At 44.7% G+C, this 71,146-nt stretch overlaps 2 protein-coding genes across 3 annotated transcripts; one reads left to right on the top strand and one right to left on the bottom strand.

The window, feature by feature from the left end:
* Positions 1–3,884: 3,884 nt before the first annotated feature.
* On the top strand, positions 3,885–23,040 carry RSPH9 (radial spoke head component 9). 2 transcript variants are annotated; one of them, XM_064445953.1, is made up of 6 exons: positions 3,885–4,263; positions 4,510–4,672; positions 5,242–5,371; positions 5,926–6,072; positions 16,862–16,919; positions 22,790–22,865. In XM_064445953.1, exons 1-5 carry the CDS (start codon positions 4,034–4,036, stop codon positions 16,915–16,917), a joined length of 726 nt encoding a protein of 241 aa, XP_064302023.1. In that variant the 5' UTR covers positions 3,885–4,033; the 3' UTR covers positions 16,918–16,919; positions 22,790–22,865. The 2 variants fall into 2 exon arrangements, with proteins under 2 accessions (XP_064302023.1, XP_064302022.1); XM_064445952.1 differs by lacking the exon at positions 16,862–16,919 and having other exon boundaries at positions 3,889–4,263; positions 22,790–23,040.
* A 1,247-nt stretch (positions 23,041–24,287) lies between these two features.
* On the bottom strand, positions 24,288–46,440 carry MRPS18A (mitochondrial ribosomal protein S18A). Its single transcript, XM_064445954.1, has 6 exons — positions 46,284–46,440; positions 46,104–46,135; positions 42,523–42,627; positions 35,393–35,516; positions 34,502–34,568; positions 24,288–25,036 (listed from the first exon to the last, which is right to left on the bottom strand). Exons 1-6 carry the CDS (start codon positions 46,381–46,383, stop codon positions 24,892–24,894), a joined length of 573 nt encoding a protein of 190 aa, XP_064302024.1. The 5' UTR covers positions 46,384–46,440; the 3' UTR covers positions 24,288–24,891.
* Positions 46,441–71,146: the final 24,706 nt, after the last annotated feature.

Raw genomic sequence — 71,146 nt, forward strand, 5'->3', positions numbered from 1 at the left:
CCGCCCCACCCCCGATCCACTTCCTCACTTCTGCTCTTGTCTCTCAGGCAGCAGGCCAGAAACACTCATTCCATTGTCAGCTTTCCACATGCTTTTCTCACACACCACCCAGGTCTTTGTTGCCCCTGTGCTTAATGGTTAGAAAGGTTCTGCCTGGAGCTACCTGCAAGCTGCAGACTTGTTGGCCTTTTCACTTTTCTTCCAAGGAAAAGTTGATTAAATGTTGTTACACCAAGACTGTGCTTACTGATGGCTGGTGATTCATTCCTCTCTGGGATATGTAGTCTTGGTCGTGGCGCTGAAAAGCCTCAGTCAGGCAGATCCCTGATACTATAAGACATGCTCTTCCACCATTTCACTGCAGCAACTGCAGCTTGTAGAGACGAGACGACTGTCAGTCCTAAAAATTGAACTTGTAAAGACCAGGTATCATTGTCAGCAAGCTGCTTCCAGGCAATCACCAAAACAATTCAGCAATCTTACATGCAGTGCCTGTCCTTGCTTAGGATGTCTGAAACCCCCCTCTATTAGTTATTTGTGAATATATTAACTCCTAGTGCCAAGACACTAGGATGATGGGCACTCTGAAATGTGGATAGTACTTATACCAATGCATTAAATCCTCCTGAAGCCTAACCACAGTCAGGACTATGCTTAGATAGCAGTTTCTCATTGTGGTATTTTTCCTTTCCTAGGGTTCCCCAACAGTATCCTCCCACTCAGGCTGTTGGAAGTTGGACTGGCAGCATGGTGGATGCAAGGACAGAGGGTTGCATCTTACCCATCTGGGTACCTGAAAAACACAAAGACGTGTGTGTTCAGTTGCCAGCTGGAAAAATCACAGCTGCTCATGTGATGCCCAGGAAATATTATATAATCAGCACATTGGTATTTCTTACCCCAGTAAACTCTTTACATGTCCCCTGTGTCAAGAGCAGTCAGGAAGATAGATGCTGTATGGGGAGCGATGAAAAGAATGAAATGAACCTTAAAGACACAGAAACCTTCACATCACAAGAATCACAAAGCTCTTTGGCTCTCACGCCTGTCCTTTCCTGAGTAGGGCAGGATAACCACTTCTTTGGGCATAATGCCTGCCTGGGATTATGCCAAAGAGAATCTCTGGGGAAGGCTTGTCACAGTCATCCTGCAGATTTCCTCTTTATCTCATTGCAGCTGTTCCCATCCTGACCTACTAACCTGATTTCTTGCTGTCTTGTTACTGAGAATGCTACTGCAGGTATTCCAGATGTGGAGGAGGCCAGCACAGGCACACATTGCACCTTTACCCCTTCCTCTCTGAGTCTTTCAGTGACTCTGCAGAGCTAGCTCAAGTCTCACTTATGGAGAAAATGGCATTGGTCCCGGACAAGCCAAGAGACCCACATCCTTTTTCTTTGAACAGTTTGCTGTCAAAGTATTCCCAGAGTTTTGCCATATTTAGTACAATCTCTAAGAGAAAGGTAAGTGCCTGTATTATACCAGGTAAGGACATCTCACGTCCCTTCTGTGTTAAACTGTTACTTGGCTCCAGTTCCTTACTTTATGCTCATCCACAATCTCCTCCCCTTCTCTCAAGGAGCCACCTATCATGCCTTCCTTATTGAGAAAACCCCTCTACTTTCCTTTCTTTCATACTTTTACTGTCCTATTTGCCTTATACAGTAATGATTTACATGCAGGAAAATGATTCAAAGCCACAATATTTCTGCAACCAGATACAGTCTGTCCTTTTGACATAACTGGGAGGAAAATCAGACTTTATATTCAACACACCTTGGAGGAATAACCCCTATCTATTTCTTGCTGCATCAGAACCAACTTCAGACTGTCCCCATCACGTGAAGAAGTGACCTGGATGATGGATAGCTGTACAACTTGCAAGCAGTGTCAGCCTAACGGATGCTAAGGACAGTGCTACAGTTGTCCTGCAAGAATATTTTGAAGGCAGCCTTCTTAATCTGTACCAGCAGAAATGGTGACATGGATTAATAACTATTTTTCTTTCTCTTCAGATGAGGTATACTAAAGAATATGAAGGAAGCTGAGCTCACTTCCTACTACATCACTAAAAGTATTTTCAAATGTTTTATAAAGTTGTGCAAGCATACAGGAGCCCCTGTGGACTCAGCAATAACTTACATTTATTTCAAGATGCTTAACTCTGATGCTGCGAATAGTTCTGTGAGCTTCAGTACCTTGCCTAAGACGAACGGAAGGGAACCTGAGTTTGATTTCTCTCCCAAAAGGATGCCAGCTCTCACAGGGTGGAGCTGAGAGGAGCTGAAGCTGTTTGGCACACAGGTATGTGCGTGTTATGGGCAAAGGCAGAAGAGCTCGGTGCCCCGATGGGAGTTGCTGAGCACTGCTGGAGCAGGGCACCTTCTCTCTCTGAAGCAGGGCTCAGAGAAAAGCCGCCTAGCCAGCAGCCAGCTGAATGATGCCTGGTGCCTCTCTTCCCCGCTGGCTGCCCCACGGCTGAGCAGCTCCTTGTTTGAGCCTGGGATGGCAATGGATGGGAGAAACCACTTTCAAACTGTTTAATAACAGTGATGGTAACCTTTAACCTTACTGAATAGCAGCTCTTTTGACCTTTCATTTGTTAAATAATACAACCACTTACTTCCCGATCCTTATCAGTGTTTAGTAATTGGGGTCAAGACAAAGCAAGGAAGAGTACAGTTACCCACCAGACTTTACTGAACCAGGAAGAATTTCCTTAAGCTATAGATTTCCTTTTTGATAATCTTAGGTCAAGACAGGCAAAGACTGGAGACTGAGTGGCTTAGGAGATCCATAACAGGCTAAAGAGCCTCTCAGCTGTTAGCATCTGGTTTGAATCCAGCTGTGGCTGACAGTGGCAGAAATTCATTATGGTCTCAGGTTGCCTCTCTGACTCATATGAAACGAGTTTGGCTTGCAGTTCAACTGCTTACTGGCCAGATAATAGCCGCAACATAAAATATTAACACATGGTTCTAGAGACATTGGTGATTAAGTGAACTTACAAAGCCTGAAAATTCCTGTTCCCAAAGAGAAAATCAGACTATGGCACAGTGGTAGGCGACAGCGTGGACAAAAAGTTTGTGGTCACTCCTGTGTGCTTGGCACGATGCACATCAAAGAGAGGCGGTTAACCTTCAGGAACCTGAGTTGCTTTTTGTATGGTGTAAGTAAAACTAATGGGTCATCTTGTGTGCTGTGCAGCTTGTTAAACATCTCACTTGACAGACAAGCAGACGGCTATTACAGGCAGTGGTCCCAGAATCAGTGTTTTCCTTAGAAGTGAACAGGAAATGGATGAAAAAGAAGTCCAAGAATTTATGACATGACAATGCATTTAAATATAAGTGCACACGCATATATCTATGTATATAATGCACACATATAGAAGCTTAAACTTCCTGAAGACGTCAAACAGAAACTCCATTTGTCTAAGCAGCTGCACAAGCTCATTACTTATTTATTGCATTTTGTATTAAGCCAGACTGCAAGACTTTCAGGGCAGGAGCTGTTTCATGGATGTCTGTCTGTGATTCAGCAAAATGAGGCCCTAAAGAGTGATCCAAATGCTGTCATTTATAAATAACCCATGTATTTATAGATGTACGTGAGCTGATAAGACCAGTGAAAACGTCACTGTAACTAGTGAGATTCAGAGGTGGGTTTTTTTTTCCCTCTGCTGTTCACGTAAGAAGTGAGGAAAATGGAGCCTTTTGTGGTATCCCAGCTACGATGCAATACAATTGTACGTCCTCTGGACTTATCCTTAGATCTAGGCCTCTTGAAATTGAGGAACTCCTAGGCAGGACGGCCACCCCTAACTGCATTCTTCATACATTGCTGCGTGTCAGCGCCTCTGGGTCTCGGGACAGGGCTCGCTTTACGCAGGACCGGCCCAGCCAGACCCGCCTGCGCAGGCAGCGGCCTGCAGGCTCTCCCGGGCCTCGCTTGCTCCTCCCGTGCTCCGGAGGAGGCCCGGGGTTGACCTACAGGCGTTGCCGGGCAACGGCAACGGCGACGCGGAGCCGCCATGGAGGCGGCGTCCCTTCCCGCCGCGCTGGAGCTGGCGGCCGGCGGCGGCGGCGCATGGCTGAGCCCGGAGAAGCTGGCGGTGCTGGGGGCCTCGCTGCTGCTCCTCCGGCGCGACTACCGCTTCGAGCGGGTCTGGTTCTGGGGCTGCGTCCAGGGCGTGCGCGGCGCCTACTACATCGCCGAGGGACTGGGGGCTGACCGCGCCGCGCCCCGCAGCCGCCTCTACAGGTGCGGAGGCCGGCCCTCACCGCCGCTCCGGGCCGGGGACGGGCACCTCCTCTAGGGAGGCCTCAACGGCCTCGGGGAGCCGGTTTGGGGGACGGGGGTAGGAGGGAGGGAGTGGGGGGTCGGGAGGGGCTGCCCAGCTCTCCTGGGGGGAGCCTCGCAGTGCCCCTCAGGGGCGATCCTGGCAAGGCCGCATCGAGCCCTGTGCTTGAGCAGGCCCGGGCCTGTGTCATGCTTGTCGCTTGGCAGCTTGAATTGCGTGGAGTGGAGCCTCCTGCCACCAGCGACCGAGGAGATGGTTGCTCGGGCTGAGCAGCTGAAGGGCCGTTTCCATGGGGATCCTTCTTTTGAGTACGAATGCACTGAGATAAATGCAGAAGATGCCGAAAGATTGTTTGAAGGTGGTAAGGAGGTAAATACAGCAAAACACTTTTGAACTCTCTTAGCTAGCTGTACCCCTCACACGGGATAGGTGACTCCTCCTCCTTGTTTCTAATAAGCAGCCTGAGCCTGTGCTCAGGCGGAATATATACAATTTCTTCTTTACTGTTGCTGTGTTGCAACGGCCTCTTGACTGAACTCTTACTTCAGTTACTCCTGGAGTTAGACACAGCTCAGAAATATCGTTTCTCCTTTATGTTTTATTATGCACAGTTGGCACAGATCCTTGCTGCAGTGTCTAAAGCTTTACATAGGAACTGCAGGTACCATTCTTTAAAACTGAACAGACGAGTCATTAAAAGCTTAATTGAAAGGGAGGAAAGGATGATGAAGGGAGGGACAGTTAATTCTTTGGTGAATCTAGACTGTCTGCTCCTGCTTCTCTTCTTATGAGAAGGCTGTCCTATTTGTGGTCCTCCTGTCAGTGCCATGGGGCTCTAAGGTGATGAGTCTATTGTGGTTTCTATTGTCACCTCGAGTTTATTTTCAGAAATGACAAGGAAAGCCCCACCATTAAAATTTGCCTATTTTTCTTTAAAGCTCATGATCAAGGAGGAGTCCCGCCTTGTAGCTACGATAGAGCAGATAGACAGAGCAGTTGGTATCATCCCCCGGGGGGCATTTGTGAAGACTCCTCTTGGGTCTGTGCATGAAAACAGAAACTTTGAAGGTAAATTCTCATTGTCTTTATCAGGAGCAACTGTACTTTGATCATAAAGGCTGTAAATTAAGATCTAGCTGGTGTTTTGATTTCAGGTTTATTTTTATCTTGGGTAAGATGAATAGGGAGGAGAGAATCCAATGCCACTAATGTTCAGGTGCATGATTCAACTCTGGAAGGTGGGAGGAAAGTCAGTTGTGGCTCTGAGTCATTGAACCTCTAGTTTCATTTGTCTGTGTATAGTTTATGTTAGTGTTATTACAGCTGCAGTGAATTCTCCATCTAGAGATAGGATGGAACCAACTGGGCACAGAGAGTTGATCTCAACTCATGGCCATTGCTTATCTGGGACTGCAGTCGGCATGGTCTGTAATGCACAGCAGCAGAGAGTACTGCCACCCATTTCTGACAAGTCTTTAGTCTTCTGTAGAGTCCATTGGAGAAAGATTGTGATTCTGTCCTATGCTGTGGGCATTAGAGAAACACTATGACCTTTGATGGTATAATGTATGTTAGCCCGTTATTAATGGGCTGTATTAATGGTCACCAATGGCTCTTTGCAGGTCTTTCTCTGACGGAGGCAAAAAAGTTAAGTTCCTATTTCCATTTTACTGAGCCTGTTAACCTGAAGGATAAAACCCTGCTGGAAAAGGCTGACCTGGACCCATCCACTGACTTTCTAGACTCTCTGGAGCACGATATCCCACCAGGTAATGGTAGCAGAATCAAGAGATGTAATGAAAGGGAAAGCAGTCCAAAGAGCCTGGGAAATGCTAAGGTGACAAGGCGTGGGTTTTTGTGGAGTTGGTATGCTTGGGAGAAGCTCCTGCAAATCTGTAAAGGAACTGTATTCTTTAGTGTTGTGTTGTACTTCATTCCCTTTTGAAGCAATTATAAATGCTTACAGTGGTAAGATGTAAGCGTACCAGGGCTGTCACATCCTCACAACAGGTCTGACCACATCAGCAGTTACCCCCTCTGCCTGAGTGCCATGTTCCCTCCTGACTTCTGTAAACCATGTGACAGCTGGTGTCCCTACCAGGAGAGATAACACCACCAGTGATAGAAGGAATTTATGTGGTTTGAAGTATTTCACACCTCTTGCCCTACCCAGTATTGCTCTTTTTTATCTAAATGGGCTCTCATTAACACTAAGGTGATATCTGTGAGAAGCTGAATTCAAACTTTCCTTTGATAAACTGTCTTAGAAATGCTGTAGTGTGGAATAATCTGTACTCTGCTGGGATTTTACACACTGTGGAAGGAGAAAGGAAGATGTGCATACTGAAATGTATCTTCAGTTCATATCTCTATGGTTCTGCTGGACAACTGTTAAATATATTTAAAACCTCTACTAGGGATTCCTCTGGCAGGGTATTTCTCTAAAGAGATGGGGATGACTTATTTGTTTCTAACTGCTTTTTGCTGATTTGCTGTATTTTTTTGGATTGGGACAAGTGTTTCCACATCCTGCTGTCTAGAAAGATTCTTAGGACACAATTAGAACTTAGGTTTGCTATTTTATTCCTATCCTAGAGTAGCAGGATAGAATAGTAGACATCCTGTGCCAGATGGAATTGGCTGGAAGGACAGTGAATTGCCAGTGCTGTAAATAGCTTTTCAGATTTTTGTCATATATAAATAAATATATGTCTCCATACCAATCTTTCCTTTGGCAAAAAAAAAAAAAAGAACAGAGAATGAACCTAGTGAGCTCCTGCCTGAATTCTGATCATTTTTGTCTGTTCAGAGCATAAACAGTGCTAAAATCTAAACCATTGTTCAACTTACTGGGAGTGTCCTTGCTGCAGTCATTTTCCAGAGGTGTAATCTGGAGAGACTGCGCATCTTTACATATACTGGCTCGTTGAGTTGGCCCTTTTGACTGCATCACAGAGTTGGTTTTAGCCACCTTCAGCTGTGTTGGAGAATGGTGCCTTTGAAAAAATACAGATATCGTTCTGCAGTTTTTGTATCTAGTTTACGGGACCGGGCAACTGACAGGTTGTGCTGTGTGTTACACATGAAGATGGCAGTTTTGATGAAGTTTTTAAGTAAAATTTGACTTGTAGCTGTATTTTACCCAGTGGCAGATAGGAAGTGGGGCTCAGCCATGCCAATGTCACGTTTGTCTTCCTGTGGCAACCTGAGGTCTGTGTAAGCGTGAACTTTTGCCCCCTTCCTGGGAGATTGTTGGTGTTAGTGCAGATCTCAGTCTCCTCAGAAAAAGTTAGCTCTCAAAGACTACCTGAGCTCAACTGCAGTTGAGTGCTTCTTGATGGAAGAGGAGAAGATTCATCATGGTGCCTGTGCAGTTCTGTCTGGCTGTATTATCCTGCTCTTCTTTGGACTGAACCTGGGGATTGATGGAATGAGCTTGTCAAGCAAAGGAAGTAAGACAGGAACTGGTTATGGGATCAGCAAGACATGTAGCCCCTCTAATTGCACTCTATCACATGCAGATAGGAGCTCTGACATTAAAAAAAGATCAACCTTTTAACAAGCATTCAGGTTGCCTAAAGTACTGGTTGCTTGTGAAAATGCAGGGGAAAAAAAGAACAGAGGGCAGACGCAGGCTTTCTGCTGTTTTTATCAGCATAGCTCGGCCAAGTCACTCGCTCCCGGCTGCAAGGCGCTCAAGCTTTGGTTCTTGTATTACCTTCCTTCAAGTCTGCCAATGCATGTTGGTCCTGACCCAGAGCAGACAGTGCGTTTTCTGTTTTCTGACATGTTGTTCATAGCTCTGGCAAATCCCCTAATTTTGACTTGAAGCTTTTCTTCCCTTTCCTGGCTAGATCTTCTCTTGGACAGTTATTGTCAGAGCAGAAGTAGGAATTCCCAGATCTATTGCATCTGAGAAAAAGAAGGATGCATCTAGAAAAAAAAAAGAAGGAAAAAAGTTGTGACTGAAGCCAGAATTTTCTCTGCCCAAACCAAATACACAAAAATGGACTGAAGGTGAGCAACATCTGAGTGATGCTTCCCTCCCAGCCTGCACTGGCTAGAATTTCCCTAGCATCTTAAAAGACCTAAAGAACAGGACTGAGAGATTAAGGGCTGATTTTAACCTGTCTAAAAGTAACAACTTGGTTGGAATAGTTTTCTTTATTACTTGGAGACTGAGCATCTATGACGGCTGTCAAGGGGGTAACTGTCATAAAATGTATGGTGTGTCATTATAGAAGAGCAGAGGTGTCTTACAGAATGGAAAGTTGGAGGCAGAGAGAACATTTTATATGACAGCTGAGAGGTGGGAAGAAAGGAAGTTAAAACAGGGTTGAATAAAGGAAACAATGGTAAAAGCAGAGAGTTAGTGAAAGATTTGAAAACCTGGAGTTTTGTAACAAAACCGCCTGCCACCCTTATCTTTACCAGTGATATCTGTGGTGATTGCAGGTTCCAGGTTCTGCCTGTGTGTCTATCTAGCAGGTTATCAGTGCACTTTAAGAGTTCAGAATACGTTGCTGTTCCTTCCCTAATCATACTGGGAGTCTGTTTTTTCTTGGCGTCTCAGCTCCCAGAGACAAGTGACTGTGTGACTTAGCTTTTATTAAAAATACATTTTTTAAATGACTGTAGAGAAAAGTGGGAGAATGTGAACCCTGTTTCAAAAGCAAATTCAATTGGTTTATCTCCTGTAAAACCTCCAGCTCTCTGAGCCAAACTCATGAATTTGAGTGGTCTGACTCATGATTTTTGAACATGGAGGTGTTGTGATGCTGATCTTCTGTCACCACAGATTCAGATCATGTCCTGGTTCATTCCAATCCAAATGGCCAGCTGGCTAGAATGTTGCTTGCTGGGATCTGTAGGTTTTGGTAGCCATATACCTGCATTAAAGATAAGCTTGTTTGCTCTAGTCTAAGCAGACGATTTGCTCAACTTTATGCACAATTAGATGTGACCTCTCAGCTGCTGGCAGATTGCCAGCCTGGTCCTTTCTGCTGCATGGAGTTCGGCACCCTGGGTGATAGCATTTCAGGAACAAGAGTTGTGGCAGTTTTACATGTGCTTTTGTAGATAATAGACCGGCAAAGCAAATAGCAATAATTTCTAGCATGCCTGCAGCATTTTCACTTGATGACCCAATGTTGTGTAGATATGAAATAATAGTCACTTTTAAGGCATCGGCGTGATGGGGAAAGTGAAAATGGAAGGGGAAGGATGATTTTACTGTGACTGTGGTATCAGATCAGGCAATGCTACATTCTGCAAGGATAAAGGAAGGGGATGGGAGAAAGCCTAAGGTACTGGTGCAGAATGGAAAACTTGGGAGGAAGTAAAGTAGGGGATGGAGAATTCAGTTCTTTGGCACTTTCAAACTACAGTTCAGAAAAGCAATAACTTGACTCTGAAGGTTTGTTACAGATTACTGACTCAGATCACTTTGATATGGAGATAAGGGACACCAACAGGGCACTATTAAAAACTGATGTAGGAGGGGAGGTATGTCAGAGGCAAAGGGAAAGAAAAATGTAGATAGGAAAATATATGAGTGGAAATAGGATTTTTATGAGAAAAGTTTATTCAGAAGTCATGACTCCCAGTCAAGAAATAGCTGCTTTTGGCTGAAAGCCTACCACAGTTCACTGGTGGAGTAAAAGTAGGAATTAGAATAATTAAAAAAAAAAAGCAATATAAAAGGAAATGCAGAAAGTTGTGAACAATTAATGATTGATGTAAATTGGAGTTGATAATGAGTAGAAAATTAAAAAGGAAGCCAGGATAACCTGGAGTAATCCATGACAACTGTAAGGAGGATTTTTCCAAATATATTGAGAGGAAAAGAATGCATAATAATGGTACTGGAAACTGTCACTAAACGGTGATGGTAAAAAGGCTGATAAGAATGTGGAAGGGCAGATGTGCTCAATTTTTTTTTCTGGTTTGTTTTTGGAAAGAATATGGGCTCACATCAAATGAAGACAATAAAAAACTCTTTCAGACAGTTTTCAGACTATTTGCTAAGGGAGTGTAGAGTTAGGCAAACTTTTCCATTCGTCAAAAAATGAAAATGGCAGACCCAATAAGTTACTCCTGAGATCATTATCTCAGGAGACTTGTGACATACGACGCTAACCTTTTAATAAATCCCAGCATTGCAGAGATATTCCCCTAAACTGATTTTGATTAGTAGTTGTGCTTCAGAAATCACTGAATGGGTGTATGTCTGGAAGGGGTCAGAAGGGGCTTCAGCTGGGACCAGTGCCAGTACTGATGTTCAACTTATTTATAAATGATCTAGAAGTAAAGGATTGGTGGAGAGACAAATAATGACAAGGGCAAGATGGCTACAGAGATCTGGCAGACTCGGTTTATGTAAATAAAGTATGTTTTGATGTAGCTACCTGCAAAATCCCATATCTAAGAGCAGGGACTGGAAGCCAGACTTGTATTCTGGAAGCTGTGGCTCTGAAAGGAAATCCAGGTACAACCCACTGAACATTGGCTCCCAGTTTGATCCTGGGACTTAAAAGGCTAATTTGATCAGTAGATGTATAAACAAGGGCATAGCAAATAGGAACAGGGAGGTGACTTTACTTTTGCACATACTGTTAGTAGAATCAGAAGTGGATTACTGTATATTGCAAAACTGGAGAGTTGCAGAAAACAGCCACAAAATGATTCAGGGGCTGGTGAGAGACATAAACAGTTCAATCTGTTTATCTTATGGAAAAGAACATGAGAATGACTGTATTATGCTGAGTAAATACTCCATGGAGTTTAAGTATTGGGTACTGAAGATCTATTTAGTATAGCAAAGAAAGGTGTAACAGGAGCCAGCAGCTGAAAATTATAGCCAGAAAAACTAAAATGAAAAATTAGGTACAAATCTTAACAGTGAAATGATTACCAGCTATCAAGTGCAATGGATGATTCTGTGTCTCTTGCTAACTTAGCATCATGCTGGATGTCTTCCTGGGAATTGTGTTTTAGCCAAATGCAAATATAAGTTGCTAGCCCCAGACATGAGTGACTGAGTTCAATTTAATGGGCAGTGGTATGTAGGAGTCCAGAACAGGTGATTTCCTGGTATGCCTGGCTATAAACTTGATGACAGCTGTGGAGGTTGATATTTAGCTCAGGCTTGTTCATTGTCAGTAACAATAACACAAAGGTGACAGTGGGTTCCTGAGATGGTCACCGTAAACACAGGACTCGCAGTACAGCTGGCTTTGCTTCCTGAACTATGATGCATGAGGGTTCAAAAGAGGACTGAGGAAATTTCTGACCTACTGCTGTCCATTGCAGAGGGTGAACTGAGGACCCAAGGCCCCTCAGATGTAGTTGCTGACTTGGTAATGCTGGGAGAAATTTTATAGCATCATTCTAAATGGGTATACAGTGGCAGGATGGATCATGGTGAGTCTTGTCCACTTGCTGTTTCAAGATTCAGCTAGAGGAAGGGGAGAAGTGCCTAGGCAGAAGATAATTTCAGCCCCTTTACCATTTTGACTGTGGAGGAGACGACAGTCACTCAGCCGGTACCTCTCTTTCTTCACCCAGATGTGTAGTGGTTTTGGAGAATTTCTTATACAGCATTACAGACAAAAGGATTTATGGCTGTTTCCCTGGCTGAATACTTTGGGCACTAGCCTTTCTGTAAACTTGCTTAACAGTAGCCTGGGTTAGAACACTAAGGTCCTGTCCTCTGAGCTTCATTAGCATGCTCTTTATTGGTTTAGCAAAAGCTGGTGCTTAATGGGCCTTTGAAGATTGAGAGGTTGCATTTCTAAGTGGGAGATACTTTCCTTTGGCCACTCTCAAGGGCCATTTTGGTCGCCCCGTCTTGGCTGCCCCAAAAGCCCAGGTACTGGAAGGAAGAAGGCCAGGAGTCACAAACCTGCTTTATCTCTATGCATTAACACAGCTAATTAACTCTCTTTCGAGTCGTTACCCACCCCGCCCCCCCCAAGGCAGTTAATCCCCTATCAGCCTCCGTCTCCAGCCATTTGAAGAGCCTGTGTCTGCAGAGGTATTTATAACCCACAGCTAGCCAGCAGAGAGCAAATTGGTCCGTTATCAGGGCTCTAAGACAAATGGCTGCTGCCTATCTCCCCAGTGGCCTTGCAAAATCCAGCAAAGTGCTATGCCGTGCTGGCCACCTACTTTCACCGAGCCTCCCTTCTCCACTAACATTTCACAGATGTGACCTGAGCCCTCCCCTTTCATTGCTTAACAATAAGCAGCACCTTCCCAGCTCTGTGAAAACTGAGAGCAAGAGCACTTCTTAGCCTGCCAAGAGCCACATGGGGACAAGGCTTTTCAAGCTATCTCACTGAAATCCAAACGAAAAGACCTGTAATGAATGAGAAGGCAGTGCTTCATGTTAGCAAGGATAAAAAGAGGTGGACAAAATGTAGACCAAAATACCTAGTGTGGCTCCCAGCTGTCCTCGTTTCTGGTTAGAAGAGGGATGATCCTTAGGCTTGGTGAATGTGTGAAGCTGAGCTGCAGTACCCCATGGAGTTACCTGACATCTATGCAAGTGGTTTTGATGAACAAGCTTTATAACACAGTGGTACAGAAGGAGTAAAACAGATTAGTGTGCATCAGAACAGTCACCTTTCAGATGTGGGAATCTAACTGAATAGCTGGCTCAGTGGGTTATTAGTTAAAGCATTGGTACCTGAGTTTCTCTGTTAAAACTGAAGTCAGCCACCCCTAGAAATAATCTAGGATGGCCATGGCTGCTACTTTCCAGCAGGGTGCACTATGGTGCCAGTATTGTCAGTGCTGAGAACAGAAAAGGAAACCACAGAAAAGTAAAATGAGAAAGAAAAGCACCAAGAAGAGCATTGGATTAAGGAGAAGGTAAGGTCTGAGTTCCCAGACTGTGTGTGGTATACTGACCTCCTGAAGTATGGAGAAGAGGCTGTCCCTTCCAAATTTAGGCAATTTCTGGAATGGTCACTGGACTTTTCAATGGCTTTCTTAGCATCCTTAGTGATCACAGGCATGTAATGGACACACACAAATATATAAGCACGTCTCCTACATCCTTCAAAAGCAGAGACACTTCATTTTTGCTAGTGATGTGTGGACTGGGGAGCCTTTATAGGCTGTTAAGGCCAGTCCTGCAGTGACCCAAGATAGTTGCCTGGGAGCAATACAAGATGATGTCCCTCCTACAGCTGGGGAGCTCCCAGCTCAGGAGTTCAAGATCAGACTGGAACCTCTCACGTGGCAGCATAGCAGGAGGACTCTAGAGCCAGCTAGTATTATGGCTTTTGACTGGTTGTCCATGGTCTGCCTTGATTTCTGGAAAAAAGTCTGTTTTCCTTGGGCTTTGTGTCTATGGGTAATAAAGCAGTGCGTTCACTGCTTTTGGGTCCTAGGTCTGTATCACCTCAGGGGTCTTGTTTAGTCAGAGGTCTTGAATGAGTTTATACTGGAGCAGGGCTGCCCATGAACTGAGAGCTGCAGTGGAGTCTTTCGCCCTCCTCACTGCTGCAATGAGAGAATGAGGACAGAAGCAGAGTATTTGTAGCAACTTTCCAGGGATTTTATTTGAAGTTTTTTCCTCCTTAGTAAAAGAAATCACTTCCCATCCTGTCACCATTTCAGCTTCTCGTTGACTGGACATGAAAAGGAGATGAACTTCTTGCTGAACTGATGGGAAATTCTGGTAAAGCCTCTTAGTATCAGAAGTTGTAGTTTTATCACCATATTAGTCAGCCTTGGCCTAACCCTTTCTATAGGGAATGATGAAAAATTACTTGCAGGGGAAAGCCTAGGGCAGTCTGTGTGTCACTGAAGTCAGAACGAGGTCAGCTTTTGCTAGGAGTGATCTCTTTCTGAAGGGGCTCCACATAAAGAGTGGCAGCTCCTGTTTGCGCAGCACTTGGCATTGGTGCCAGCCCTGCACATAGCTTTGCTTTGCTGTTTGCTGCCCCTTTGGCCATAGAACTTTTGCAGGGAGGAAGTCAACGGGCATTGTCTTGTTTTACCGTACACAAATACCGTATGGATTGAAATTCTGCATGCTGAAGGAGTGTGTGGCTGTGTGTAGAGGGAAAAGGACAAGGAACGGTTCATCTATGGGTATATTTGTACAGCAGTTGTGCTGTGCAGAGATAGCTAGGCTATCCCAGGCACTAGAAGATGCTTAGCCATCTTTAGTGTTCAGAATTAGCTTGAATATCAACACAACTGCACTGTTCTGTGTGGACCTCAGTGTGATTTGGGTAATTCACAGGTAATTTGGGCCAGAATTCATATCTAATTTAGTATGTGAAAACATTGATAGTTTATAATCCATGCCATCTGTTCCTTGTCCTAGGCCTTTTTTTTAACTAGTCCTGCTAATTTACTGACGAGGTAAGAAGTACAGCCGTGGACTGACAGGGCTTGTAGCCTTGCCCCTCCTGCAGGAGAGTGAATTGGACATCCTCTAAGCATTCAGTGGGTTTTGAATCCCAGCATCAACTGCTTTGTGTTCTCTCAGAATTCAGAGATCAATGTGAGGTTCTTTGCCCCTAATCCAGCCCCTGTTCATCATTATCACCTCCTCAGAGTGGTCAGTGCTTTGTTATCAGGAGAGGCAAAATCTTACAAGGTGGCCATAATCTCCTCTGAGAGTCAGACAGATATTCTCCTGTGGGTAAGAAAGTGACAGTGACCGAAAGCTCTAGGGGGAAGCAGGCTAGAACAAAGCTGTCCATTGCATCCTTTCATCAAACTGTTAATCTTTCTTTCAAAGACATCACATTTGCTGGGTGACAAAGGCCCCAAAGAAGCTGAATTGAGCCTGAAATCCTGTAGCAAGATTTAGAGGAAGCGTCTTTCATTTGGAGCAGGGAGGAGCAAGAGACGACTCCTTTTTCTTCCTACCAACCAATAGGCTCACAGAAGCCCACGAAGGTGACGGATTAATGCAGGGGCTCCCCAGGTAGATGCTACGTGACTCCTGGCACGCTCCATAAACGTTTCCACAGCGACCAGCTGAACAAGAAATATGGAGTGTGACGGGATCCAGCATAAACCTGTGCTTTGGAAGGAGGGTCTTTTGCCACTCTGAGAGTTTTCTAAATTTACTACAGGCGACTCAAGATACAATGATCTATTATAGTTGTCAGAATCCAAATCGCAGGGATTTTAATCAGTTTTTGCTACTCCTTACAAGTTTTGATTGCATATTGTCTTGCTGTTTCCGCTAGTGCACAGCCCCCTTCCAAATCTTTATTCTGGATGCTTTCTGTGCAAAGTCTGCATCTTTTTCTTAACAACAAAAAAGTAAAAAGGATTCTAGCTCTAGTCTAATTATCAGGTGGATTTAGGACTAAAGGGCAAACTAACTGGGCTTTAAGGGAGGCTGTAATTTGATGCATATTAGTTCTGTGCTAGCTTTTTCAGTCCTTCCCATCCTCTGCCGCTCATTTATGCCTGCGTATTGTCACTTCTTTTGTGTTGGCATTGCTGGCTGTGCAGCCAGATTCCAGCTGGAAAAATAACTTTATTTTTGACTAGACTATTTTTCAGCCATATCGTTTCCCTGACCTGGTTCACTGAGCAGTAAATAAACACTTCTGTGGTCTCTATGATGGAAGCGTGATGAGGGAGGGAATAAGTGTTTGAGGGTAGAGGCTGCTTCAGCTGGATTAAGCAGCACTCTTGTCAGATGTCCAAGTATGGCCTGAATTTCACGCAGTACTTGGAGGCACCTGAATACTGTGCATCTGGGACAACACTGCAATCCCTGAGTCTTCCTTGTCAGCAGGAAACAGGTACTTTGTAAACAGAAGGCCCAGGCCTGTCTTAATCTTTTGTGCTGCAGAGGCGTCCTCAGTGGGAGAGGATAATGGAGAGAAAAAGCCTCTGAAGTAAGATGATTTTACTTTGAGGTTTGGGCATGGTTGTATTTGTGTGTCAAAGATGTGGCAGGCATTAGGACCATGAAAGAGCCACTTGGCAGCATCTGACTGTTTGTAAGCTGTGCTTTCCTGGCTCTGGTGGCTTTTTAAAATACTACTGAACCTGCAACCAGTCTGTTTTTATTTAATTATTATTAAATAGTTATATGGGGAATTGGAAATATTGACAGCAGTGTTAACATATGGGGTGCAGGTGGTGTGTCAAGCAAATGAAAGAGATTTAGTTTGCAGCCAGTAAGTGGCATGAAGGAGTTTGAGCCCTGCATAAGAGTGTTTGGATGTGTCCTTATGGCTGGTAGGCTGTGCATGAAATGTCTGTGTGGCGAAATTTGTTGAAAGTCAGAGCACAGTGACCTTTCCTTGCAGCTGCTCTGCTTTGCAATTTGTCTTTGTTCCTTACAGACAACAAATGAGAAGTAGGAAGCTGTTGTGTCTTCCCAGTGTAGGATTTTCTGTTGGAGAGAAATGAAAGCTAAATCCCAAGGGTGTAGTGTAGCTTTGTCAGAGCTAAGTGCTTGGGGTCACACAGCCAAGCAGTGGCTGCTTTTGCAAAGGGAAATGGTTTTGTTGCCCCTCTCTGGGTGTTAATATTTGTCCAATAACTTGGTACTTCACTCTCACTCAGGACTGACCGCAGCAAGATCTGTTAAAACCTGTTCTTGTGGCAGCATGTTGTGTTAATGGTAAGTGCAACCATGCTGTAGCTGTTTTTCCCTTGAGACATTTCCTCCTTTGAAGAGGAATTGATAATGTCACTTTTATGACCCTCTGTGAGCTTTTGCAACATGGAGCCTCTGTATCAGGCTGTCTAGCTTTTAAAGCTGTTTCCTCTCAAGCTTGCACTGAAACGAGGCATTGCTGAATCACCACCAAAGCAGCAATGTTATGAGAGGTCATATTGAAAGTGGACCAGTTATGGCAGGAAAGTTCTTCTGCAAACAGCCCTCTTAAAAGGCTTTTGTTTAAAAGCTAACATGTCACGCACCCTACTGCCTCTGTGAATTACAAGATTCAGCCTGTAGCTGAGACAGACATGGGGGATGAGACAGGGATTTCTATTGGCGACTAGAAAGGAAGAAGAAGCTGAGAAGGAGGTTGACTTCTGAAATTCAGCCCTGGTGTCCTGGCAGCTGTTGAAGGGCCATAAAACAGGCAGTGGTTTAACACTGGGAGAGCATCAGGATCTTCAAAGCACTTTCTTGTTTGGGAAAGATGTAAGGAACTCCTCAGAATTCCTGCCTGTGTTTGGAGGGGTGGAGGCCGCAGCCTGATCCAAAGAGGGAATAGGAAGCTCCAGATCTTCATCCAGCGGATATTTTTCCCATGCTCTTTCCTCCCACACAGCAGCTCCCTCCCTTCCCTTCTGGAGCAGCAACAGGCAATAGTTCCAGCACAGGCAGTGCTTGGCTTCCTTAGGCTGCAGCTTAAGAATTAACTTTCTGTTTTAAAAAAATGTATTTTGAAGAATGGAAGCCTCACCAGAGGAGTGTTACTGTGAGAAATCTCTAGCGTGAGAGCAGTGACCTCCAGTTCCCTGTACCTCAGCAAACTTTGCGTGATGAGTGAAGTTAATTCTGCTGTCTGATTTAGGGACGATACAGGCTACAGCTCCCATGTAGATGCAAGTTAAAATCAGTATTTAACTGTAGGAAAGCCAGCTTTTACTTGCTGTCTCCTAGTGCTAGTTGTATTCCTTCCAATGCAAATAATAGTAATTTTAATTTTTTTTCCTGATGACTTTTATCTGGGAGTCTTGATGTACCTTACAGACTGATGCTCTGAGCTTCCCAGCCTCCCAGTAAGAGACATGTCTGACACAGGGGCAGTGATGAGCACAGGCTGCCTTGGGATATTCTGAGCTGATGGTAGAAAGGATTTGAACCCAGCATCCTGCTTCTGCATTTTTATAGTAATACAGACCTACACCTACCTATGCAATGATTTGATTCCAAGAATGATTTGTAATAGCATGGAAGTTTAAAAAAACAAACAAACAAAAAAAGAAAGGGATAAAAGCAGCATTTAATTTTCATAATTCTCATCCCTTTTTATATTGTATTATTGCATGCATTTCTAAGGCTTTCTCTTGAAGGAGGAAAGAAGGCATATTCATTTTAAGCTATTATGTCATACCATTCATTAGCTACTGATTAAAGTAATTTTAGAGTGATTTATGACATCGTTATTTCAAACTCCTCCAAGAAAGGTGGGCCTGAAAAAATATCTTGTTGTTTGAAGATTGTGAGATTTGAGCTGCGATGGAAAAGGATACAATTATCTTGGATCTTTCAAGGAGAAGAACTTTCTCCATGTCTTAAGAGTTCAAATATTTAGTTTCTGGACCACTTCCTCAAATGCTGCTAGTGTGGTGAGGTATGAAGAAAAAAAAGAAAGTACTGCGATAATGGGCTCTAATTTCTTCCTTTACAGAAAAGGACCAAAATCAGCAGATAAGTTCCAGAACTTTAACATGATGCCTTCTTCTTAGAAGGCAGACACCAGCATTGTGTATCAAATGCAGTTTCTGAATGGATTTTGTGTGTTGCAAAAGTCCAGTCTGGAAAACTATACTGAATAAATCACCTTTGATAGCTGGGTTAGAAAAACGTCCCCAGTGATCTGGTTATTCAAAGGTGGAAGGTGGTACTGCTGCTGCTCTTTGGCTCTGCAGAATACAGAGCAGCTCTATGACTAATCATCATTCTGGCTGAACACGGGATCTGAGTGAAAATGACATTACAGTTTCAGGCAGTTTCTTGTAATTTTTCCTTTCCTCAACCTATGTTACATCAGTCCAGTTGGGACTGCCCTTAAGTAACCTGCTTGTTTTGTTCAGGTCCTCATTTCACAAGATTTAAGCAGCATCAGCAAAACTTTATTGTCCATGTTTGCACAGAAATAGATGCAGAGTCAAGGAACAGAAAGAGCTGGAAAGTATAACAACTATTCTGCAAAGGTCTCACATTTATGAAATTACAAACTTGAGCCCTTTGAGAGTTTGCAGCTTGGACAGAAGGTAGGGAAATGAAGCAGTCATACATCACAGCCTTCAGAGATCTAGCATAAAAGTGAATGGAACTATCTTGGATTACATCTGTCCATTTCTGCCAGGTGTGAAGGTGCATGGGAAGTCCCTTTGATCAGCAGTTAACTGCCGATCAATACTCTGGAGAGACTGATAAGCCTGTGTGACACTGGGTAAATGTTCTGAGGAGATCATGGATCCATGTACTATATTGCACCAGAGCAAAGATTGGGGATTTAATCAAGTTGAACTTTACCTTCTCTGCAAATTTGTCCAACAAAAAGAAGTCTGAATCCAGATATTGTTGCTGAGAACATTAACACCCCTGTTTTCCCCTCACCTTTCCCACTTGTCACGCTCCGGGCATTTCCTCTGTTCTTTGTAAATAGTTTGGGGCAAAGAGTTCATCTGTGTACATAAACAGGTACACACATATACAAGCTATCACATGTACCCAGGCTGCTGGATGCTTCTGGTATGTTGGGAGGCATTAGCAAACTAGATAATCCCTAAAGGCTTTCACCACCCATCAAGGCAAGGCATAGTCCTATCCTTGACAGACTTGCTTCTCAGAGGACTGGTCCTAAATCAAAGACAACGAGAGTTCCTCATTCCATTATCATTTTGTCAGAGAAAACTCTTCCAAAGGTTTACAGTCCCCCTGCAAACCAATGTGTAAAGCTGCAGCAAGAACCACCAGTATTTGGATGAAGGGCTTGCCAATCGTTTCTGTAAGTTCAAGCTGCAAGAACCCTGCACTGACAGCAAAGTCAGTTCAGCATTCAAACGCAAAATGGAAGAAGTTATTTGTCGCAGTTACATTCAGACCTATTTGCTTGCCACTTGTTCCTCAGCACTGCTATGCATAGTCTAGCTACTGCCTCTAGCAAATGCTGGAAACTAGTAGTTTCAAGAAATTGACAGCTTGTCCCTTGACAGCAGATAGTTGTAGTGCTTCAGTGACTGGATGGATGATCTGCCTTGTAGTGAAGTGTTCTTCATCTGGGTTTCCATGCTATGCAAGTAGTGAAGTTTCTTAAGAACATACAGATTTTGTCAGAGACCCAGTCAGTCAGAATTTGTAATCCCAGTGGCTGAACCATAATATGTGCTTTTACTCCAGGTTACACCAAGACCCAGTCCAGTTTGTGCCCATATGAGCGGCACTGGACAGGCTGCATGGGAGATTGGGGTTGCCTTGTATGTGAAACCATTGCTGGCGAAGATGCTATCTCATGTTTTAACTAGGACTTGAGCAAAGTATGTCACAGTGCAAGGAAGGTGACAAAATGGCACACACCTGTACTGATCCTGCCCTGTATTAAATGGTGCTTTGCTTTACTTTGATTCCAGCTGTTTGTCTTTAGTGGAAACATGGATCTTAGTGAGTCAGAAGTAAGCAGTTCTCCAGTGCACAAATCTTTTGAGTCTTTAAAGACTGTGAATGTCTCCTTTGTACTTCTATCCTGCAGCCAGAGTGCATTTGTCAGAAAGTTCAGTGACTCTCACGGAAGGCAGGGGCTCTTGCTGGTTGTTGAGGGTGACAGCAGTGGAACAGGCTGCCCAGGGAGGTTGTGGAGTCTCCTTCCCTGGAGACATTCAAAACCCACCTGGATGCGTTCCTGTGCCCCCCGCTCTAGGTGTGCCTGCTCAAGCAGGGGGGTTGGACAGATGATCTCCGGAGGTCCTTTCCAAACCCTACCATTCTGTGATTTAGTTCCATGTTTGCACGTAACTGAAGAGGGTATTTTGAAAGGTAACAGATCAAAGATGACACAAGACTTATGTTGAGCATATTGCGGTATAGCAAACCTGTGGAACTTGCAACTGAAGTAGACAGGGGAAACAATGGTGCCCAAGCCACTTTTGAAAAGTACAGAAATACAAAGAGATGGGTAACAAGTGAGCAGCACAACTCACGACACCTGGTTTTATAGGGCTTTGAAATGTGTTGTTCCTTTCTGATTGTGCAGACACCATATATATGTTTCTGCTCAACTTCCCTCCTCTGTCAAGCCCTCAACTACTGTAGTTTGCCATGAACGGCATAAGAGACTACATGTACTGCAAGTGAGCATGCACTGATTGCCCAGATGGCTGCTGCCTCTTGGCTACCAGGCAAGCTGAACAGCCTGTGCTTCCTCCCAGCTGCTGGCAGGCCAAACAAAGAGTGTCAAGAGCTGCAGTGAACCTCTGGGCCACGTCCTGTGGCAACCTGCTGTAGAAACTTGTGGTGTTAAAGCCTGTTGTTGGATGTGACTAAAATTGGCCAAGAGTCAGAAGTTAGTGGGAGAGGGAGGACTGGCAGCTGACAGCAATCACAGCAGCCCTTCCGCAGGCTAACCATGACATGAGTAAGCATGAGTCATAGCATAAATTGATGAGCCTAAAATTATCTACAAGGATGAATACCGTCTAACTGGCCCAACACATTATGGGCTTTCTGCTTACTCTGGAATTGTCGGATTTTGGCTTTGGGTACAGATAGGCTGACCGCTTGACTCTAGGCCAGTAGTAGCCTGACATCTCCAACAGCTGCTTTCGCTTTTAGATGGAGATTCATCAGGAGCCTTCTTCCCTACATTGTAGCCTCTAGGCATTACTGATTTGGTGGTGAAGCTACTATTTTCTTGCCCTGGCAGCTCCTTGCCCTCCGGCATTGAATCCAAGCTGATGCTCCAGCCCCCTCCCCTCCAGCATTGTGCCTAGGATGTTGTATCAGATGCAAAACAAATACTCAGTGGCTCAGAGCTCCTTGCATCCAAGAGAAATTGCATTTTCATACTGGCTCTGAACCTCCTCTGCAGAGCCAAAGCAAAATTAATGCGGAAACTAATCCCTTTGCCCCTACCACGCACATCCTCTTCAATGGTGGAGCCAAGAGAGACTGAAGAGAATTAACGTTTTCTGTAAATTTCTCTGATAGGAAATACCCTGCTTTTCACTTTCTCTTCTTCCTCTTTTCCCAGTTGCTGCATCAGGGAAACCAGTCTTCCCTGGAGCAGTAAAGCGCCTTTTTCCTCTTCCCACTACTCATGGTATGAGCTTTATTTTAAGAAGAAATTTCATACCTATGCAGGATTGCTATAGCTAGTCTTGGCTCTCTGTAGCTATTAGCTAGACCAAGTCAGTGGCAGAGCTTGTTAGAGTAAGTGCTGCCCACTCAGAAGCAGCCAAGAATAGCTGTAGTCTCTAAACAAGTCTGGAGCTCCAAGGGTCCCTTCCTGTGACGCATATGACATTACCATCATAGCCATGAGAATATGCTACTGTGTGAAACTAGACACAAACATGTGGAAATGAGGGCAACCTGTAATGCTGAACTGACAAGAGAGCGTATCAAGGTTTCTGGTCTCCCTCAGTTCCCTCTTTTCAGGTGTCACAAACTCCATTGCAGCCTTGTGCACTGTGAACTGGTCAGGCAGAACCCACCACAGCCCTTCTCCCAGCTTAGGGAGGGACAGCTTACACCAGGAATGCTGCCTCTTTCTCCTTTGCAGTGACTCATTAGCACATGTTCTCGCACAGGCTCCTGGACTGTCCAGCTAGAGAAGGGAGACACTGTGGTGGTGCTGCGGAGCCTGCTGTGGCTGGGACTGACGTTCTACCATGTCCCAATGACCAAACAATATGGCTACGTCTACTTTGGCACTGGTGAGAAGAACTTAGATCTGCCCTTCATGCTGTGACTCTCCTATCTGGGATGAGGACTTGAGAACATTTAGATTTTATACTTACATTTTTGTTTACTGCTTGTTCTAATAAATGTGTGGAACCTCTGCCCTTTGAGCAGGATTCATTTGTGCCAGGAGTCTGGCCCTGATTCTTTCCCTAGGACTTCATTGTGTGCAGTCCTCCCTCAACTCCAGATTGGATTCCCTGTAATGTGTCACTGCAGATCCTTTAAATAGTAACAAATGGTGTTTTCTTCCGTGATGGGTGAAGCCCTAGGTCAGAAACCAAACCTAGGCCATCTGTCAGATTACAAAGACATCATACTTACACAAAAACTAATTTGGAGACAACATGAATGAATGCCTGCTGTCACCCATGAATGACAAGCAAAAATAGAGTTGGAGTCAGAGTAGAAAGTTGTGCATACTCTAAGGGTTCAGTACTAAACCTTGAACTCTAGAAAGGCATATTGAGAGAGTATTTTGTTTTTCAGATGTTTGGTTTCACCAAAATTAGAGGGATCTTTCCAGCTCATGGCACTAAACTGTTGAAAAAAATTAACCGTGGGCATCACCTGGTCTTTTGCAAAATGTGCTAATTCAGGTTCATTTCAAGGCAATGGTTTAATCCAGTGACTCTTCCATTAGTAAAGATCACCAAGCACAGCTGCCTGGGCTAGAAGACATAGTAACTTCTGGATGTAGGAGAAGAAAGAAAAATCTTCCTTTCTGAAGGGCTGTACGTTGCAAAGCTTCATAAAATAGAGATGGTCAGTCAGAGATTTTATCTCTGTATAGTTAATGAAGTCTTGGCTCTGTCTCCTAAAGCAAAAAGATCTTGGCCAGCTCAAGGGGCTGAATGTAGGGCTTCCATTTCACAAAGTAAGGCTAAAAAGAACCATTATAATCTAATTTGATTTCCTGGGTAATACAGGTTTATCCATACCCTTTGTTCCTGTCCATGCTGATAGGTATTAGCAGATGATTCTGATGAAAGCAGTACAAGGTTAAGTGGCACAGTAGTACACAAAAAAACTATGCTGATTTGTAGCCACAGATAAATATCAAAGAAATGGAGTCAAAGCAGTAATGACCCTGATAAATTTAATGAGCTTTTCATACCAGGCCCATAAGTAGTACTCCTCAAGTAGCAGTGGTCAGTAGGTAGAAGGTGCATACGTGTACTGTATGGTGTGGAGAGAAATGGTGCCACCTATTAGTTATAGGACGGAAAATTATGGTATATCAGCCCCAAACTATCCCAGGAAGCAGCCATATCACTAACACGGAATACATTATAGCAAATACATTATGGTAAATTTATTTGCAAAGGGAAAAAACAGGCCAAGTCATCAAGGATGTCAACATTCTGTATTTGCTAGATCCAGGAGTGAAGCACAAACCAGGAATCCTTAAGGCGACATGTAAGTCGCACGCCTGTCTGCCACTGCCACAGGTGTTCTGCTGCAAATTATGCATACTACAGATTATAAAAAAAATTAACCTTAGTAGTCATTAACAATTTTTGTTACTGCCAAGGAAACGCTGTGCTGCACGAGTCTTTTTCTTCCATCAGTATCACAAGTACAAAAGCGCAAATGAGGCAAATCTGAGTTGAAACACACATTAATGGGGAATCACCATTTACTGAAAAAGAAGGAAACATCCTTTTCCAAACCCAGTCATGGACTGTGATGAAACAAAAGCCTTCAGATCCTTTCTGGCTTTGAGGTAAAAGTCTTTGCCCCCTGCTTTCTCCAAATCATTCTCCACATTGAACTTTGCTTTGCTGAATCTTGTGTTCTCCTGGAGGAGCAGATCATAGCTCACTCATTGGAGACAACAGAGTACTAACGACAGTTTTGGAATAAGAAAATTGGCGTTACTGACAAACTTGCAAAAAAGAGCAGAACAGTGGAAAACACCTGTGCTTAGTGACTGTGCCAGTTCTGGCCACTAGTGGTTTAAACAGAGAGGCTTGTGTGTATATTTGACATTATCCTTCAGCAAAGGATGTCCGACTGGCATGGGTATTTTGCACCACTTGGGGCCCCTCCTCCAGATGGGCTTTGCAGATCTGACAGACCAGCGGGTCAGATACCTGTCAAAACAACACAACCGCATTTCAGTTTGAGACTGATCACTGAGAAAGGGTTCCAGCTGACGCAGGACCAGGCACTGTAGTCTTTGCCTCCCCACATGCCTGTTTATTAAAGGAGTAACCGTGAGAGAAGGGACTATTGGAAAGGCATTTATATTTGTTTTGGAACTTCTAAGCTGCTCCTCTGTACTCAGCACAAAACAAATCAGGTGTAGTCTCCAGGCTGCTGGCAAGTTGTCCACCTGTAGCTAAACTGGAGTGCCCAATCCCTTCATTGCAACTAAATCCAAGACTGAATGCATCCAGCCTCTATAGGAGGTGCTATTTCAACAGCTGGCCTCAGTAAGGTAAACTAATTACAAAGGCTGAACTCTGTGAAAAATAAAGCCTCTAAAGAGGGATTTGTTTACTTTCAGAGGATAATCAGTTACTTTTTCTGCATGGGATGGGTTTCTGGCCTAGTCTTGTATTTTCATATGTCCCAATTTGCTTTAGCATTCTCTGTACAATACTACTGCAGCTTGCTGGTGCAGGAAGTCAGAACCTACAATGTACGAGGTACTAGAATGGAATTATCATCACAACCACAAATCTCTGTGAAAAGCAATGTCCAGCAAATATCCTCTGCTTTTGACCATTTGAAGTTTTAGGTTTGGCTTTGCAAACAGGCAGGGGATTTTAGATCTAGAATCAGTTACTGGAAATCTTACGCTGTGGCTGGGTGGCCTGGAGTTTTGTTAGGCTTTAAATCTTTTGCTACCAGTAAAGAGGGGAATAGAGGTCCTTAGAGAAAGAGGAGTCTTTTCAGACAATAAAGATTCAAAGTAAAACCCTAGCATAATCTGCACAAACAGTGCTCCAACAAATTAGAATTTGGAACAGACTGATAAACTTTGTCCAGCGATGTTTGCATGCCTCTGTTGAGCAATCCCATGGTCTTAATGTAACCTCAATCAGTCATCCTCTCCCCAAACAGCTTTGTTACCTTTTATTTGCATATTGCAAATCTGAGATATTAAGAACTTTGGACAGAGACCACGTAATGCATTTGTTTGAAGGCATTTGGCACATTCCTGAGAACTACAAAGAAAGCTTGCTATGCCAGGCAGCTACAGGCTGTATAATATCAGCCCATTTTCCTAGCACTCTTCCTCAGCAATCCCAAAGAACAGACTGAAAAATAAATCGCATTTGCAAGTTCCTGCCTCTGAAATGAAGCCACTTCCAAAATGCTTTGCTTTTTCTTTGAGAAGTTTATGACAGTTAAAACACCTAGAAGCAACAGGAGGATGAATTTCAGAGATGGTGTAGAGCAAGATCCAGCCACTTGTTCTATGCATGCATTAAATTAGTCCCTTTTGACCTTTAATATTATGCTAGTGCATTAGTGGAATCCCTTCCACAACATCAGAACAGGAAGTAGGAAAGACTCTCCTGTCTCTAATTTCACATGCAAAAGGAGATCAGAGAGCCCAAACACAGGTCCCCAGTTTGGAATCTGGCAAAGAACTATGGAAAGGCAGCTCCTTTGGGAGAAATAGAGGTATCTGATGGGCACATGGGGTCAGGTTCTTTTCACATTCCCCTTGCTGCAGGATGAGGTCTATAGCACAAGTTTTGATACTGCTGCACTTGGAGTGGAGGAAAAAATCCCAAATTGTTTTAATGCATCAGTGTGCCAAGTGCAGTTCTGATCATGTGTCCACATGCTTACGGGAAAGTGCTCCCTTGATAATAAATGATTTCACTGGGGGAGAAGTGAATGTGTGAATGTGAGATACACATCAACACTGTGTGCAGGTTTAGAGAGACAGTGGCTTTTTAAGAAATCCCTGTTTCTATGTGGGGGGTGGAAGTGCACACCCCAATTCTGCATAGGAAGGAGGATTTAGTAATGGCCTGATTTTAAAGCTTTTGTTATTTCTCTTTTGAGCAGGTCTAATCCAACCCTCTGGTCCAGGCTTTTGGCTTCCTTTGGGGACTGCAGGCTGCGGCTTTTCATTGTTAGCTGAAACAGACATTTGGATGCTTTCCCTTCCTGGAGCACATTTGCTTTTAGCGCTTTTAATACTTGCTTTGTCCCAAACTCAAACTTGTCCTATTTTGTTTGCTGCCTTTTTTTTTTCCTTTACCTTGATTCAGCAGTGGCAAAAGGCTGATGGCTGAGAGCAGTCAGTCTACAAAGTTCCTTTTCCTCTTTGACTAAGCCCAGTTCCTACTGTTTCACAGACTGACTTTTTTCTTCCTGACAGTAAAAACAACCCACGAAACTCACATATGAGAGCTTCAAAGACCAGCACACAGGACTTTTCTGCAAACTCTGTTGTCCATGTAAGGTAGCATACCCCTTTTTCTAGCCAAGTCACCCAGCTTCCCATTGTATCCAACCACAAGCTTTGTCTTGGGAGTTTTTACAATAACCTACACACACTGGCAGATGGTCTGAATTTTCTCAACCAGCAGAGGGTTGTCAGGACAGAGCCTCCATGTGGATGCCAAGTACAGCTGGTCCAGTCTCCTATCCTGTTATCTCAGCATGCAGAGCTCTCACTCTGGACAAAGGGGGACAGAACTGCCAATCTTGGGGACTGGCAACTCACCTTGGGGCTCTGCATGCCCCTGGAAGTACAGTAGGATCCTGGTCAACAACCAGAATCCCTAGGCTCCAGCTGCACAAATCAGTAGTTTGGATAAAGCATGATGGGAATCCTGGTGGGATTTCCCTGATGGGAAAAGGCAAGATACAGACAGGATGGAAACAACTGTGGTTAGTTACCTGCAGTCATGGCAATAGCCTAAAATCTCCGTGGCATGTGGAAGTCTCTTTCCATGGATTTTACTCAGTGAACAGGAGGGCCCCAAAGCCTTCCCAGTCAGAGGCTGCCACATAACACCTAGAAGCAGGTGCACAGGGCTTCCATGTGCTGGGTACAGGAAACGACCTACCCATGGGGCAACTGCAGTCCTGCACGCAGCCCGAGCAAAGGCCATGTTGGTGCAGTTCAAGGCTGAACTTCTGAACCCTCACTGAACTCTTTCAATCTGGCTTTTGTTTGGATTAAGAGCAGAAGGCAGAGGGCTACAGACTGCAGGAAGCACTCGATCAAAGTGCTGGCAAGGCTGCGTCCTCCCTGCCACATCCCTTCCCATGACATCTCTTGGCTTTGCTCACCTGCAGCCACTCTGGCTCTTTGCTTTTGAATCCACAGGCTATGCACAGCACAGTTTCCATGCAGATGAGAGAAACCACATGCTGCTGGAGTGAAATGCTGATAGCAGTGAAACCAGATTCTGCTCCCAGGGACAAGAGGTGTCCACAGAGCCTGAGAACTTTGTAATTCATGAGGAGTTCATACGGAACCTGCCTCTTTCCTAACACATAGCAACTTCTTCAGTTCAGGTGACAGAGGAGGGACTGACTTGGATATTATCTGTGCCAAGTTCTGTTCTTCCAGTAGGAAGCTGGAAATGTAGTGGCAGCTGAGCACTCATAATCAAGTACTCCATAATCTACAGCACCTGTTGCTGACACAGCCCAGACTCAGGGACTCTGTGACATCCCTTAGTCCTTTTGGAAAAGGAACAAACTTCACAGTGTTGTGCTTTAACCAATATTTTGGACCTGCCAGAAGAAAATGAGTGCTACATTAGGAGAGCACCTAGATGCTGGCCTGAACTCAGTGACTGTTCTGGATAGAGTGTTAGTCCACGCTAGCCATGCGACAACTTCCACGCTGGAAAGAAAACTGCTGAGCTATTCAGGTTTCCATTCCTGAAAGCAAGGATAGAAGTTTGACCTGCAGCTGTACTTGACTGTTTCCCAAATGATTCTGGTGTGTGGTGGCCTGCGCACACATGGATCTGGAATACGAGAACAGTCTGTCACTCTGCACAGTGTTGGTGCAATCCCTGAGAACTTGCTTGGCCTCATGGGCTAGTGAAAATATTTTGTTTCTGTAGCACTTCACTGGAACATGCCAGGCTGGAGCACTAATGGATGCAGAAATAACAGCAGGAAGTTATGAAAAGGAGAATTCAGGCTGAGGATGAAGGAACAATCCTTGGCTGCAAGACAATTTTGCTTGTGGACTCATCCCTTGGAAGCAGCAAAAGCCCCAGACTGGGCCAAACATGAGAAAACAAACCATAGGGAGTAATTCTGCATTGACATGGGGTGAACTTCATTGGTTTTCCATGTCCAAGTTCTGCAGGCAAATGATACAGAAGAGAGGGGAAGATGGTACACTCGAGAGTTTATGGATGATATAAGTACTCCAATGGCTCTATTTCTTCAAAAGCACCCATAGCTAGTAAAGCAGTCAAGTGATAACATCCATGAGCTATCACTGTCATTAAATAAATCAGGCAGAAAGCAAAAAGACAAAGAACTAAAGTCCAAGTCCCTACCCCAACTGCAGGGGGTAGGGGAGAGACCTGTGGAACACTCCCCAGTTGAATACTGATCACAAGGTGTTCTCACACATCTCCCACCACCCAAGGACCACACAACTTGGCTCAAACTGGCATTTCACTTTCATGTTACACCTTTTGCAGTTCCCAATCTCTTCCTCGACGTTAAATTACATCCTGGATGGGTGAGCTCATACTGAGCTAGACAGCTGGATGATCAAGAACAAGGCAGGACCTGCAGGCCACTACTTCCCAAAGCATTCTGCTCTTCCTCTTGCACTCCAGCAGCAGAAACAGGATCAGGAGATGGGGTGGGTTAGAGGGAGGCCAGCTGCTAAGTGACCCAGTGCAAAGCAGGGAAATTCTTACCTCTCTGCAGAGAACTCTGGGGCATGTAGGAGGGAATGTCCAAAGTTCATACAATGGAGACAATAAAACCACTTCAGAAAATAGAGCGGGGATTCTGCTTTTTGGAAAACATCATTGAGTAAGGACCAGAAGAATGCCTTCTGGAAAGGCAGAGCAGGCAGAGGCATTCTGCATAATAAATCCACACTTCACACCACCAGATCAACAGCAGGGCAGCACCCCTGACCTTTTGGCAAACTGTCTTGTTTTACCATAGTTCCATACGGTGGCATGTTAAATCTCAGTCTCAGCTAGGTGATACACCTAGCGCACACCACACACTTTGTATTCAAAGCAGGCTCACTTTAAACAGGGTGACCATGACAATAAGCCAAGATAGCCACAAGTGCAGCCAAGGAAAAGCTGAGGAGCAGCTTTTCTGGTGCTCTCAAAAGTACACATTAACACAGCTCCTCAGCCCTTCTTTATGTACTTCCTTGGCACCTTTGCCCAGGAGCTAGAGCTCCTCCCATGCAGCTGGCCTGTACGTCATCTCAGGGGCCAAGAGCAGAAACAAAGCAGTTTTTCATCAGGCTGGTTTTGTCCCTCTTTCAGCAGCAGATGAAGCTGCTCTCAAAAATACGGACACAAGCCTGGAAGATGCCTGGCCAAAGGGAGCATCAACCAGAACTTTGCAAGACTGGAGAGAAATGAAAGGGATTGCTCATCCAAATGAAGTAATCTGCCAGACTTCTGCCAGGCAGGGGTTGCTGCTCTGAGTCTATAGAACATCCACAGAGCCTACATGCAGGAAGTGAATGCTCAGGTCTATATTATGATAGGGGTACTGGGCTCTGACTCCCACTTTGTTACACTCCCCACAATGAATCTCCTTCAGTCTCAGGTGGTGTGAGTAGAATTAGTCCCTAAATTTATCTTAGGTGTTCATTTTGGTCCTGTCATTCCAGCAGCTGATAGTGTAGTCTAATGTCAAGAACTCTACCATCTGCAAATCATTCTTCAGCTCAATGTAAGATTTTCTGTCCCCAGATGGTAGGAATTCTCATAGAAGTATGTGGGGTAACATCTGGAGTGGACAGTGACTTCTCAGAAGTCCCTCTTAAAAAAGTGAAAGATTTCTCAATTCAGAGTGAAGTGTTAGACAACACACTGCTTACAGGGGGGCAATGAGAGGAATTTCAGGGCAGAAGGGGTGAGCATACAAAAGTACAGATGAGACTGAGAGAAATGCTGTCCCACAGCAGAGCAAATCTTATTGTCATAGCATTGAGACAAACTCAGTACACCTCTATGGTGCTCTGTCTATTCTTTTCATCTTGGACCTTCCTATTTTAGAACAGTGTAGCAGGAACTGTGTCTTCTGTATGCTAATGATTTTTCCATGTGCAATGCAAGCTCCTGATGGCAAGGGTAAGTGCAGATTAGAGAGGGGGAGAGACAGCAGGAACAGAGGACATCTGACTGGGAATGGACTAAGTTCTCAGTATACTGGATACTACTAGCCCACCTGTAAGAACTATCCGTCTCAGTTTGCAGCCCGGACACAAGTTTGTCTCTGTTTCTGTTCGCTGGCTTGTCTCCACGACTACCTTCTTTTGACCAAGGAGGACCAGACTGCTACAGGGCCAAGCAAGTGACGCCTTTCTCACCTTTGCAAGCACCAGTACACAGCAAAGCTGTGCCAGGATCCCTGGTTCCTTCACAGATTAGGTTAAGGGTCCCTCAAGCAGCTGGTGGCAATTCTACAATTGGTGGCAATGCTCCAGCATCTACAACATGGGCCCTTCAGTCTGCTCCTGAAATGTGGCTGGTGAGGGTTATTTTGGAGGGGATGGGGTGCATAACAGCGTATTTCAACACCACACTCAGAGTAGACCCACAGGTGGAGCATGGAAAAAGCCATCACTGCAGGCAGAGCTGGAGAGCACAAGGGCTGCTTAAACCAATGTTAGGGAATGTACATTACCTGTGTTCCTGTCCTGGAAGAGCTTTAATAAGGGGCCCAGGCATATTATGGGACACCTCAGTTTTGCCCATTGGCATTCCCAGGGCTACAGCAGCAGCACAAAAAGGCACTCTTACCTCTCATTTAAGCAGGGAAGTGAAGACAACTAGAGCAGCCAATACTGTGATCTCAAGAAGAGCTGAAGCTCGGAGATTTAGAAAATACCTCACTTAACTGTGCAATGTACTGCCTGCTATGACTGGCTCTCTGTACATCCTGTTTATCCCTTCATGGATAGACACTTAAACACCCAGCAGACACAAACAGTGGAATGACAAGCTAATTTAGGTGCCCTGATATTATACCAGACAGGATTAGAGGATGACCTGGTCACATTCTCGTGGTACTAAACAAGGCCACTTTTTCCACTCAGAAGTCCCAGCCCAGTTCTGCCCCGTCCTCCCCTGCTGGCTGACTTGCATTTCACAGCACCACTGGTTGAATGCTTCCCAAGTTACTTTGGACTTATAGAAAGCTTTAGAAACAAGTACAAAGGCAGAGACAACATAAGCTTGGACACGTCATTTATGTGGGAAACATTTGATAAGAGCTCCAGCTTCATTCCCAAAATAAGTACTGGCTGAATGTCTTCAGCATGTGGGTACCCTTCAGGCTAGAGGAAGGAAGCAATTTATATCTCCTGCCTTATGTGGTGCCAGCTACTGTTTCAGAGAGCAATGTGGGAAGCATAGGTGGGGGTATGCACAGTCAAAACTCTCACAGAACCGCAATGGCCAAGATTTCACAAAGCTCCAACACACAGGGCTTTCCCCTTCCAGCAGGCTGAGAAGACAATCTTGTGAGGGACCAAGGGAGCACTCCCCAAGTACCCCTGCAGTATATCCTGGCTCTGGGATTCACTTATTTAGTTCCAGCCCCACCACCAAAACTTTCAATCTGATTTCTTGATCCCATTGTCTTATCTCCATCCAGACCCCAAAGCCTGCCTATTTCAATGCTGTTCCATCTCCTCAGCAACAGCTCTGCTCTCTTCTTCTAAACTCTGCTTCTACCCTGCTTGCTACATTCCCTTGATGTAAGGAAAAAAAACAAGGGTGGTGTAGGGAGGGACTAACATTGCAATATGGAGAGCTTGGATATTAATCTCCAATTCAAATATCTTAATTTTAGAGGTATAGCATACCTACTTGCATGTAGAACATATCCAGAGGTATCTGGTTTTTGTTCTCACTGAAAGTCTATGAAACAATTTATAAGAGTCGAGGCATTAGATCTGGTGTGATTCCAGCAAGATTCAGGATTTACCATTTCTGTCTCAACCTGCTATGCAGGGTTGCTATGTGAGTGCTAACTAGATAATGTGCTTCACCCCACAGCTGCTAGACACACACAGCTACTGAAGAATCCCAAAGACTTGTAAGACACAGGAAAGAAGTTTTCAGAGTTGAGGTATCTGATGGTTACAAGGCTGCATCAAATGTAGAGTCCTCTAATTTGATCCTCACTGATATCCAGTGTGCAGCCTGCCAGTATCCATGGGACATTTCCAAGAGCTTGCCTCAAATCTCTACTGCAGAGAGCCAGACCTGAAATGCAGGAGTCTCTGGCTACCGCCATCCCTGCAGCCTAAGCTCTCCCAGCAACAGCCCCATGGCCTCTGGTAACCCCACAGCTTGCTAATGCGAGGTTCATAAACTGCTCTGACATCCCCATGGAAACAGAGTGTGAGGTCATAAACAAGGGATTAGCACCTCCCAGTGCCCAGCAGAGCAGGCGGCCGTAGGCTTTCCCTTTGCCCACCAGAGGCCAGGGGCCATTCAGGCTGGGGAGGGGGAAGAGAGCCTGTTGCACAGGAAGGGCAGGTGGAGGGCAAATCGCTGACTGGGGGAAACGGGGATGGCACAGAGGGGAACAAGGCTTGTGATGGGCCCTTGCTGGCTGCTTAGACCCCCCACTTGCTGCTGGGATTCCTGGGCACCCTCCTGCTGTTGAGGGCCAGGCACCGAAAGGCTAAGAGAGAAGGGACTGCTCAGCCTGGAGAAAAGAAGGCTCAGGGAGGTCTTACCAATGTTTACAAATATCTGAAAGGAAGGAGTAAAGAAGCTGGCTCTGTCTTCCTCCCAGTGGTGCTCAGTGACAGGACAAGAGGCAATGGTCACAAATTGAAACACAAGAAATTCTGTCTGAACGTAAGAAAACACTGTCTTACCGTGAGGGTGGTTCTCTGGAACAAGATGGCCAGAGAAACTGTGGAAGGTCCATATTTGGAGATATTCAAAACCTAACTGAACATCGTCCTGGGTAACCTGCTCTAGGTGACTCTGCTTGAGCAGGTCACTTGAACAATATGATCTCCAGAGGGCCCTTCCAACCTCAACTACTCTGTGATGCTGTGACTCCATCTCTGCAGCATCCTCCTGTGACTGAGTGTTAGTTACGAGGAGGCGAGTGCAGCTGAGGAAGGAAGGGCAGACTCTTAACGTGGCAGTTTTAATCCTGTGTGGATAAATGGTTCGAAAGAGATGTAGTTTGTCCTTAAAAGACTGACAAGAGATAATTGTGACAGACCTTCCTTCTCTGAAATGCTATGAGTACTCTTTATGACCTCTGTTGCCTGAGGCAGGTTTTACCCAGTTATGAGGAACCGCTTTTCCTCTTCCAACGTATTACTGGGGAAAAAAAAAAAAAAACAAGACATGTGGAAAGACAAGACTATTCACCTGTTGAGCTTGGGTTTCTTGGGAATATGCCCTTCAGGAAGTGGAGGCCTATGGTTTGGCAACAAACCTGAAACAGAAAAAGAAAGGCATGAGAATATTTTGCAGTGCCTCCTTGCCTCTACAGCTTCCAGAAGTTACGTTACACCTTGTAAGCCAGACAACCCAGATCCCTACACTGGGACAACACAGCAAAAACTCAAGTACAGTAGAAAGGGTATTTTATCTTTAGTCATTGCTGAACCTGCACTTCAGCCGAAGAGAAGCTAGGAGGTTCTGCTGGGTATAGAGAGGAAATACACACCAAAGATACAGCCACTTGGGTTCACTGAAGAGGCTTTAAGGGAGGACATAGGGCACTGATGTCCAATCAGATTCCATCTCTGTGATGAAAAATCTGACTATTAAAATTCTCAGTCCATTTAACCTGGATGCAACTCAGGTACCAGGCATAAAGATCAGCACACTACTCTGACTGTCTCAACCTGTGTCCCACTCCCAGCTTAAAGCAAAAAAGTCTTCACATGCCAGATGGTAGGTAGGTGCATGTTAGTAATGGCGTAGGTCAAGCTTACACTCAATCGAGTGCTTTCAGGAGCTGGTATTTAATCTTTAGTTACTTGAGACTGAGCCACTTCCCAGATCTTTATGCAACAGTAGACTCATCTACAGGAATAAATGTCTGCTGCCAAGGCAGGAGCCAAGACATATAGAAAGCAGTACAAGTAGTCTCTGGTCCATTTATCCTGTCCCAGCACTTGGACCATAATGAGTTTGTTGGGTGACTGGACAATTGACATCTCACTGAGCTATACCAATTAGGTGGGAGACGCCTCTCAAGGGGTTCTATGGGTACCCCACAGTAAGGGGCTGTTTCAGGAGGAGGCTAGGTACCTGCACGGTGAGCCATCTGCACACAGACAGCAATCTTCTTGTGCTCCTCCAAACAGAGGCCTGTGATCCTTCGGGGCAGCATCCCTCCATCAGAACGGATAAACTGACTCAGCAGCAAGACATCCTGAGAGCGAGAGAGGTGCAAAACCATCAATGCTACAGCTACTTTAACTGCAGTGATTCTTAGGTGTTGGGCTGCCCCTCGTGCTGCGTACATAACTCAAAACAAAGCAGAACAAAGCAATGATTCCTTCCTGTGCATTTTGGCTGCTGCCTGACAAGTGGCTTTTTCTTGCTGTCACTCTGCCTGCCAGCTTAGCTCAATAAGGTCACTCAGATGGTCTGAGTCTTCCCCTGACTTCACTAGTGTAAACACATGATGTCAGTTGCAATCTCTGCTACTTCACTGTTGCTTGCTCCAAGATTCTAGCTAAGATAATGTGTCCTAGGTACTCAGGCACAGTTACACAAGACCTACAGATGGATAGTGTTTACACAACTCAAAATGCCATCACAGCTGCTATCCTAAAGGTCACAGATATGTTAGATCACCTCTGGCCCCCTCCTTGTTCCCTCAGTGCAGGATTGTTCTCTGCTATCTACTCCTGAAACTTTTATTCAGTTTCCCATGGTGGAGCTTCCCTCATGTCTCTCTGGAGGGGTGGAGAGCAGGGAAATGGTCCAAGATCTTGCACGAAGAAGCTTTTTGTAAGAAAAGAACATGTGCTGATGAGAACGACCTAATAGGATAAATTGCTGCCTTCAGTCCTTCGACTGTGTCTGTATGAGGTGGGGCTGTTAGAGCCATGCTGGATGGATGGAGCACTCAGAGCACACCGAGGGTTTGTCTGTGATTCAAGAATCATTTAGATTACACTGCTGTTGACCTTTCCAATTAAGAACTCTAGAAGTGTTAAAACACTTTTAATGAAAACAAAATTAAAGGGATCTTTAGGATTAGACAGTATCATAGAGCTGGGATGATAGATTTTTAAACACAGCAGAAAGAGCTGTTGCATGAGTGTCCCATTAACTTTACACAGTACAACAGCCCAGTATTTAGATATGCGCTCTCCATTCGCACACAGCACCATGGCAAATGTATCCCTCAGGCCAATATAGGCAGGTCCTCTTGACATGCTGACATCATCATAAGTTGGCCCAAAGGGCCTCTGGAAACTCTGTGCTTGTTTTTTACCCCCCATCTGTTGATAGACTTGTTACTTGAGTTTACTTCACCACCACTGTTTTGAACATGTTCATAGTTGAGGTAGCCAGACCATGTGGAGGCTGCCTGCAGGCTGGAAGGAACCTGCCAGCAAGCACCCTGACAGAGCGAGAATTCAAACCAGGTATGTCAGCACTTTACAACCCTACCCGTTCTAGGGCAGGAGGCAAGAACAAAGAGTGCTTGTTGCATTTCACATTGTGTGACCCTGACTGACTGTTGTTCAGATTTGCAGACCTGCTCCCATCCCCCTTTCTTTGCTCTTTTACAAAAAGCTCCCTGGAGCATTCCTAGCTTCATTTACTGCCCTTGCAAAAGCAAACAATCACAAGTGGATATAAAATGAATATTCATCTACCACCACTGCACAAGACCAGCTCAGCATTGAAGTGGGCTACTGGAATTCAGTATGGCTTTCTGGTATGACATCATCTGTCAGAATCAGTCATTACAAGCGCTGCAGTCAAAATTTAGAGGTTTTTTGTTTGTTTTGGGTTTTTGTGATTTGTTTTTGTCCTTCCCCCTTCCCACCTTCAATCCCACCCTCACTAATATCATCATGACACACAATTTCCCTCTTCCTTTTCTAGCTTCCTTTCTACCTCCACTTGGCTGCAATAAACGTGTTCAGACTGATTTTCAGATCCAGTTCCTTTGAAAACGCAGCAGGTTAGGCAACTTCTTGCTGATAGAAAATGACTTAACCACCATACAGAGTGGTGATGTATCCAAAGAACAAGAAAAGCACAGCTGAGCAACTAGCAGCAAGCTCCTGAGATGCCCTCTATGATTAAAAAGGAAGCAAAGTGTCCTCAGCCCAGCTAACACATGGCCTTGCCAAAGAGAATAGTAACCAGGGGACCAGTTGGTGCCAGCTGCGTTGGTGGAAACTGGATGGAGGCCAGCCAAGCAGTCCAAGGGCATTGACTTTCGGCCACTCCTGAAATGCACTGGATTGGATTCAGAAAACTAGAGCAAGACTCCATCCCCCTTTTTCCCCTTCTGTAGCCATCCAGTTCTCTGAATCACCAACAGCTCAATTTGCCTTTTAGCACAAGCATATCACTTCCCTAAGCGAAGGGGGGGATGTTCAGCTCCATGTACCCAGAAAGAGAGAAACTTTCTACACTTTTCTGCTACCCTACTGCATTACTCTGTGGGGAAGAGGAAAAAGGGAGCTGTCGGCAAGTTCTATTCCAGTCTTCGCAGCCGTGAAAGCCTAAGTAGGCCACAGGCTCTTCTGAAGGGTGTGTGTGGTCCAAGTGATTTTTCATATTACCACCACACCTCATGGAGTCACAAGCTTGTTATCAAGTGTTTCCATTCAAAGGGGGAGGTGAGAAGCAAAGGGCGATAGTCTTTTTCTCCCTGTGGAAAAAAAAATAATCAGGAAATCCATCCTCTGTTATCATTTCTGACCAACAGCGTCACCAATTGACCAACACCCTTGTGTGGCAGTCATTTCTTAACTGAAATCATCTATGTCCGAGCTGCTGCACCTCCAACTTACACTGTCTGGCTTAAAATGCTGCGCAATCAACAGAAGGTTTGTCCATTTCTGAAGATCCCCACAGCTAACAGGCCAGGTGCCTCTCCCAGAGTATTCGCACAGATGAATCTTACCACAGGGAGAAAGCAGACAGGTACAGCCAACTTTGAGGCAGCTGTGGAGGGAAGCTAACAAGTATGTGAAGCGGTCAAAGAAAAAAAATATGTCTGGCAAGTTCTCATGGTGCCGTCATGTTCCATGAAATTCACATTTTGTGCTAGCGAACAGCCAAGCCTGTAACCACAGATTTGCTTTAATCACTGGACAGCTCCCACAAGGCTGGGCCCAGATTCCCACCCCTGTAATCTGCAGTATTTGATGAAAACAACTTGGATTGAATTAATCTAGGGCTAATAGGCAAAGCTTGCAGTTTGGTTTCCCCTAATTGCTGCCAAAGCAAGATGATATATTTACTGCTTACTCAGACTATGGATGAAATGGATAAGGGGGAAAATGAAAAACAAGTTTAGCCTTCACCTCTAAAAGGGCTGGATAAACTTGCTACACAAAACACTATATACAGCACCTTCTTGTGAATGGTTTGCAACTAAAATCCAGAAGCATCTCTGCTTTTTAATATCTGCAGATATTAAATTGAAAATTTAATCCTGAAAATCAGGATCCTTGACTGGTTACATGCGAGTCATTAAAACCTTCATTTACTGCAAAGAGTTCCATCTGTGTAGCCAAATTACTACTGGGCTGTCTCAGCCAAGTCTGCCAGCCATTATTTTCAGTTATACAAGAGTCTAGTTTTTCCTTTCTCCCTTACTTCTGTGAGCTGTGCACCATTCTCCAGGAACTTTGTAACAGGACTGCATGTTTCAATCTGGTTGCATCCTGGCAGTGACCAAAATAATTTTTTATCTCCAATGCATATGGGAAAAAAAAATATCAGCTGAGATCTGTTTCAATGAACAGACACACACAGACCACAAACTGTGGGAATTTATACCTTAGGCTCTGTTATCCTGAGCCTCGGCAGAGACTAACAACTGAACTGGCAAAGACAACTGCAGCCCTCCACACCACAGCTGAGGCAGGTTGGAATCATGACCTGCTAGTGCTCACAATGCCTGTTCAGTTGATTAATAACTTTGGAGACATTGGTCCCCCAGTCCTCTGACAGCCAAAGTAACTCATTATGCTGCTACTTTACACTGTGCTAGTTGCACATGACAAAAGGGAAGTCCTATGAGGTCATATTACTCAGCTCCCTCAGGGGCTAATGCAACACTTCCCTTTTCATAGTACCTCATTCAGTCTAATTACAAGCATCCCAAGCAAAAAAGCTCACACTTTCCCTTCTGTGCAACTGACTGGTCTCAGTTTATCAATCTCAAAGGAACCACTGTGATCCATCTATTCTGATCTCTTACCAAGCACAGATTATAGGTTATGCTGTATGAACTAGGCTATATCTTTAACAAAAATAGCTGTTGTCAATTTACAGCCTTTTAGGACAATTAACCACCAGTGAGTAAACTGTGCCACTGTTTAATTACTCACAGAGTTAAATGCTTGCGCTTTATTATTTAAGCATGTCAAGATTCTGCTACTTATCACTGCTGCAGCCAAGAAAAATAGCAGAGAATGCTTTTGTGCAGAAAGGGAGACTTTATTCACCTTAACATTTAAGAGCCTGAAAATCCATGACTGGTACAAAGCATTCAAACATATAAGGGACTTACTCAAGCAGAAGAGGTGGTGTACTCCAGAACTGAAATTTCTCCTAGTTCTCATCAGCCCCACAAAGGAATGCTTCTAAATACTGAGGTGAGAACCTTCTATAATTCTGAAATACCAGTTCACACTGCCCTCTTTAGCTTATTGTCCAGGTTCTCTGCTCTACAGCAGGAGTACTGGATATATATATATGCAAGATGGATATGCATTCAAAAGCTACATGACAGTGAGGACTGACATGTTCCTATAGTTTGTCTCTTGGGATGACAATTTCTAAGAACGATCTCAGCAATGATTCTCAAGACTCTGGCTGCAGGATCTCTCCTCACATTTGGTTTGCCCTTGCCTCCATACTGACTAATAGAAATCAGGTTTTAAGAATCAAACTGAAGTGTGAAAGACAACTTGTAATCTTAGCTCACTCTACAAACACACCTAAGACTCATGCTTGACATAGTCTGTTGGGACCAACAGCCTACTTCTAATCCTGGAAGTCAGGCTCCACAGCATCACATTGTCTAAAACTGCTTCTTTGGATCTTGATAGCACTGTTATCTCTACTTGCAACAGAGTCTTCTACCACAGACAACAGCAGAAAGTGAGCCTACATATTAATTTCCAAGATTTAATCCACTCCCATGGCTCGTTTAATCCCTGAGCATCAGTTTATAGTTTCTCTGGAGCTGTTAATGTGTGACTCACAGAATGCTTTCTGCGAATCTGTAGAACTACCCAGTTTAAAAATACTATTGACTCCTTGCATTTAAGAGTCACATAAAGCCATATTAACCTTTAAGAAAGTATTTTCCAGTGTAAGTAATTGGTCTGTTTTGATCACAACACTATTCAGTAACCACAAAGAAAAGAGTTGCAAGAAATCACTGTATTCAAACATGGGCAACACATACCAAACATGATCTGGTTATGTAGTACGTTCCATACCTTAGTGGTATTTGTCATTTCTCCTAATATATTATCATCTGCAAATTCATTGTATTTTTAACTTTCCCAGACTGTTGGGAAACCAGACCAGAGAACACTAAATACGTCCCTCCCCCAACTTATTTTACTGTTTAATATTGCATACAGCCCGAGTCAAAATCACAGACAATGCTCATAGCCTAGACAATTTCTGCAATACAGGCTTTAATAGACACTGAACTGGTATTTTGTTTACATCTCACATCTGTTGTTTCACCTGCCTGGAGTAATTGCAAGTATTTAATCTGGCACTATTTCTGTATTCATGTTCTTCATAATTAATGAGTCATAATTAGTCCTATCCAACAGGTCATTTGTTTTTACTCCTAGCTGATACCATTTTGACTTGGAATTTGCAACGTTTGATTTATCAAGTAGTAATCATCAGCATCATTCTCCTTCCTCTCTCAACTACTCATTATTTCACCTGCTACTTTCAAACCATTTGGTGATGCGTTATGATTTTTTCATGCTTTAAGAAAATCCTGCAAGTGAAGTAATATAATTGTTAGCTAATTCCCTTACCATCCTGGGGCTACGTGCAATCCAGACCTGCTGGTCTGTACCTAATTAAATGCTTAAGTTATTTCTGTACCTGTTTTTTCCCTGTTGTTTTACATTTGCAAGATTGCCATTACTACCTAGATATTAAAACATGATTTTTCTTTTTTGTGTGTGTGTGCTAGGACTGCATGCAAGCAGCTTAGCCATTCTGCAGCAAACGCAGCTTTCAGTCCCCTTCTCTCATTAATGGACTTTCTTTCTCACAAAGATTTATTTTGCTCCAGAAGCATTTGTATCTCTCTCGCCCTAATCCTACTGACATTAACTTATTCTGAGTTTTCTGTTGTCTTATCTTAGTAACAGCATGTTCCTGTCTGGTCGTCATCTCTTCTAATTCCAATACTAGGTTTTTAGCTTGCAAGGGGGCACTTGGTCCTCTTCTAAACTCTGTGTTTGAATGACCTCTTGTAAAGTTATATTCTGCATCTTCCATCTCACACTTCCTATTCTAAGGTGTTTTTGACTGTTGTGCTTTTGTTTTAAAGCAGTGCAGGATTTCCCTCCCATATTCTACATTTAGTGTTAGTAATTCTCTCAAGAGTTAATAAACTTCATTAGCATTTCCAGCACCAAGCTTGAATCAAACCTATTTTTTCTGTTGCAAGGGATGTAAACATGTACGCTCTCCTTCAAACCCATCAAGAGTTTTAAAAGTTATATAAAACTGTTATTACCTTAGTCAACAATAACCCAACAAGAAATTGTAGTGCTCGAAGACATATAACTGATCTAGTCAAGTCTTTGGCCTCTCTGGAGTTAGAACAGGCCTGACTGAGTTGACCAAATGTTGCATTCCAGTTTTGATTCTCCTGGAAGTGCAATGCTGAAAGGCAGCTGGGCACAAAAGAGATACGTGGCCGCCTCAGATCAGACGGCCATGTGTATAACTCCAAACCTCCTATTTGATATGAGCTCATCCTTCTTTTTCCCCAGGAACACCATCAGCCAAGGCAAACAATTACTATGTAGGAAGCTCTTGTTACACCCAAGAGAAGCAGAGATGGAGTTAACGTTTTACTACACTCAGCAAAAGATGAGAGGGGCAGGTCTTGCAGTACATAGATCTGACGTCAGTATTTATCTAGCTATGAGGATGGGGGAACTCTCCTTCATTAAACTTACCACATAATCGTACTTATGCTTCAGGTTCCAGCGACAGATGGGACACTGGCCAGAGGGGTTGGGAGGAGTTGGTGTTTCAGTATCCTCTATAATTCTCCCTTCAATCTAGGAAACAATTCAAAGGATATAATGATCAAGCATAGTTTAGACTTCTACCTGCACCTGTGACCTGAGGAATGCTTTTCCTCAAGTCTACAACATGTTGACCAGCACTGCGCAGATGTAAGGGGAACGGCATCTGCATTATTCAACTTGCTTATATAAGGATATACCAAGCACTCTGGATATACACAGACTATGGGGAAAAGAACAAATCCAAGGGGCATAGAGAACCATTTAGTAAATTCTTGTCTATGTTTTAGTAAACTAGTTCACGGTCAGTGTGAAGTTCTCATATTTGCCTGAATTCCATCTATTGCAGTACTCCTTTGAGCCACTATGCCTTGAAATTGTAGTGGTCCTTTAACAAACTTTTTTCTGGGAGTACAAGAACGCCACAGACTAGCAGAAGCATGTTGTGGACCAAAACATGCAGGGGCTTGCTAGACTATAAATCACTAACAGGGAAAATTCTGAGCCAAAGTTCAAAGTTAAATTTAAGAAAGGACTCTTAGGAGGTGGATGCGTGTGGTTTTTGTGGTGTTTTGTGTTTTTTTTTTAAACACACCAATATTTTATCCAGTTTAATTCCCTGAAAAATTCCTTTTAATAATCTTTTCTATAACACTACAAAGTGGTGACATCTAACACTCAAGTTTCCTCAAAAGTAATGCGTAAAGAGATGCAGAAGGTGTGTACGGGAAGAAATTGAGAAATATGTTTTCTAACTGTAGACGTTAGGAATATAAAGTCTGTCTGTGCACTTATCTTTTTTTTGGGGACTTAGGAATAGAAGCAAGAGCTATCTCGAACTGCAGCTGAATGGACAGAAAAGGACAATAAAACTATGCCATTTTTTCCTCCAAAATATTTTGGAAATTTCCTCTGGTCAAATTAATATTAAAACCAGTTTTTGAACACCAACTGACAGCCTCAAATAGCACAAGCATGAGAGAGTTTAAAAAGAAATCCTGGGTAGAATGCAATGTTACTTTTAAGAAAAAAAGCTGACTGATTTAGACTGAACCATCAGGTTCTGTGCCTGAAAACCTGGGAAGAGAAAAGCATGACATTTTCTGTAAGTGTGCATGGGACACTGGCATCCAGCCAAACTGTCAGAACTATTTTAGACCATGGATGTGTCTTTCTTGTCTAGTGATAACAAAAAGGAAACAGGTAAGTAATTTGTACTTCAAGCTTCTCAGTACCTCAAAAATAGAGAATACTGTAAACTTTTAAGTAAGATTCCTCCGCCCAACAAGCAGAACAGCCAATTTTAACAAAAAAAAAAAAGAACTCTATAAATATAACATATAGGCTGGTATCTAACTTTCTATTAATTGGTAAAGTTATTTTCTGGGAAGCCAATGTATGCAGTCTTGATTCTTGCCAGTCTGGCTTCAGGCTGTACTTTGACTGTAATTCCCTCTTGGAAATTAATAAAGATTCAGAATGCTGCGTCAATATCAATTTTTCTTGAGATAAACTTCAGTGTACAGTTTTTGGCAATTACTCCCCAACTACTGAGGGCTTTCATAATGTTAACCCACTCAGTTCTCCAACAGAAGAATAACGCAGAGGGAATACAGGGGCTCTACATTCTTAGTATGCTGATGAAATCACGATTTCTCTGGGATTTGTTCATCTAGTTCCTGTCAAACGCTTCCTTCAATACTGATAAAAGCAAGGACGCATACAAAGATGGATTCAGAAAAGACTGACAAGAGTTAGTAGGAGAAACGGAGCAACCAGAGGATATGCTGAGAAACATATCAGCCCTTTAGTTTGTGAATTTATACCATTTGTTACAAGATTTTCCTCATCTAGGGGCACCGACAGATCCTAGATTGATGCTACAATATTATACAGTAGAAATATCCAGATGTCCCTTATTTTTCTACAATGGGCCAGGAAGAATTATTTTTCTGAAGGGCTCTGCTGCTGCAATGCATACCTTTTCTTTTACTTCAAGCCTCAGTTAATGTATTAGGATTACATCCCCTTTGAAACTGGCTGAGTGCAAAGTTCAGCAATCCACTGTGTGTGTTGTATTGGTGTGCACACTCCCGCCTTGTTTTGGTTAAAACAGCTTCAGGGCATGCTTGCAAGCTCTTCTCTTCAGGTCTCTAGGCAAAGATTAGTAGTCTGGCACTTGAAGACATGAGAATTTCTGTCGTACCTATTGTCACACCTTAAACTTATTTTTGTTGACAGTCTTGGAGATCTTGCTAACTGCCATATTCTATTTGATATTATATATCTAAAATATATAACCTGCTCCATTCAGGTTTCAAACATGACAGTGTCCACCAATACAAATATGACAAGATGGAATCTCAGACTTTCAAAAGCATGAACAACTAGGTTTTATCTGTTTCAAGTCTGTCCCCTCATTATTTATGTATATATAGATTAGCATTTAGTACACTGTCTTCTAGCTATTCCCAAATAATTCCTGCTCCACTCTCCTCATTGTGTCTACACATGTCAAAATATCTGTGCTGCCTGTCTCTAGCCAAAGCATAGATTGCTACTGGCATATGTAATGTGAGCAGAATAATGCAATCTCCTTTGCCCCCTGCTCCCAATAATTTCAATGCTTCTTCAAAAAAATGACGGTTCTCTTGATAAAGTGCAACAGATCAGATGGTGTTAATTACGTAAAATTTTAATTCTACTGCTTTAGTCTTTTTCCTTCCTGTCTTAAGCCATAGCTGAAAAGATGCTCTTCTTTTTCAGTTATCTCAAACTTGTTTTATTTTCAAAAGCAGTTTTCCTTTAGTATTTAAGATCTTCCTTTGATGACACCCCTTTCACTGAAAGCTTTTTCTTACCAAATGCATTACAAGATGCAAACTTTGTATCACCTGCAGTCACTATGACACACAGAGTGATTAACAAACACAAGACAGATCAAAGGCAAGTGATGTGAGTGGCACGCAGCTGGCACAGAGCCATCCTGTGATGCCACATCATGTTGATGGCCCAGGGCAAAGCAACGAAGCCATTGGGCAAGCCTCCTTTGCACCTGCCTATGCTCAAGACAACTCCAAGTGTCACTACTTTAAGAAACAAATGCATCTGGAGAACTACCTCTTGTGTTTTGGGACCCAAATGCCTCTGGTCAGGGCTTCCAACTTTACCAGAAGTGTGGCAAGGGGTTTGGTGCTCATGAGTGGCTCAGACTGGAAGCACTCGTTACCATCAACAGGGTGATGAACCTGACCTTTGGCAGCCAAACTCTCCATCCGGTTTACCTACACTCACAACACATTCCTACTTGGGCTTTGCCTTCCCTTCACTCCTGGGATGTCTTTCAGGAAGAAAGGCGACCCTTTTGCTCGTTTTTTTTCCTTTAGGGCGGGGGGTGGGGGGAGTGGGGGTGGGGAGGCAGACGCGGACAGACACACACCACGGGAGACTGAAGGAGGGAGAAATGACAGCAAGGGTAGGTACTGAGGAAAAGTGGTGCAGGGACTTACTGTGGTCGTGTTGCCTTCAGTCACCTCCACGACTGCAAAGAGAGATGGGGGGACAAAATGAGACTCATTCAGCCTGTAAGAAACAGTACTTTTCGGGGGGAGAGGGTGAATTACAGCAAACGCAATCATCTCTCCCGACCGCGGTGAGGCAACGGGGCGCGGGGCATCCCCCGGACTCACCCTCCCGGAGGGCTCGGGCCGGCGGCGAGGCCCAAGCATTGCCGAAGAGCCCGGTAAACAACCGCCTCAAGCCCGCGCGCAGCAGGCTGGGCGCTGCCATCTTGCTGTCGCTACCGTCACTACCGCTTCCGCCGGCGGGAAGGCGGGCTCTGCCGCCGCCATTTTGATGCGCGTCTCTCCCCCGCCCCTGTCACCTGAGGGGAAGGAGGAGGCGGGAGGCCGTTATTACCCTGACCGGCATCTGCCCCCCCGCCCCCCCCCCCCGCCTAGGTTTTCCTTATTTTTTCCTTTGTTTGTCTGTTTGTTTTAAGCTTTGTTGTTGTTGGGGTTTTTTTAACTTGTATCAGCTTGGGGTGGAGGTGAATGTAGAGGTAGTGCTGGCTTCGTGTTATGGAGACCTGAGCTACACTCCTGACAGCTCCTGAGTCACTCCTGGCTCTCCAGTGAAAGGAAGAGCGAGGGGTGGTTTAGCTTAAACTGAGGTGGAGAGGGTCCTCTGTTTGGATGAGCTCTGGGGGGACATTAGGGATGTTTCAGGCCAGCTGTGGGGTGCAGGGAAGGGGCTTTTTTCAAATCTGCCTGTTTCACATCTGTATCTGCCAGGGATGCTGAGGTCAGTGCATGTTCGTGCACTGGCTCATGTAATGCATGTAATGGTAAATATTTGAAGCATCATATTGCCAGGCTGTAAAGTTACTCTTGTAACCGATCCTGTTTAGATGCTTTCAATTTTTGTTTTAATATTACTTGCCTTTGGCAGGTCTTGGGCAACTTGTAGGCTGCTAAGAGATCACTTTTCCCATTGTCTTTCTTAGCATGCCTCATCTCTTAGCTTATTCCACCTGCTGTTGGTGGATGGTAGCCTGGAGGTGCCAGTTGATGGGGTGTGTCAGATAGCTGGGACTTCAGACACCAACAGACCATTCATTTTAGATGGTAATGCTGTATCTTCATGAAGAGCATACTTAAGGTTGAGTTGAACTGGATGTGATAGTGAAGGTCATTCATGGGATGTCCCCAAGTGCTTGTTTGCTTTTTCTTCGTTGTCTCAACTCTTTTAAAAAAATATGCAGGAAGCAAAACTAGTGGAGTGAGACAAAAATCCCTTGGAAGTCATGTGCATTGATGGACATTCATGCTGTTCTATTCCGTCAGTGGTCAACAGTGCTCATGCAAGATGTTCTGTACATTTTTCTGAGTTTCTAGAAAAAAATGTGGTGTAAATACAAATTGTGACATAAATATGAAATTCAATGTAAAATAAAATTTGGTCTTCCTGTCTCAGGAGGCCTTCCACCTCCTTTCTCCTGCATGTTACACTTGCTTCTTGTTATAGTCCAGTTTGCAAATATCTCTCCATGGCAGATCTAAGGACTCAACACTGTGACTTTCCAAAGAGGTGGGAATGAGGGCAGGCTCTTGTGCTCCATGCCAATCAATGAAAACAGGGCCATCCCAGTTTTTCGGAGAACAAATTGAGTAAGAATGCTTGCCAGAAGAGATCCTTTCCTCTCTCGCCGAATTATGCTATATAATGATCTCTAGAAGCAGGGCGATCTTTAGCTTGTCCAAAAGATTAAACATAAGAGCCAAACAAAATATTTGCTGCTATCCAGTCTAGGGATAACTTCCTTATGAGGAGGAGGAACAGTGGTGTAGTGATGTCATGTTTTTGTGAGTGTGGGGTTTTTTTCTTTTTCCCTTTATATAGAGAGTTTTATCCTAGTGAAAGGAGTTTGGCTGTAACAGCCTGACAGGAGCGTTTATTCAATGGCTTAAATTAAATGCAATTTCTTCTGCTGGCTTCCTTGCCTCTTGTGATGGGGAAAACTAAAGGGGTGACTCTCTTCATGGGCTAGAAACAAACAGTTGGTAAGCACAGTGCTGGCTCACCATGGTAAAGATATGTAGACAGAGGGTTAGGGGCTGTTCGAGAGTTTCTGCATGTCATAGGACTTTTGATGAAGATACTTAAGCAGCACTATGGCTTTTGGTCAGACAGAAAGAGGCCAGCAACATGGTGATAATTCAGATACAGTAAGTACTCTGCTCACCTTGCCTTCAAACAAACGCTGTCTCTAAAGGCATTTAAGTGACACATAACTTAATGCAAAGAAGGAAGATAGTTGCTTTCTTAAAAGCCTTTGGCCTCTGGGTTGAGCGAATTGTCTTTTCTCCCAAGATGTTTTCTTTGTCTTCTGAGTATGTTCTACAACTGTTAGCAGTGCAGACCATCAAGTCCCAAGGAGACAAACAAAGCATGTGCCAATTTGAGTTGAAGCCCATCATCTCTTTCCAAGTTTGGAAATTTGACATATTTCTGATTTCTTGCAGATAATTTTTGAATGTGTTTATTTCATCAAGCCCTTGTATTCAGGGGAAAAGAAAAATAGCCCTGAATACTATGCCCATGTACATGAGAGAGAAAAGAGAGTAATTTTTGTTCTGTAAGTCGGTTCAGCCGTGGTCTGTGATTTGTCAGCGCTGCGGAGGGTCATCCAGTTTAGATAGAACTGGATGTTTCCAAGGAGCGGAACGGGATGTCATGGACCATTGAAGAATGACTGCTTTTCCTTTTGAATTAAAATTAAACCTGCGCTCCCAAGTGTGCGTCTGGTCAGGAGCAAGGGAGTATTGTATTTTAGATGAAAAACTTATGTCCTAATTGCTTATTGCCTCTAGAGATTTTATGGGACTGTTCTCAAAGAAATGGCATTCCCATGTTTGAACTGCTTTGGGATAAGACATTGTAGATTTTCTATAAGGCTCTGTTTTGCTTTACATATGAACTTGCGTTCTGTTCTTGTGTGAAAAATGGAATTATGTTTTGCAATTTTTTGTATTTCCTATAACATATTACTATTTTCTGCTTCCAACTACAAAGAAACTTGCCTGGTCCTTTGGGCCTTTTCTGGTCCATGGGATGCTAATGGATGACATGTATGTCTGCTCCAGAGCCTTACCCAAGCAAATAGCTTATGAAAGCTGAGGTTGTTCCAACCAAACATGATTAAAAGTCATAGAAATCGAAATGGAAAAAGCTATTACCAGGTCACGTAGTTCCCACATGCACCCCCCCAGACCAGTACAGGTTTGTTTCCAATGGTACATTTTTGGTGCTTTCCAGAAGGGGTCAGTGCAGGTCAGTGTTCACTTTGCATCCAACAGCCTTCCTCCCTTCCCCCTTCTTGAAAAATCAGGAAACTTTCTGAATCTGGTGACTAATAGGTTGCAAAATGTCTAGAATTTTTATTATAGCTTGCAGTTTGATGTTGAGTGATCAAAAGCAGAGGAAATGTGTTCAAGTGCAACAATTGATCATCTAAGATTTTAAATGAGCAAATTTAGTGAGCTCTTCAAGATGACTTGTTGGCTATGTATGTATATTAAATGCTACAGATCCTGCGAACTGTTCAGGGGATGCTCGGCTGTAGCGAGAAAAACACAGATTCACAGGTTTATCCTGTTGGGTAGTCCACAATGAGGAAGAGCATATTACAATAATATTTTATAGTTACATAAAAAATGTCTGGATAATTCAAATCTCTGACTGTAAAATACAAAAGTGACAAAAATGCCTTAAGTCTGAATAAGAGAAGGGAATAACTAATAATCATGTTGCACTAAAAATGTGGTTTGTCCTACTGAACCACTGCAATACAGAAGCCTTTCTGAAGGTTGTCCAGTGTCACGAGTCTGTTAGGGAGCAGAGGCTCCTGCAGGGTTCATCTTGCATATGTGGATCAGGTGTCCCGTCGAGAGTGGCTGTGTGCTCATCAGCAGGAAAGGCCTACCCATTCCATGCAACAGCAGCTTACCCCAAATGCCTGTGTCCATGAAGAAGTGACAACCAGCTTCTGAAACAGACTTCAGAGGGTGGAGGAGAATTATATTGGGACAGAAATTAATAATTCAAAGTGCAGAGGGGGATGAAAAGGTGGCTGGAGATGGTAAGAAGGAAACATTGCAAAGAAAGCAGGGAGAGATGGCACTCTGGTAGGAGAATGAGTGACTCACTTGAAAATAACTTGTTTATATTTTTAAGGTTTTCTTATTTTCCCAGTGGATATGGTTATTTTTCAAAGTAAAATAACCAAGTAATAATTTCATTACGTTTCCTTCCAAGATTTCGAGCTAAGTGTAAACAAGAAAAATCCAGTGGGAAAATTAATCCAACTTCCTTTTTCAAGGGCGCTTCAGTTCTGTTTCTTCCCCCGCCCCTCTCCTTATATGTTTTCACTGCTACTGTTCTTATACCCAGTATCTGTGGCATTGCTGACACCAGCTGAAATACCTCAGCGATGGCATGTGTTAGAGGGAGAAACGTTTAAGATCACTGAAAGTCACTTCTGACACAGAAATGATAAGTTCTGAGATTTTCAGTGTTTAAAAAATATTAATGACTTTTGACATTTTGGGAATGCTCCATCTGGGCAAGTCAAAATGATGGAAAACAACTGAACCACTTGCACTGAGATTTGATCTCTGGCAATTAATATTTGGGCTGCATGGGAGAATCATAAGGAATAAACCTCTGTAACAATACCATGGCAATCAGACAGGCAAACTTCCAAAGCTTAAATTTTTCTACATGTTAAGTGCCTTTTGTTTTCCAACCCAGGTGAAGGAGGGACTTCAGAAAAACAGACAATTAAAACATTGAATTTGTAAGGGATGGTCGCATAAAGACCACTACATCATTGAATGTTCAGATACCAGTGTGCTGAAACACAGGCAGTGCTAGTTTGCATTAATGGAAGTCAGAGGGTTTATCTGGGCCATAAAAATAAAATATGTTTTATACATTTTAAAACATGTTTATATGTTTTTATAATAAAAATGTTATAATAAAAATGTTGTGTCTTCAGATGTTTCCAGGCTGGATTGTAACAGATGCCTTCAACTACAGACGTGCTTGTAAACGGCGAGGATGAGCAGGAGGAGACCTGGAATCCTCTGGTTCATTCACACGAGGAGAGCCCTGGGGTGGTCTTTCACTAGGGAGTCATGAAAGCCTGAAGCCAGCTGCCTGCAGCACGTATAGCCTCAACTCAGTTTCTCTGTTGTTGCCACCAAAGCCTGAGGTTTATCAGAGAGGCCTTGGGACAGCATAGGCAAAACCAGTGATAGCTAGTTCTTCCTTCTGGCAAACTGATGCCTCACTGTAGAAAATGCTTCACTGAGTATTTAGCGTAGACCTCTGTAAGCTTCACATCCCTGTCTTCGAGTAGAGAAGGATCCACAAGCTCAGCCTCCGATCACTGTGGTCAAGACTGACACGAGGCTATCTGAGCACAGAACAGGCTCTGCAGCCCACTCCAGCCAGGAATGAAACACCTAGACTTTAAGTGAAGTGGGATTTTTGTAAAAAGCCATAGAGTCAAGACTGAAATAGCTTGCAGGAGAGAGTGCCAGCTGGGTTTATACTTTGCAAGAAGAGTAGAGGCTCTGTCATAACGATGAACTTTGCAGCCCTCTTCTTGATCTTCTTCCCATATTTAGCTCCATGAGCTTGGAGTGGGGGAAGCCCGTGCTGTGCTCTGATGTTGGACCATGATGGGACGTGATGGAGAGATCTCCAGCAGGGTTTTCCTCTTATGGCTCCTCCAGCCAGATGGCTTCAATCTACTGACCAATTCTCTGTGCTTTGTGTGAGGTCTGTATGCAATTTAAATGGAGCCTGTTCTCAGCTAGTTTTGCCTTTGCCCCCCTCCCCCACATGCACATACATTCCCAACTGACCCTTTTCATGCTTCCACTTTCCTCTAGCCATTCGGGGAAATTATGCTGGCACCATATAACAAATATATCGGCTGGATTCACCTCAAAGCCCTTCACTCTGGAGGCTTTCAGTCGTCTAACTCCTCCAAGTATTTCTGAGAAGACTGCTCACTTAGGCAACTGTGCTGTTGATGTAGCTCTCAGAGTGGTATTTCTTTGTGATGCTGCTGTTTTCCAGCTGGTTAGAAGTTTAGAACATGGCATTTCTTGTACACACCTATGTTTGCTACCACCCTGACTCCTAGCAGATTAGTCTAATCAACAGAGCAGTTATCTGAACCTTGATTTATCTTTGCATTTTGCAAATCTGGAAATAACATATTTGCTCTCTAGGGTTTTTTTTTTTTTGCATTTGCTGATATTGTCCAGCAGGAAAAGCCTCAAATGTCATGAAAAAAAAAAAAAAGCAGGGACTGCCCTTCTCACTGCATTTTTATCACTTAGCTCCAAAATTACACTGAGTAGTAGACAATAGGAGACATTCTTATTAGACAGTCTTCTAAATAGAAGACAGTAAAAGACAATAGAAGAGTGATATCGGTACAAGACAGTAGGACATCTCTGTTTTGTTTCAGTCACCATCAAGCTTGCTTCCTGGACTGGCATGTTGGAAAAAAGATCAGATAATCTGGAGTGATGGTTGTTGGTCTATTAAAATCAGTTTTACTTCATCCCTAACTGTATGTGCTTTCTGCTTTGCAATCTGTTGCATTGCATTTTTTAGCAAATCCTTTATTTTCATTAATCAGTGGCCTGAAAGAGGCTTGGAGGCTGCTGGAAAATAGTAGCGTTGGCCTCCTTGCCAGTCAGGTGAAAACACAATATTCTCTTGCATTTCTTAGGGCTTCCTAATATGAGTCACAACCAGCTGGGTACCGTATCTGTTCAGAGGCAGGTAAGGGAAAAGGGAATTTCCCTTGGGGAAAGAAGGGCATGGGAGGACTTCTGTGACGCTTTCAAATTCTCCTGATACATTGGACTGTAGGGTCTACATGGGCCTATGCCATGTTGTGCAGCTCAAAGAGTTATTCCACTGATGTGGATTTCCAAAGTGTAATGCAGTGCAGTGCTGCTTCTCTTTTAATTTGATTTCTGTCAGTTCTTCCTGGGAAAGGCATTGTGTGAGTGATAATGACAAGCAATTCCCATTTTGATATCTGAGGCATGGAAATAAACTCCCCTCCTGACCCCAACGATAATTGTTTCTGGTACCCTGCAGATCTTGTATACAAACAAGGACTCTGCCTTCCTCCCCCCTCAAAACAACAAAACAAAACTGTTAACTGTAATCTCACTGAGTGAATCAGAGAAGATTATGAGCTTGGCATGCAACAAGAAAGCTGAGACAGTGCTCGGCAGAGATAAAAGTGAGATACTGATGGCCAGAGTTTAATTGGGTTTTCATAAAACATGCTGTTCTTCACAATTTGGCTAGTGCTTGATAGTTTCTTTTTATGAGTCTGGCAAGACAATGAAACTTCAAACCATTTGCTTTGTAACTGGAAAAATGAATCAGAGAGGTATTCAGAAGTGCACTAGGACCCTTTGTCTTGTGTATTGAGAAGAAGCAATTCAGCAGTGAGGGCATGAAAGCCTCTTGCAGCCATACAAGCACAGTTTAGCAGTAAATCAGCTCAGCTGCAGTCCTCACCACATGATATTCTTTAGTTGCCACTGGGGAAAATTCTGCTCATCTCCAGACAAGATTTTGACTTGAGTTAATATTTATTTCCATTTTTACAGATGTGCTGTCCAGTGATGGATGGGGTGTGTTAACCTTCTACTTTTTCACACCTGGTCCACACCTGTTTGGGATCTCATTCTCTGCCCTACTGGGCAGCAGCTCTTGAACTTTGTTGGATCCTGGATCTCAAGCCAACTGGGGTGGTGAACAACTTTCAAACTCTTGGCCAGAGGGCTTTTTGTTTTTAAAGTCAGAGAGTTGATAGATTTTGTTTTGTTCTTGATTGAATATTCATTCTCATGACAAAAACATTTCACAATAAGCTGTTTCCATTTGACAGATCTTTGGCAGCACATGTGTGAAATAAGTTGGTTTTTTGTAGTCCAGTTCCTAGTGGGTGAGAATATCCCTGTCTCAAAAAGGCATTGGACTTTCATTGTGCTCATTGATAGCTTAATCAAAGAAGTTGTGGGCTAAATATTCCTCAGAGCCTAATCTCGCTAGGGAACATATGAGTTGATCCTCCAGCACACTGTGAAGAAACTTTTTCTTGTCTTGCCCGTGCAGCTCCTTTTGGGTAAGAAGGGGGCTTTGGTCTCCAGGGCTGTGGATGCAAGAGCATGAAATTCAATACAAAAATTTTTAAACAAAAAACAAATGGCATTGTTGAGAATCCTGTTATAGCATGTTTTTTTCATTTGCACTGGGGGAGCTTTAGATATTAGTATGTGGCACTAGCCAAATTTATGTTGGTCAAGACTAGACAGGAACGGCGAGGAAGTTCAGAGAGACCCAGCTAAGCTTACTGAAATGGCAGCTCAATGGCACATTAAGTTCCCTGTGGAATGTTAGAAGATAATGCATGATTGTGAGAAAATTCATTTGCTCAGACATCTTGAAGGGCTCTAATTTAATTCTTTTAGTTTAGGAAAAGACCTAAGCAGTGTGCTCATCGTTATTACTGAGAATATACTTGATTGGGCAGTGTGTGAATGGCAAGTTATGTGGAGAGTCACTGTAGTTATTAATAACATAATTGAAAGCCAGAATAAACATAATGTTTCTGGCTTTTAAACTGATATCAGTTCAAATTTGGATGGTGGACAGGTTACTAAGTGGATTTTACATCCTCCCCTCACTTGTCTGGTAGCTTTTTCTAGAGGTGAGATACTGAACTGTAGAAACCTTGGGACTGATACAGCAGAGCAACTCTCATGTTTCATATCTGCTGGTTTCTGTCTGTATAGGCTAAAGGAGGTGACGAGTCAGGGCTGAGGTGCATGGAAGGAGCTGTGCTGTGAATCTGGGACAAGAACAGCTGGGGTGTCATGAGCGAAGGCCAAGGCATGTCAGCAGAGATGGGTTATGGGATCACAGAGCTGAGTTGCAATTAACTAGTGAGTAGACCAGCGTGTCACTGTGGCATTGGGGGCTATCGATCAAAGCTCAAAGACAACTACCGGGCAGTATGTTGTGGTCCCAGGGTTGGAACAGTAGGAGAGCTGCAGGTCAGTATGAGGATCATCTGCAGAGTTTGTTGTGGAGACACCAGGGAACAACAGAGAAAGGAGGGCTGTTGCCAATCAGGAACAAGGGATGTTAGCAAAGCTCAGTATTTGGAGTAACCAGTTAGTGCTAAGGTGTTTTCTTCTTCTTTGGATGCTGGTATGTGTCAATCTTTCCTGGTTTTTTTTTTTGCAATTTTCCTTTAAGAATCTGAATCCCCCTGATCAGCAGGTGATCTTGACTATAAGATAGAGGAATAAGCTTGGCTAAGTTTTGTTAAAAGAGAGCAGGTTATAAAAACAACCCTCTCTGCATGGCTTGAACCTGTCAGCATGATGCTGCTGACAACGCAGCTGGAGGGGAATGCGGCAGGCTCCTTGGTCCTGAAGCAGAGCAGCCCACACAGCCTGCAAATGTTATGGGCCCAGCATGGGTTTGGAGGAGGTGTGCCTGCCTTGCCAGGTGGGCCATGCGTGGAAGTCAGATGCTTAAGTGGCCATAAGCCTCTAATCAAAGTGATCATTCTGAGTCCTGGTTCTGCCTAGGGCTTGAGAGGGGTCAGGAAAGTGCATGAAAATCCTGCTGGGCTCATCTCCAAAGTACAGGGTGCCTCTGAGTGTCCTCTTTGGGACTAAATCATTGGCCCCTTACAAGATTAAATAACTCTTTGTAAGGATATTTCTCTCTTCTAGTGGCTGCAGCATGAGGTTGTGCTGGTGTCCAGGCCTGGAGCAGGAAAAAAAAAAGCTGAAAGAAAGTGACTGAGGGGTTGGGGTAGCTTGTTCCACTGAAGCACAGGATGTTGTTCTGCCCAGGATGTCTTGGTGTCCTGCTCAGGGTCAGTAGCCCTAGAGCAGGGGTTGCTGCAAACATTTCCATCCAGACAAAATGACTTTGTTCCTGTTGGCTTTGCTCCTGTCTCCTTTGTGTTCCAGAAAGGGAGAATTTACCTTCTGCGAATGCATGGCTTACATGCAATTTTCCTGGAGCTTGGACAGTCAGCCAAATCAGCAGGAGCTTTTTGGAAATGACAGGAGCCAGCTGAGGTCAGTTTTGATCCAGTATGAACTTCACTAAAACGGTCTTGATTAGGAGTCAGTTTCATGAGGCCAAGTCAGTAGGAACTGCAGAGGTGTAGTTCCTGGTGAGGAGCTCTTGGATGGAAGTCACCTCCCAGATGGAGGAGTCGGGGCTGTGCTGAGTTATTTGCTGCTAGAAGGGACTTTGTTCTTGACCAGCTGAACTAGACTGGGCTCTTTAAGTTTTTCTCAACTTTCCTCATTGTATTCTAAGACTCTTTCCAAACAGGCAGCAATGGACTTATAGCTTTTGCAGAAGGAGTAGCAGAATTTACTGTGCCCTTTGTGGGTGCCCTAAGGCCAGGCTGGAACCTTCTCTGCTCACATCTGCTGTCTAATTCCACTGTGTAGTCCTCACCCCAGTTGTATGGAGGCTTCTCTTGATTTTCAGAGGTACTGCAGGAAACTATTTCCTCTCATTGTCCTCAGAGCTGTCTATTTGGAGAAGAGGTGTCATATCATAGCATGACATGCAAATATATGTAGTGCTACATTGTGGGATATTCTGCATGCCATATCTCTAGCCATGCAGTAGCATATTTGAGCATGCCCTTGTGTCTATCTCTCAAGGCAGCTCACCTGTTCTCCCAGGATTATTTTGCTACCTGTTTCTGGGTTGTTACATCTGGATGATGGCATAAATTTTCTCAGGATGCCTCCAGGCTGTCCTGCTTCTAATGCAGCATCTGATCCGTGTTCTTAGGTGACTAGCTGAGGATGCAGGCCACCTGGGTTCAATTCTCTGCTTTGCCACAGACTTTCTACATGACCTTGGCAAGTCATGAAGGGATTTTTCCAACATGTTTTTCTTGTGACCAGTCAAATGACATATTTTTAGAAGCAAAAGTCAAACTCTAAGAGAATAGCAAGAATAAGCTTTTGTATGCTGGCCGTTCATGAAGTACAGAGTACCTACATGTGGTCTATGTGGTTGTGCTTGAGAAATAATAGCTTAGAGTAATTACCAAATGATTAAGAGGATGGCTACATTGGCAGAGCCACCTAGTGGGAATATGGTCTGCATGTCTTGAAGTCTTTCTGCTGGACTGGGCATCGTTTACTGCCTCCTCTCTTCCCTGCCTAGGGCCATTCCCTTGTTTAGCCAGTGACAAAAATGAAGACAGTATAGGGTTGCATCAGTTTAAATGCATCTACATGAGCACAATTACATCAGCAGCCCTCTTTGGATGGATGAGCTTTGCAGTGTGGGACAAGCCTTAAGTCTTTGAGTTCCTCAGGGACTTAACCATAACTGGGACATAATTGTGCCTCTCTTCCCTGTAGGTCTGTATGAAGAGGAACACATTAAAATTAAGGGTTGCATAAGCCATAGCTGAAGGGACCATTGAAAAACTTTGACAGATACAGTATCATTCAACCAAGATTTCATAAGATGTTCAGTTCATAAGATGACTTGAAACATATGCACTTGATAAGTGGAGGTGAAAGCATGCACGAGGTGGAGATCTAAACCAGTTCGACATTTCCCTAATTCTAAATATCCTTTGCAATGCTACTAAAGATACCCATGTTTATATACAAGGAAGGAAAATGTAAAACAGGAGAGCATTATAAGGTGATCTGTTTACTTTTAGCTACTCACCCAGCTTGCACAGTATTTTAGGTTTTTGGCTCTCAGTCTTGTCTCGCAAATGGAGTAAAATTATTGAATTGGGGATTCTCAAGGGGCAAGTGTGGATAATGGCACTTTATTGTAAATTTGAAGCCTTTTAGCTGATCTTTGTTAGTCTTTGCTACAGGGCTAGTAGTTCTGAGACTTAGTGTGGAGTTAGATCTCTTTCAAAACAAAATTGTGAAATGGATCCAACTCTATCCTTGAAAGCTTCTGCTTCTGGAAGCTCTGTGACATGGTCTGTTCCTCCACAGGTCAAGGAGCTTTTTCCAGCATGGCCTACAAATGCAGCTCCTTCTCTTGGCCTGAAAACAGATGGCCCAGTTGACCTGTCACTTTCAGCTTCAGGAAGAGGCTCTGATCCCACTGGTTTCAGAAATAAACATTCCTTGTGGCTGCTACTCTAAAGTCAGCATTTCACATGAGTGCATACTTGGCCTTTATACTATCAAAGCAGCTTTTTTTTTTTCCATTTCAGATACTAGGGAATGAGAGGTTCAGAATGCCTGGTAATGCCAGAGCAGTGTGATGCGAGGCGCTGTAATTCTGGCAGCATAGCATAAACATGCTTGTCTAATAAGCTGGTAGCAAAGGAGGTTCTTAGAGAGCCATGGAAAGACTACCTGGAAAATCAACAAAGGTGTTACATGTGAATGAGCCACCTTCCTTTTTGCAGCTGTCAAAATTAATCCTTCTACTGCAAGGCGGTTTGGGCATTTTAGGGAGTGGTAAGTGAACCACACCTCTTCTTCCAAGTTCTTGCTGACCCACTACTGGGCCTTAATTCTGCCAAGGAAAAGTATTTTAAAGTTCAGTGTCAATGGGCAAGTGCTGTCTGTTCTCTGTTAGGACAACAGAGGGATCTAAAAATATCATTCTGTGTTGAGAACTAGAGAATCTGTCCCTCCCGTAGGGATGTGAGTTACAGATAGTAACTCAGATCAACAAATTTTTACACACTTATAGAATTCATTAACTTTGTCCAGTAATTAATTGCTAGTAGCATGTGAGGACAGTTTTCAGAAAAGTCTAGTTTTCTTTCTTGGTTTCCTGAATTGATATATCTGTCTGTCCACTTACCAGCCTACCTCCACCAGGCATGCATGAGGTGATGGTGAAGAACACAGACTCTGAGTTAGATTTTGAGCTAGGTTCTTTGCATATGAGCTGTGCCTGGCACAGACAGCTGGAGAGATCATCAGGAAGCCAAATGCCACTTCCTTGTCATATGGGACAGTCATAGTGTGAGTTAGAGTATGCTATATGCAGTTTTCTCTTATGCTACTGATGGATAAACTCCATGGACCCTTAGTCTGATGAAGAATCAGATAATAGAACAGAATTCTGTTGAGAGATCTGCCCCTCTTAAGACATCTTTCCCACTGGGAAGCTCTCCACTGTCCCTTTGCACTCACAGCCCTGACAGTATGCATTGAGTTATGCAAAATGGTGGGGATGGAGAAAAGACTGATGAGTGATATCTAGTTTCCAGGCCATTTCTTCCAGGCCAGGAGTCTTTCCATCCCACCTCACTCCCTGTGTTTTTATAAATGTCAGAGAAGAACTAGACTGTAGCATATAAGTCATGTTGCCTTTTTTTTTTAATAGTATACAGTATACACTGGATTCTGACATGAACTGCGAATGCTCTGCAAAGGCTTTTTGCTCTTCAATACAAAGATTTCAGTCTGTGCCCCAGTACAGCTCTGCTTCTGTCTTCTAATGGGAGGCCTTAGCATGGGGAAAAATGTCCTAGGAATGCTGGACAACAGGACGGGAGTTAGTCAGATGCAGGGGAGAGGGCCTTGATACTAATGGCCAGATAGGCTCTGACAGCCTCACACCAATGGGCCACTCTCCTCTACAGGGAGTTTACAAGGCCTTGGCTTGTGTGGCCACCTCCACTTACAAATGAAAAATCAAAACCAGATTGATGTACCCCTCCCAACAGCAGCTGCCTGATTTTTTGCATAAATTGTGCTCCCTTGCCCCTCTCCAGGGGAGCTCCATAAAATAAATGGATTCATTACATGCGGATTTCCTTTTCCTTCTTCTCTGGAGAAACAAAGATCCTATTAGACACAATATAGAAATGCACATACGCATGCATGCACATGCAGACAAGAGGAAAATGCACATGTGCACATGCAGTGCATAAGCTCTCTCCCATCTCCGTACCCAAACAGTACCATAAAATATGTGCAGAAAACCCCTTCTCCTTTACATGTACAGCGCTGCCAAACACGCAAGCGTGTATTCATTCATGTGGATCTGCAACTTAAATTCTAAACTAACAAGAACAGGAAAGCCCAGGGCAAGTTGCCTTCTCCCAGAAGGTACAGCACTGAAAGTATGCTGAGTGGGGGTTACTTTCTTTTGCCAAAGCCTCCCCTAGTGCCTAGGAGCTGTGTTTTTACCAAGAGCATAAGGGCCCTGTCATTCTCAGAGCAGGGCTTGCAACAGGCTGTACGCATGGAATGTAACCACAGGAGCTGAGAGGCTGCCAGCTCTCCCTCCAGCTGAAGTAGAGGAGGGTGCTTTGTGGCTGAGAAAAGGCAGAGGGATGAAGGTAGGGAAATGGCTGGGAGCTCTTCATTCCTCTCATCTCCAGGTGGCGGCAATACTGGCACAGAAACGAGCTGGAAAACACACCTTCCCTGGAAATTTCTGCCGGTGCAGCAGCCACAGATGCAAATCACACACACCTGCATACTGGGATGAGGGACATACTGGAAACTCCTCGATGAGCAGGTTACACAAAGTTAGGGGATGTGTCCCCTCACCTTCAAGATGCTGCCACAAGATGTTGGCCCCAGGACAAGACTGCAGTACGTGGGTATGTTCACACTGTATGCTAAACCTGGGTCAGAGCCTGGATTTGAGCACTAACTTGCTTCCCATGCAAGTTGTGAACGCCCTAACTGTCAGGTCCCAACTCCTTCCAGCTTCAGTCGGAAAGGCTTTGGGACTCTGAAAGCCCAGCCTCGACAGGGTGCTGTGCTGCAGAAACAAAAGCTAAATTACAACAACACTGGGAAACTGATCATAACCTTTGCCAGCTCCTAGTTACCTCTGCTCACCTGACTGGGGAGCCAAGAATGGAGCAGAGGCAGAAGAGGAAAGCTGCATCCTCTCCCTGGCACCAGGGGATGCTGTGCCTTGAGACAAGGGAGGACAAGGGCACAGACCTCAGCTGGAAGATGGGAGGCAGGCACAATGCTGACATTTGCTGGGTCAGAGCCCAAGACTACTTTAAGGACATGCCACTAGTGCCTGAGCTGAACTGAGCTCTGCCAAAGCTCTGGTGTTTGAGGGATGGAAATGAACATCAAAATCCTTTTTCATCCAGAACCCATACTACTGTGGAGTCCTTTTTAGCCTTTTAGCCTTTTTAGGAAGTGGTGGTGTAAATTTGGGTGGGCATAGCAGCAAGCTGGAGGCAAGAGAGACCCATTCAAAACAGAGGGGTGGGGAGAGCAACATTGCCAGCAGAAATTCAGATACACGATCCAAGACCCAAACCTCTCAAATCATAAATGTCTCAATAGTGTAAGAAGATACTGATGTTTTTCTCAGGCCTGCAATATTGGGCTTTCGGGTTATGTTCAGGCTCCATTGCTAGCTTTTCCTGGCAGCTATTAAGGGTAGGAACTTTCCCTTATAAGATGTATGTTTTTGCATAATCAAGTGAGTCTGAGAGCTGGAGCTTTAAGAAAAACAGTGACTCGAATGGGATTTCTGATGAAATCTAGAAAGCTAGCAGCATGGAGGGAGACAGACCCCACAGAAGAGGGATTCTGGAGAGCTGCTGAGCAGAAGCCCTGTGACTGAGAGAAGCTAGCAAGATCTGAGATGTGAGGGAGCTTAAGGAAGTTCATATTGCCTTAAATGCAGTGTTCTAAGCTCCAAGGTTTCAGACATCTCAATCTGGACCACAAAAATACATGAAAACTTTAAAATCACAAACTTTTGTAAAAGAATAAATGCTGCCTTTCCTCTCTTTGCCTCAGTTTCTGAGCCTTAGAGTTACCTTCAGATTGGATTTTGTAGTTTTCCCCACAGTGAAGAGGACTAGAAACTTCTGTCATGTAGAAAGCATGTTGCACTGGGATCATAATTTTCGGTTTTCCTCACAATCAAGAGGACTAGAAACTTGTCTTATGTAGAAAACGTGTTTCTCACCTAATCATCTGTCATCAAGATCTGGAGCTTTAAGGAAAAACAGGAACATTATAATGAGATCCACAACCCATCACAAGCACTGGGAATGCTACTTCAAATGGCTTCAGTTCCCTGGTGTCTGCAAGGACTTTGTGTATGCAAATATGGAGATTGTAATCTTGACCCTAGAAACCTGGAGCTTTGAAACGGCCAAACTGGGTGAGCCCCAAAATCCGTTTATTCTAGGATGCTGTCTCTCATGCCCCGATGCTTTCTCTGATGCCTTTGCCAGATGCTTCAAGGGAAGGTGCAAGAAGTTTGCAGTAAGCAGATGTAACAATCTGTTCCACACTTAACATCACTTTCTGATTCCTACCTGTTAGAAATGGGGGTGGGACAAGAAGTATGAATTTTAGCATCTTTTCCAAAAGCATTGTTAGCTATCTTTATTATGCTTTTCTTTTCCTTCTCATCCACATCATTGTTCAATATTTTTGTAAGGTTTGCTAAATTCTTGGCCTCCCCATATTCTTGTGTTAGGGATGGTTTACCCAATTACAGATGATGTGAATGAAATTATTTACTTTGATGAAGTTTGGACTGGTTGCTTCTTCATCTTATTGAATATCTGTTCATCCTTGTGTGTCTGAGGGCAACAGCAACACCCAGTTGTCTTTCTCTTTGCAAGTATTTTCTATGTTTTCATCAGGATGCCTTCTGGTTGCAAGAATGCACTGTGCAGGGGATTTGTGCCAGTGAATCTTTTTGCTCGATTCTCCCATGTACATTACCTGCTTTCTTTTACAGACCCTGCTTCCCCCCAGTGTTTCTCCCTCCCTACATGTGTTACCTGATAGCTGAGGCACTCAGCTTGGACTGAGCCAGCCTCTGGTCTGTTCCCTGCTGAGGCCTTTTGTATCAGCATCTGCTCTTTAGACTCTAAGCTCTATGGCAGGGACGAGCTTCTGTGTATGTATGTTTGTGCCTGAAATCTATGATTTCGGCTGGAACCTCTATGCTCTGCTGTAATGCGTGCAGTCGTTAGTAATAATTCATACTTAAATAAACCCTGCTTTGCCATTCACAGGGGTGAGTTGAGAGCTTATTCTTGGTGCCCTGGTGCCCAGGCTTGGTGGTGGGGCTTGTCCCTAGAGTACAAGGCCAGTGGCTTGGAAGGGACTCAGGGCTCCTGATTCTACATGGGAAAGCAGAGGGCACACCATTCTCTTTAGAAACAGTCCTGCCTCTGTCTCCTTTGCCCCTTATCTCCGAGAACATTTGTACGCAAATAGGATCAAAGGCTCAGAGATGGGAGATATGCTGCCTGAATATTCACTGGCAGGCAATGACAAGCCGTGCACTTCAGAGCAACCCATCCTCAATTCAGTGAGTGAGGAGGAGGGATGGACTCAGGGGATCAAACCCTGACCCTTCTCTGACAGTCACCCCTCTTTCTTACACTTGGGAGGTGCTTGCTGCCCTTTGTTGAACCAATACCTCCCCTCTGAATGGAAAATCCAGCTGGGGATGTGCCTGTGATATCTGACACTAGTAATTCACAGCACGTTGGCCAGTTCTGCAAAATGGAGTGGGAGCACAAACAGCCCCTCATGACTTGCCAGCCACGTGTGGGGTTCAGTAGTCACACCATGTGTGGGCTCTTTGGAGAGGAGAAACCTTCCCAGCAGCAGTGAGACTGTGATAAAGGTGCTGGGCCTGCTGAAGGAAGAAGGCGGCTTCTCCTGTATGTTTGTCATGTCCTGGCATATTACATGTGTCCATTCACTCCTTCCTCAGCAGTTGGGGCATACAGCAATGAAATCTGTCTGTGTTTCAGGTAGTGCTGTTTTTGGGTTCATCTATTCCCTGTCTCAGCTGATGATCACCTGGAGAAGGAGGGTGTAGCAATGATGGGAAGGTAATATTCAGGCTGTTTATGGTCCATGAAGATGCCACCTGCTCATTGCATACACTATATAATGGGTTAGTGGATCTCAGGAGTGCATGGTGGAAACCACTCCCAGGTTGTCTTCTTTGGGCTACGGCACCTATCACTGTGGTATCTGGGCAGTACCCAAACTGTTGAAGGCCTGAAGCCTCAAAGCTTAGAGCTCTTACTGGCCTCTGGATGGACCCACCAGCCCTGCCTGCATCCAGACACAAAGCCATGGCTATTCTCTGGTTTGCAGACAGGATGTTTTCTCCCAGTAGTAGAAGTTAGATGGTAGACTCAGTTCTGGCAGCCTCCACGGCCTATTAAAAGCCAGTCTTATAAAATATGAGCTAGGAAGCAAAACACAGCGACATAAGAGAAGGAGGAGGAAACCACCAATTAGGAGCAGCCCCCGAGGGGATGCTTTCTCAGCAGCCAGGAGGCACTCTGCCAGCAGGGCTTTTGGAGAGGGATGGGGCTGTCTGGGGAGGGCAGAGCCAGGGGTAGCTGCATTGCACAGAGCCTTTCTGCATTTGAGAGGGCTGGTACTGCAGCCCAGGAGCTGCTGCCCCCTGAAACAGGGCAGTGAGGGATTGCTCCCTGGCTGGGCGAGGGCTAGCACCTGGGAGTGGGGAGGAAGAGCAGGAGGAGTGCAGAGAGGGTGCAGCCTGCCTTAGCCTATGGCAACCAGCTAGCGATAGGGAATTCCTTCCTCCAGAAAGCAGCTTTGCCAAGGAGCAGCTGGGAGTAGCTTGCAAAGCTCTCCTGATAGCCAAGTTTCCCACAGGATGGCAAACTTGTGCCCAACCACAGGGCTGCTGCAGGCAGGCAGAGGTTCTGGGGCACTGCAACTTGGAGAGTGAGTTCTTCCTGTGCAAAATGAACCCCAGCTAGTGTCCAGCTCCAGAGGCGGCCTCTTATACCATCAGGTGTAGGTTGGTAGAGAAAAAGGACACAAGGTCTGAGCTTTGGGAAAACCCTGGGGATTATTATTTAGTTCTTGTCCCATTGGGCTGTTGTGGCTGGCTGGGAGTCAGGGTTATTGGCTGTTGGCGGTGGTGGAGCATGGCTTGTGGTGGGGGCTGTGCTCCTGATAAGGAGCACTGAGACACTGAGGGCCGAATGACCAGGATGTGGCTTGTGGACCAATACCATGTGCTTTCTGCCGGAGAGTAGTGGGTATGCGGCATAGCTTTTAATTGCTCCAGTCTGTCTTGGTTTTCAGTCTTCCTGGAGATGCTGCCTTCTTACCAGCTTTATGGACCTACTTAGGCAATGGGGTCTGTGGGGAGGATGAGGCAAAATACTTGCCTGGGACCACTGTGTGACACAGCTTGGGTGCTGCCTACAGGGACTGTCCAGGGCCTGCAAGGAGAAGGGTCTCCAGTGGGCAGCCTGGAGCACCTGAAATCCCAACTGCTTTTTGGGTGTGCCAGCAGGAACTTTGGCTCTGCAGGAGATTTAGGCCCAACTGTTTTCTCAGCAGTGAGATGGCTCATCAACTGGCTGCCCAGACAGTTTTTAACATCTCCTGTGGTCACTATTGACTGCCCTTGTAGTGGGTACCTGGCTGATCTTTGCAGGTGTTCAATGCTTTGCTCTTTAACGACTGGGCCTGTGCTTTGGGAGCAGCTCAGCCATCTTCACTGATCCCCTTGAGTGAAAGGGCACATGAACAGTGCTTCAGGTCAGATTTGCAAGGTGAAGATTGCTGCAGTAATGGTGAGTACAGTGGCCACCCAGAGCACTGTGAGCAATGTGGCGCACAATATTTTGAAGATGCTGTAAGTGAGAGCTGCTTAAATATCTGCTTGGCTTGAAGCAGGGACTGAGGTCTCAGTCTTTGTCATCCCGGATATTTTCCCCATCCTGTGAGTATCTGTGTAGAGTTGCTCTCTCTCTTCCCAAGGGAGCAGTTTCATGTTGTGTAGGGGATTCAGTATTCCTGAGGCGAGGTATTTGAGCACAGGCCTCATCCTGTCCAAGGAACCACAGCAGTGTAGTGAGTTAGGTTCTCTGGTCCATTTGATGAGGACCATGAACCTGGGTCTCCCACATGCTTCTTGAGTACCTAACCTTGACTTGTGTGATCTGTCAGCCCTGATAAGTTTCCACAGTAAGGTTCATTTCCAGTAAATTGACGCTTTTCAAATAGAAACAAAAAAAAAAAGCTGACTGAGAAATATCAGGTAAGGTGTAGTCCAAACATGTCAGTTTCTTCCCAGAAGAGAACCTGCACCAGAAATCATCTTGCACCAGCTGAATCTCAGAGAGAAAAAAATGCACCACAAAGTTACCAGTAAGGATTTTGCCTTCTAGTTTTGCCTACTAGCAAGTGAAAAAACAGAAAGGAGCTTTAGTTTGACACACCAGGTAACAGAAATCAGGCTGTGTAATATTTTCTGTCTGACTACCCGTATCTAATACGAACAGCATGGTGAAAAGGGAAATAAGAAGTGGACAGATGTTAGAAAGATATCTTCTGAGTCATTGCAGAGTGAGCAGGAAGTCCTTATGATTCAAGACTTGGCACTTTCCCTTGTTGAACCCAATGGCACATGCTAGTGCCAGGAGAAACTAGACTGCAGGAAGTGCTGTCTTCCAGCTGAGGTAACAGACCCGTGATCTTCCTCTTCATCAATGAGGAGTCCAACAGAACTACAGCCCTGTTCATAGTATCCTGACCAAGACTGTGTGTTGAAGTCTTCACTGCCTCAGTTCCCAAACTGCAGTGAAATCTCTCCTCATTTCAAACACATCTTGCTCTGTGACTGTGTGCACATATATTAATCTGTTAGTATATTTGAGGAGCTAGTTCTCTTGCTCATTAGGGCAAGATACGTTTATCCATTTTGTTATGTTACTTATAGCCTTTATTTTTCTCTCTTTGAAGTGCTGAGATGCAGAGCTAGTCTCATTGGCCAGTTGTGGACAACACCATTGTTTGGTGTGTGCATTTTGCTCCAGGTAAAGTCAAATCTGTCCTCTTCTAACTTCCTTTTGGAAAGAAGTGTAATGGGAGGAAGCTTCCTGTGACCCTGGTCTGCTTTACGGATGTTGTGAACCTCAACTGTTGGAATATAATGATGTTAATTAATAATGGCAACCATTATTCTTTCTCTGCTGATCATTTTTGGAGCAGTGCTCTGCTATTGTGCTTCTCCAGCTGTCCCTGCTCCTCTCCCCTTCCCCTCTGCCCATCTCTTGGCATGTGCTTGCATGTCCCACTTCCCAGTGTCCAGGTACCTTTTGGGGAAGCACAAATGTGTCTATAGTCCACAATCCCGCTGTGACCTGTTGAAAATCTTCCAGCAGCATGGAAAATCATATATTTCATAGCCAACTCAACAACAAGGAAGGGCTCTGCGTGGATGACTCTTTTCATTTCCCTTTGCCTATAGCAGGAGCAGCTAAAGGATTTCCAGTCAGTTGCCCCATTAGCCAGGGTGTCTTGCTATGGATTTGCTGAAATTGCATACACAGCAGCAGTCACGGTTGTTGCACCAGTGAGCTAAAGAGGGCACTTGAGGCTTTTGAGCAGCAAAGATAGAGTCCCGAGAAAGAACTAACATATGGAAACCATGCAGACCATCCCCGGCCTGCTGGCTGTTGTGGGCCTCATCCCCACTGCCTCTGCCAAGCCCGGCCATAGGAATGATGTCAGTGAGTCGCTCTATGGGGTTCTCGAGAGCAGTAAAATGCACCCAGTGAAGTCAATGATGACATTTCCAGTCCTGGGGGGTTACATGACCATGGATCGCCCCCATGCCTATTCTGTTGGACGCAGATCTGGCAGCAGGACCCTTCGGCTCCTTGAGTACAACTCATTATACCTGGGAGCAGAGCCAAGGGGGAGTGGAGACTTCAGCTGGTGTGAATCCCAGCTGCGTGTCTGCTTAGTAACACAGATTTTCATAAATACATTGTCCACGGCTCTGTGCTCTTTGCTGATTTTTCTTTTTTTCTGCATGTAGAGGCCATGTGGTAGCTGGGGCCACCCCTAAGACCACTGACCCACTGTGGCCAAGAAAGTTGTGGAAATGCTGAAGCTGTCAGCCACTGTGGTCTATCAGCCACCTCTCAGGTGCTGCTCCTCACAGCTGAACAGTGGGAGCAGAGGCTGCCGTTGGTCCTGCAGCAAGAAAGGCAAACAAGCCTCTGCTCATCTTCCTAAGCAGTCACCCAGTGTTTAATGCACTCTGCTGCATCTGCTAGCTGTGCTGCAACGTCTAAATGCCAAATGGTGAAGATGTTAAGACCAGAAAAAGGTTTGAGAGAAAAAACCTTATGTTAAAGACAACGTTCTTGTAGATTCAGTTTGGGTCAAAGGCTTTTCCTCCATCCCTCTGAGATGTACCTGACCTCAGATTCTCCTGGCATTGAGCTAAGTATGAGCTGAGGATCCTGTGACCACGTTCTGAAGGGGCGACGTGTACAGATGAAGCCAGCCCTGCTTTTTGTTTTATCCCTAGGTGCCTCCACAGCCCCTGCTGGGTTCAGTGGGTGGAACAAGAGCTCTTTCAAACACTGATGCCAAATGGCCAGAGCAGGACTCCAGGGCTCCCCTTCCAGCTTTAGGACAGGAATTGACCTAATGGATGAAGCAGGCACCCGGGAGGCAGGACTGCTGAAATCATGCCCTAGCAGTGGGAGGGGATGAGGTTGGGTGGCCAGGAAAGGGAACGAAGAGCCAGGATTTGTAGGCTGTACCCCTGTCCATAATGGAGAGTCTTTTTCTGATCATGGTGGTGGAGAACGTGGGTCAGGGCTTATCAGTATTACAGACAAGCCACCCAGAAGCTTTGTTTGCCTTTGATTCTGGTCTGAGTTAACTTGACTTTTGTCTGAGGCCAGATCTAAACCCACTCCTTTCCCTTTGAAATGTTTTTCCGCTATTGGCATAAATGAGAAAAAAATGACTTCATTGCCTCCCTGAGTAAACAGATCCCACTCTGTCCTCAGAAAACGAAAGCTGAGGATTCATTTACCTCAGGACCCACAAAAGATGAATCAGATAGCTGGACTTTTCATGTGTGTGAGGCTGATCTGGGCTGACAAGAGCAAGTGAGACGAAGGGGGACAGCAGAAGCAGCGTCAGAAGCTGGCACTGGGAAAGCTGGACTTGAACGTGGCTGAGGAGGAGGGAGACCTCCAGCTCAGGGCCTCTAGATAGTTCAGCTGTTGAGTCAGCTGGGTCCAGGGCTTTGCAAAACAGCGAGGGGGCAAGGGTGAGCAAAAAGCCAAGAGCGTGTGTGTGCGAGAAAGATGTTTCACCTCTGGCAGCGGGCCAAAGGAGTGGCTACGTTACTGCAGCCCTTGGAGACACACTTGCAAACACACATGCTGGCTTGCACACGCATGCTCTTGCTTACACACCCGTACCACTAACAGCACATGGAGGCTGCTCCCAGAGGCCAGCCCTGCTTCATGCCGGTCCCTGTTAATGGCCAACATCTGGTGAGGTATCGGGTGGAGAGACAGCTGGGGCCGGTGAGCCCTTTCCCTGACTATGAGTGAAGGGGAAGGCTGACAGCTGGGCTGGGGTGGGCTGGAATAAGCTTGTCTTCTCTAAAAGCAGCCTGAAAACACTCACTCCTGCTTCCTCTGCAGAGAGCAGAGGTTGAGCAGCGCTCTTCTTTTATGTTTTGTGTGTTAAAGAGCTGATGAAAGACAATAGTGTGAAACTCCTAAACCAAAGGTCCCTGGCTGTGCCAGGCCGTAATAGCCAAGCAGGTTTTGCCAGCCCAGCCTGGCTTTACCAAGAAGACTTAGCTTTGATATGGAGCATGGGAGTGCAGATATCTTCGATACATGTTGTTAGGAAGCATTTGTTATGCTGATGAAGGGATTTTTCAAAATGGATATGGGCCATTTACAGATCTGTGTTTGCCTAGCCTTCCTGTTGGCAGAACTGGGAAGGAGGCAGCATCCGTTCCATGGCCCTTCAGCAGCCCTCCTGGCAGAAAACTGGTGGCATTTTGGCCCCGAGGGAGGAGCATACGCTGGTGTGAACCCAGGGGTGATGGTGGCCCTGCCAGAGGGTCTGTGGGTTCACCCGGCTCCTGCTTACTGTGGTCCTACTCCTTGCGTGTTCCCCGAGGTCTGATGTTTGGTGAGGTGGATAGAAAATAAAGGGAAATATGGGAAAACTTTGCATTTCTTAAGCTACAGCCCTGCTGAGCTGGGCGGCCATCATCCCTGGCAGCTGCATCCTTTCTCACCCCTGGAGTTTATCTGCAGGGGTCTGGGTGGCAATGCTCACACCTTGCCAAACCTGGAGAATCACCAACCTCCCCATTAGAGCTCTGGGTGGCAGAAAACCTTCCACGTGTCTCAGCCTGCCTGAGCCCAGGCCATGGCTACCCTGAGACAGCTCTTAGAAAATATACTAAAGGCTTTCTGGGCATCAGAGGAGTGATATTATCCAGATCTGCCGTTATCATAGCCTCCTCCTTGGGAGTAGAGGTAGGAGGGCTGCCAGAGGTGGAGAGAGAGTGATGGAGATTATGGAAGGGTAAAGAAAAGAGAAAGGGCCCTTTACAAATAAAGAGCAATATTTTGTGGATGTCATCTCTGCTTGTCCAGCATGGGACCCCTGAGGAATGGGGCCTCATTTCTCATAGCTGAATATGCCCATGCTTCCTGCTGGCTGCATCCACTGGGAGATGCCCTGCCTGACATGCCACTGAGCTGAGGGTCTGGGGCAGTTGGGGCTGGGAATGGTGTACCCTGGGGACACGTACCACAGCGTGTGGTGCTGGGCCTTGGGAACTGAGAGCCTTGCCAGCGTCCTTCCCCCCTCATCATCTCACCACCATTTACCCTGCTTATAGGGCACTGTGTAGTGAGGGCTGAAGTGAACATTGGAGTATCTCTCACCCCAGCAATGTCCTCAAACCAGAGCTCCCCCCAGCCTGGGGTCAGTGAGGCTGAACTCTGCCCTGGGTCTCTGGCTTCCAGGTTGAGTGTGGGACCACAGAGGAAGGCTGAGGTTTGACTGTGGCCATACGTCTAATTACTCCCCCAGATGTGCGTACGCATGGCACGCCATCACCAGACGCCATCCACATCTCCCGACTTGCTCAC

Source organism: Phalacrocorax carbo, chromosome 3, assembly GCF_963921805.1.
Source record: "Phalacrocorax carbo chromosome 3, bPhaCar2.1, whole genome shotgun sequence".
Classification (NCBI taxonomy): Eukaryota; Metazoa; Chordata; class Aves; order Suliformes; family Phalacrocoracidae; genus Phalacrocorax; species Phalacrocorax carbo.

Coding starts and splice junctions, on each gene's coding strand:
- RSPH9 (XM_064445952.1), top strand. CDS start 4,034: ATGGAGGCGGCGTCCCTTCCCGCCGCGCTGGAGCTGGCGGCCGGCGGC. Junction 4,264..4,509: donor CCCCGCAGCCGCCTCTACAG/GTGCGGAGGCCG, acceptor GTCGCTTGGCAG/CTTGAATTGCGTGGAGTGGA. Junction 4,673..5,241: donor TGTTTGAAGGTGGTAAGGAG/GTAAATACAGCA, acceptor TTTTCTTTAAAG/CTCATGATCAAGGAGGAGTC.
- MRPS18A (XM_064445954.1), bottom strand. CDS start 46,383: ATGGCAGCGCCCAGCCTGCTGCGCGCGGGCTTGAGGCGGTTGTTTACC. Junction 42,628..46,103: donor CTGAAGGCAACACGACCACA/GTAAGTCCCTGC, acceptor ATTGTTTCCTAG/ATTGAAGGGAGAATTATAGA. Junction 25,037..34,501: donor AAGAAACCCAAGCTCAACAG/GTGAATAGTCTT, acceptor TTGTTTTGACAG/GTATCTGACCCGCTGGTCTG.